General features: G+C 32.6%; 2 protein-coding genes and 1 long non-coding RNA gene across 3 annotated transcripts in view; 2 read left to right on the plus strand and 1 right to left on the minus strand.

The window, feature by feature from the left end:
- The first annotated feature begins 50610 nt into the window (after positions 1–50610).
- On the plus strand, positions 50611–59333 carry LOC143045394 (uncharacterized). The gene is made up of 3 exons (XR_012968946.1): positions 50611–51384; positions 51955–52038; positions 59249–59333. It is a non-coding gene; the product is annotated as an uncharacterized LOC143045394 (long non-coding RNA).
- A 2075-nt stretch (positions 59334–61408) lies between these two features.
- LOC143045395 (carbohydrate sulfotransferase 15-like) lies at positions 61409–66378 on the plus strand. Its single transcript, XM_076217854.1, has 6 exons — positions 61409–61550; positions 61751–61858; positions 62021–62177; positions 62751–62910; positions 64292–64439; positions 65968–66378. The coding sequence occupies exons 1-6, from the start codon at positions 61526–61528 to the stop codon at positions 66150–66152; spliced, it is 783 nt and encodes a 260-aa protein (XP_076073969.1). The 5' UTR covers positions 61409–61525; the 3' UTR covers positions 66153–66378.
- A 1960-nt stretch (positions 66379–68338) lies between these two features.
- LOC143045397 (membrane-bound acylglycerophosphatidylinositol O-acyltransferase mboat7-like) overlaps positions 68339–72089 on the minus strand; it is a 17254-nt gene continuing 13503 nt past the window's right edge. The window contains exons 4-7 of the mRNA XM_076217855.1: positions 71365–71516; positions 70724–70932; positions 69420–69599; positions 68339–68830 (exon numbers count right to left, since the gene is read on the minus strand). Coding sequence (XP_076073970.1) covers positions 68485–68830; positions 69420–69599; positions 70724–70932; positions 71365–71516 — 887 coding nt within the window. The 3' untranslated portion in view covers positions 68339–68484. The remainder of the gene's footprint in view (positions 68831–69419; positions 69600–70723; positions 70933–71364; positions 71517–72089) is intronic.

Genomic DNA, 72089 nt, shown 5'->3' on the forward strand with positions numbered 1-72089 from the left:
CTTTATTATAAGACATGCTATTTACATTTTGATGCATTTGTAATAAATAAAGGCAACAGTAGTAAAACGCTGTTCGAAATTCGTAAATCGATTGAGAAAAAACCAAAATCCGAGTTACATACTAAAACTGAGGGAAACATATCATATATAAGATAATTATAACACAACAATGGACATTTTCCTGACTTGGAACAGGACATTTTAATAACAAAAAATAAATGGTAGGTTGAACCTGGTTTTGTGACTAGCCAAACCTATCACTTTTATGGGAATGTTAAATATAACATTAAATTAACAACATTGCATGACAGGACTACAATACAAATAAATGATAGAACATATAGGACAGAGAAACACAAAAAAATGGATTTCAAACGTCATTAGGTCGATTGTATAATAGAGAACCTTTGGCATATTGTAAATCATTTTAATGTATGTTTTTTTGTTAACCACAATTAATGAAAAAAAATCATAAAGACACAACAAAACTCAACTTGTTAGTTGCACATATGAAATAGTCCAGTCAATCTAGCATACATTTTTATCCTAACCTGGAAGTAATTGCAACAGAAGATTTTAAAGTTTTAATTTTTAGCCTTATACCCCAAATATACACAGAAAAGAGTCCCATAAAAAATCTAAATTGAGGAAAACTAAAAAAAAAAAACCAGAAATATCAATAAAAATTGATACAAAATCATAATTTGACCGCTTCTTTTCAACAGAATGTATTGATTCTTGATATTTTAGCCGTCGTTAGAGCATAACAAACAACTCTAAATATGTTTTCATATCTTTTGTCAAGCTACAACCTAGATTTCATAATTAATTAGTTTACCATTTATTAGATTTTTCAGCATGTCAAGGTAAAGAATCTAAAATGAATAAAACTAATTAAGCATATACTCTTCTTGTTGTGGTTTAAAGATTCTTTTAACAAGGTAGATGCTGAACAAATATAATTTACATCTATAAACAATACCAAATATTCATACTATTGTTTCAAAATTATCACAAAGCCATAAATTTTCCATTTCTTTAATGAAAAATGCAACAACAAAAACAATATCCATAACACTTCGGTTAAGTACATTTCATGAGCAGAAGGTTATATAACATCGTGAAATACGAACTTATAACATAATCAAAGTATCATACTCTACATGAATTTTTAAGAAAATCAACCAAAAACCAAAGACTAATTTTTGCAGAGTTATTTCCCTTTCCAATGTTAATTTCCATAAGAAATTAAAAATGCTGATTTTGAGCTTTCCTCAAGATAGATTTTATGGGACTTTTTTCTGTGTATATTTTGGGCTTAAAATTATAGATTAGATTTAAAAGATTTTCTAATAGTTTGAGGTTCAAACTTAGTTTGACTGGACTAAAACTAATCTATCTGAAACCATTTTCAGCTTATCAGAAATTGAAAGTGACCGATATTACTCTTTTCCTTGACATAAGATTAATATCGTTAAAATTTTAACCACAAATTATTTTGTACGGACTACATTTCATCTCCTAATGTTAAGATTTTTTTTCTTGGTGGAGACGCTCCGTCAGCTTCTTGTTTTATGAATGTTACATTCGTCGGTTGGTTTTGTAAGCGTATGATGCATCGACACGATAGTGCCAATGCATATCCATTTTTGTTTCTATTAGATAAATATACAGCAGAGTGTTCGATATTACAATTATGTAAAATCTTTAACCTTTATCACAAATTGAAAAAAAAGTAAAATAACAAAACATACGGAACTCCATTTATTGTGGTAGTATGATAAAAAATGGCATAATTGCCTTCAACTTTTTACTATGAAACATGTAGTTGTTTTTAAAGAATTATTATGGGAATTACCCTTCAAATATGATCTACTTAATATACTTGATAAATGTTGTTAATAAACTACTAAGTATTGTTGTTCTATCGCTGCATAAACAATATATCAACTTATTAACTGCAATCTGTTGGTCGATGGTTTCCCCAAAATTTTACATTTGGATATAGATCTGAGATGTGTTTTAAATCCATAGTGAGAAAAAAAATCTTTTAATTGCTTATACAACTTCCATTTGATAAAACGTCGCATGCGTTACCGGCTGCATAAATATCAAAATTCTAATATATTTCCATTCTCTTACTTTTGACCTGTATTGTTCGTTTTATTAACAAGGAGAGTTCGGAAATTTGTAAGCCATTAATGAATTCATTAGTATAGAATTAGAGGATTAGCATTGTATATTGTAAGTCAATTATGCATACCGGAAACACTCGAGAACACAATACTCAATATTTTAATCGGTGTGAATTAGATTGAAACAATAAGGAAGTTCACTAACTGAACTGATTGTCCTTACAATTTTTTTTAACAAAGTTGTTAAAATGAAAATAAGGAGAAAATGTCAAGGGTCAATAATAATTTATGTGTCAAGAAGGGAAGGCGATACAAAAGAGGAACGAAAGATACCAGAAGGACAGTCAAACTCATATATCGAATAAAAAAACCTGACAAAGCCATGGCTAAAAATGAAACAGACAAACAGACAAACAATAGTACATATCACACAACATAGAAAACTAAAGAATAAGTATTACGGACCCTTACCAAAAACTAGGGCTGATCTCAGGTGCTCCGGAAGGGTAAGCAAATGTTGCTCCACATGTGGCACCCGTCGTGTTGAACATATCCGATATCATTTGAGAAACGGTTATTCCATAACATACAAGCGCATAACAATAAAAAATAAGTAAAAAAAAACAAATGGCCACAAAGCGTTTGAATGAGTTAATTCAACAATGCGAATTTCTTTTAGTGGCATACGGATGTGAAGGCCTCAACAGTTCGAAGTGAGCCGACTCGACTTCATTCATGAATGACTAGTGGTGTATTGCCATTTGGAAGAAGCTGTTTCAGTCATGTTACAAGTCAAACATAGGATTCGTTAAAGTTCATGCCATTCATCATGTTCAAACTTTAGGTCACTTTATTGTTATTGTCTTTCTGGCCTTTCAATTTTTACATTACATGGTATTTAATTTTGTGAAACAAGAAAATATTGTCTGTCTGAATGTTATAGAAAAAGATTATGCTTTACATTCTTTCATAGACACTCTCTAGTCCATACCAACATCTGATTTGAAGTTGCAAAATATTTGAAATGAGAGTTGAAATATCTAAGATCATCATCAAATGTTTTCAAATGTCTGTGTTTTCACTTACACATTTGTGTTGAGTACAGATAAACCTGTGCTGATTGAAAAATATAAAGGCCTAGCATCCACAAGATTTATAAAAGTATATTGCTTAAGTGTTGCAGAAAAGACGAAATCTTGTATAATATTGATTCTGACAACATTTTATTTTGTTCCTGCAAAATGTGTAAAAATGAAGGTTTTGAAATATTTGAAAAAAGTAAAATAACAAAAAAAAAAAACAGAACTCCAATGAAAGTTTACTGCAAAAAGTCCATCAGCAATTGGCAAAATCAAAATCAAAAGATCAAACACGTTAAACGAATGGAAAACAACTGTCATAATTTACACTAGATTAAACATTATTTTATAGATAGCTAAGCCTTTAATCTGTATGACAGTCGCATACAATATCATTATATCGACAACAATGTGTGAGCAAATTAAACAGACTTAAGTTGACTGTGTTATAATCGTAATCTAAATAAAAACAAACAATTATGTCAACAAAGAAAAATAAAAGGGCATGTAAACATTCTAAAGACAGAGCACATAAGCAAAAATGAGAGACATTAATACAAAAAATGACCACAGCATCATAAGACAATAGCGGTATGTATAAATACCTAGCCACACCAAAAACAGAAGGAATAAAAATGGGAGTAAATAGTAAATAAACTAATCATAGATATCAGGATTGAAATTTTGATAATGCGCCAGATGCGCGTTTTGTCTAAAAAAAAAAGACTCATCAGTGACACTCAAATCAAAAACTGTTAAAAAGGCCAAAGAAAGTACTAAGTTTTAGAGCATTGAGGACCAACCAATCCTAAAAGTTAGGCCAAATACAGCTAAACTTCTGCTGTTGTTTTTTCTATGGTCGGGTTGCTGTCTCTTTGGCACATTCCCCATTTCCATTCTCAATTTTATAAAGTAATCTATTTTGAGGTGAAAAAAGCCTTAGTATTTCAACAATTCAAAGTCTTCAAAAGAATCATCAGTGACACTTGATTGAAGGTTTATAATTTCAAACTTAAATCATCTCGTTTGTCATATACTATGGTATTTAACTGACCTCTTATGTTAAATTCGAGGTATAAGTCTTAGAATGAGGCGGATGAAGTCGTGTCAGCTGTTTCTTAAATTTCTGGTTCTGGAGGATGTATTAATGGTACTGAATCAGAAAATTTGTCTCCCCTCGGGTAAGAATTGTGTTGTATTGTATTGATAGATATGGACAAAACGACTATATACCGTATATCCATACATCAGTATGTAGTTGGAAGGGTGTAGCTGAAAGAATAGTATCAAATGTAAAGCAGGTTGAAAAAAATGCCCATTAAATCTTATATTTCTTAAATACAAATGCATTAAAAAAAAAAAAAAAATTTTTTTTTTTCAAAGAAAATACTTTTTTTGTAAATGCAGACGATTAGGATTCTAAAAACTTTGGAGTTTTTTTACCAACTTTCTTTGTCAATATGAAAAAAGAAGATGTGGTATGATTGCCAATGAGACAACTCTCCACAAAAGACCAAAATGACACAGAAATTTACAACTATAGGTCACCGTACGGCCTTCAACAATGAGCAAAGTCCATACCGCATAATCAGCTATAAATGGCCCCGAAATGACAATGTAAAACAATTCAAACGAGAAAACTAACGGCATTATTCAATTTTTTGTTAACAGAAATGCTTTGTTCAAATTTGAATTTTTACCAAAACTATACATTAATATTTCATCTAAACTATACATTTTTTTAAATTCATGATATTTTTTTTAATTTGGTCCTTCCAAATTTTAATCAATCTTAAGCTACCTGCAGTGTACTATAATTACATAATTTATTTTCTATCATGATTTCCTTGATATAGGATTGCTACTTGCTATTAAACCAAGAGTTCCAAATGGTGAAGTTGAAATCATCCCTTCGTAAGTTTTACGTACGCCATCACGAGTTGGTTGACCGTTATGGAATAACCGTTTCACAGATGATATCGGATATGTTCCTTATGTCGTAACTACAATACCCTTTCCCCTTTTCACGAATGTGACCTACCGAATTAGACTATTTACCGAATTTGTAATAACATAAGCAACATGACGGTGCCACATGCGGAGCAGAATCTGCTTACCCTTCCGGAGCACCTGATATCACCCCAAGTTTTGGTGGGGTTCGTGTTGCTTAGTCTTTAGTTTTCTATGTTGTGTCTTCTGTACTATTATTTGTCTGTTTGTCTTTTTATATTTAGGCATGACGTTGTCAGTTTATTTTCTATCTATGAGTTTGACTGTCCCTCTGGTATCTTTCGTTCCTCTTTTAGTGTAGAAACGCTTACATTTCTACTGATTCATTTTGGTGAGGAGATAACGATGGTTTGTCCTATATTTTGGACAAGTTAAATGCCATGCAGCCAAATTAGCAATTAATCAAATCCCGATGTATGAGTTAGATAAACTGACTATTTTCTACGCTAATATGCCCGTAAATGGCAGCATAGAAAAGCAATTTGACTTCTACAAGTGTTTTTCTATTTACTCTAAATGGAAACGGAAATGGTGGAGTAACACAAGACATCAAACTGATGAACTAATAGGAATTTACTAAATGTGTTGTTATCATATAAATAATAAAAAAAGAAGATACCTTGTGGCATTCAAATATTCAATGATCGGGAAAAGGGAATAACATTGATAAAAGGGAAAAAGGAAAATGCAAAAGATTACAGAAAGAATCTGGCAAAATTGAACTTATAAAATTACCTGGCTTTACTGGTAATAATACCCCCCCCCCCCAAAAAAAGAAAATAACCAAATCCATCGAAGTTCTCCCTGAGTGAATTGAAACCTTAGTTTTCTTTATAGTTCAAAATGTTTAACTCTTTAAAAGTTCTGACTAATAGCTTAGTTAAGAGATCACATATTTCAATTCTAAAAATTAATATTATGAACGGTTTTTTTTGTGTATATTGTAACGACTATATAACGTTTTATAGACTCAAATATTTTAATCAGTGATTGTTGATCGTAAGCTAATTAACTTCCGACTTTGTTGCCGACGTTAAACGGATCGTGATAATGATAAATAATCAACACAAAGCACATTGAACACGGTCACCTCCCAAATAAGTGAGTTGAAAGAGCTATGATATTTAGTATTATTTTCTCTATGCGTTCTTTTTGTTAATTACACTTTTCCTTAACACATGTTAAATGTGTTGTTATATTAACTTGTTCTTTGAGAATCAGTTATAGAAATTTACCTTCCAGTGTAAATTCGCTTACATTCTTCAATTCGGATTTTCCCCCTCGCACTTGAGCTACTTGCGCTGTACAGTAGCCGAACAAGTGGTCTATGGGAAGACACTAATTAAATAGCAGATCATTTATGAAGATTTTGATACTTTAAAAGATTTCTTTCAACAAAAAAATTCAAACTTGAAGTTTTTTATGACTTTAAACGTCCAAATTACAAGTAGTGTACTTTTTTCTTAAAATGAAAAAGAACTAACCAAACGAGAAAGGCACTGCCGAAACCATGTAATCAGCTTCAAACATGGACTTTTATCTATCGGTGACCTTTGAACACAGACATTATGACTAGCATAATCAGTTTTTCTTAATCAGTGTGTTTTATTCCTTCAGGACATATAACAAACCTTTACCCCATGTGCTGGTTGTGTGCATGTTAAATTTGTTCGTTGCTCCAAGGCATTTTACCTATACATTGCTGTCCATGAAAGGACATAATTACTTTGAAAATTGATATATCAAAGCATTACCCTCGGTCAAGATACCATTACAATACTGCACTTAACAGTTGGAAACTTAGAATCTATAAAAAAAAAGAGACGATTTTTATTTTGAAATCATTTATTTTCCCACCGTAGTAGCAATAGACCAGCTTCACCTGCATATGGATATGTATTTCACAACTTATTCGTCATTCAAGAGCTTGCAGCAGCTATAACGACTGTGTAAAACGTTACCAGCTGTGTCTGAGTAGAACGTTAATGAGCGTCTCGTTCTTTTTCTAAAAAAAAGTTCACAAGAAGGTACCAAAACCTTGTTAATAAATATTTCGTATCAACTTCACAAATAATACATGATTGTCTTGAAATATATATTATTGGTTCTGACGTTGTTTATCATTTTAGTAACGTGTTATAAAATTCTTTCGTTTGTCTCTATGAATATAACTTTTCTTTTTTATCTGTTTTGATTATCTCCATTTGACGTGGCTCTGTTCTTATACATCCAGTCATTATGTTAATTTAACTATGGTAAACTCTTGTATTCTTGTCTTTCATTTTTATTAATTTGCTTTGTCTACATGCCTTTTTCTGTTTCTTTGTTTTAATATCGATTGAGATTATAACACAATGTTGACTGCTGTACCACAATTTTGACATTTTGAACCTATTATGTCTGTTTTTTTTTTGTTCACACATCGTAGTCAATATAGTGGAATTGTATGCGACTGTCATACAAAAGAGGGACGAAAGATACCAGAGGGACAGTCAAACAAGTCATATAAGTTAGAGGTTAAGCTATCTATAAAACCAAGTTCAATCCACCATTTTCTACTTACGAAAATGTCTGTTCCAAGTCCGGAATATGACCTTTGCTATTAATTCAATTGATGTGTTTGCGATTTTGATTTTGCCGTTTGATTAGGGACTTTCTGTTTTGAATTTTCCTCAGCGTTCCGTATTTTAGTGATTTTACTTTTTACGTACTGCAAATGCAAGATTATTATAATTTACCTCACTGCCTACTTTGGAACATGTTAAATTAATTCCTTGCCCTTAAGTTTATATTATTTACAGTAACTTGTAATAAAATGTTTAATCAGGTTATGATATCACTACAATTTTACATCAAACAATGAGACATTTACATATTACAGAGAAAAAAATACCATCATTTGCCACACTGCCTCATAACATAAGGGTGTATATTTATGAGAAAATGTAGTGGTGAGGATTCAAGCCCTTCGGAAGAAACTACTAGTATTAAACACATCAAAAAATGTGTTTACACAGATTTATATACAAAGTGGGGAATAGAACGACCATATTTCACTGGTTTAAAAATGTTTTCCTGGTTTTTTTATGAATTACTAACGGTAATTTTCAAAATAAATTGCAAAAGGACATTATTGTGTAAATAAGAAATCCGGCATAATATAGCGTATTTAAAAACTCTTTGATTCAATTGTGTTATGAAAATATAACTATGCATAGCAAAATTATACTATATGCAGATAGGTATTTTAAACCAATCAGAGTACAATATCAAAAGTATCAGCTTATCTTTGATGGTTATAAAAAAGCTTCTATTTTGGAGGTATTGCAGAATTACTTAACATTACCTTTGATACAAATATTTACGAAACAAAAACAGTTTCTTGACTTGTGACCAATGGGAAATACGACAGAGGAACACACATTAGACGAATTGAATAGTGAAATAAAGAGAAAGTTATTTGCTCCGTTGATTTACCTTCTACTACTAGCCGTTATTGGAATACCGGGGAATCTTTTTGTATTTATAATTTTTAGAACATACAAACGGAATGTTTACAGAACACTCATTCTAAACATTGCGATTATTGACTTTTCGTTCTGTCTTATTGGAATTCCTTTCAATATATTCAGAATTTTATACTATTATACATTCAAGGTCACCTTGGTATGTCAAATATTGGCTGGAATGCTTGACTTTGGTATTATGTATTCTACACATCTGTTGATGCTTATGGCAGTGCATAGATACAGACAAATTTTCATGCCGTTAAAATCACAAATTACTACAGAGAATGTAAAATATTTCATCGCTGCATCCCTGATTATTGGAATTGCTTTAGCAACACCACAGATAGCAGTTCTTCAGCCTCTTGAAAAGGTCCAATTCCAAAATAACATAACAGGAAGTATTTGCGCTGTCACGTGGAAGGATTCGCCATATTATTGGAAAGTTTACAACTTCTTTTTAAGTGGTTTGTTTGTGACTTACGCAATAGTTTTGTTTTTTATTTACGGTCGAATCGGAAGGAAAATCATTGTTCGACGTATTTGGCGTTCCAAACAAAGATCATCGTCCAGTAAAGGAAAGCCGAATGATGTATCAAATAGAATGACAAAGATTGCCCTTGCAGTCAGTGCTGTTTTCATTTTGAGTTATTTACCACTGTACATTAGTGAAGGACTTGCAAAACTAGTAAATGCATCAGAGCTTTCACCTGTACAATTTGCTGTATTCAAGATCTTCGAAAGATCATACATTTTGAATCACGTAGCTAACCCTTTCGTGTATGCCTGCTTTGACATTCGTTTTCGGGGTAAACTTTGGGAAATTCTCAAATCATGTCGCCACAATGGAAACAGAAAGGACAACGAGAACAGCAAGATTTCGTTGGATAATGTCTATACAGTTAGAACATCTTCGACCAGAGCTACTTACTTATAACTATATTTATTTATGAGATCGACAGTTATTTGTTTGTACATTTTTGATTGCTTTTCTGTTTGTGTTTTCCTTTAGAACTATTTTGTCGATATGGAAAAACTTATAATTTGTATGTACGTAAACACTTATAATTTGTATATGTAAAAATTATGGTTTTCTTATTATAATGTATTTGACAGTTTATTTCTTAAAGAAATTGTGAAAATATTAGTTTATTCGTAGTAAATATGCCACCCACAAGAACATGAAAATCAGTAAATACTTATTGATCCTAATTATATTACGTAACAAACAGGAAGATATATGAATTTAAAGCACTCTGAAGGCAGTGGCTAAGCTGATGACTAAGAACTCAATTTTCTTATAAAAAAAGTCGAGAATATCAATAGTGTTGATTCTGATAAAAAGAAATCATTTCTAAATAACAATCATACTTTTTTATAAAATATTCATTTATCATTAGAAATATGCACGCAACGACAAACTGTTTTATGGTCATTATTTACAGAGATAATTACATATGTAGCTTGTAAAGCTGAATTCTAAAAAATAATAATCTTTGCTGTATATTGATAAAACAAATGGAAATAAGCATGAACATACAAATCTTAAAATCTTTCAGGTAAAACAAAATCGGAGTGTTCCACATCGTCCGTAAAGCCTCGGTCACACCTTACCGGATAGCACGAACGGACGCCTAACGGATGAAAATAAAAGTTGTTCGTTGACAAAATTGTTTTCCGTTGGGAGTCCGTTGATGTACTGAACAAATAAAACGGACGAGTAACGAATGCATAACGGACACACACCGGATATGCAACGTACGAGACACGGAAACGTAACGGACAGAACGGATGTCGAACGTACATCAAATACCGCATAAAACGGACACCTAACGGAAGCGTACCGGATAAAACGGATGAACAAGATATTCGAAAAATCAAAGACGACAATAATGATAAATGTAAATCGCATAAATATTCAAAATGTTTCTGTGTAACTAGTTTGGGTTTGTTCTTCAAAATGCCGCCAATGGGCAGTATCCGGCCTGAATAAGAGTTGCTTGATTGTGAAGACGTGCCCTTACTCTAAGATCGATTATGAATAATAAGAATTCATGAACCTTAAAAAATCTAATTGGCATTTCTGACGTGAAATTTTTTATTGGCATTTATCCGATTCAGATCCGTTCATTAACCTTTTCTCCGTTATAAGTCCGGTAGAGGTCCGTTTCACATTCGTTCAACATCCGTTTTATCCGATAGACGTGTAGTAGAAGTCCGTTTGTGAATTTATCTGCCAGACCTCCAACGGATGTATAACGGACACGTAACGGATACAAAACGGAAACGAAACGGACGAGTACCGTACAAAACGGACGCCTACCGGACGTTTAACGGATATTTCATCCGTTGGACGTCTGTTCAAAGTTTTGAACATGCACAATATTTTCCACCGGACAAAACGGACGTCGACGGATAAAACGTACGCTAAACGGACATGCAACGGATATGGACGGACGTTTAACGGATAAGAACGGACGTCTAACGGACATGAACGGATTGAAGAAAAGTTATCCGTTAGGCATCCGTTCGAGCTATTCGGTAAGGTGTGACCGAGGCTTAACATTTTTAGTTACAATTTCCCAAAATATATCTATTTTTCATATTAAACTTTTCGAGTACACCGATCTACTTATGTCACGTAGATTTTCAATACAGAAATGATATCTTTTCGTGAATATAACAATCTAAAAGTCATATCTGTGCAGACAAGAATTTGTATAATAAGAACTAAGTATATAACTTTACAAATCATTGGTGCAAATAAAAAAGAAATAACATAACATGCTTATTTATAAGGTGAACCGTTTAAAAACTTCTCCTATCTTTTCCTATACAGTCTATGGAAGAAGCGAATTGAAAAACAAGTTTCTAATATCAACTTCTATAATGTCTATATAAATGAACAATTGAAAAATGGTTTGTTCTAAATCTTGTCAGAACCGAAGTATTGACTACTGAGCTGATGATACACTCGGGGATGATACTTCACTAATCATTATTCTATCAAAACACGTTACTCAGCCAGTAATTGCATTCTAATTGAACTATACCTAGTATTGATTAACAAAGTGTTCGATTAAGAGATAAAAATGTATCGAAAATGTATTTACATGCAACAGTAGAGTTCATATGATACAACTAAACACACAACTCCATATATACATTTAAAACGCTAATGTTTAACTCAAACAAAGCAGTTCATAATATGCATCAGTAAATAAGCAGCAAAAAAGAAATATGAAACACAATTTAATTTAGTAAAATACTGCACACCAGTTCAAAGATCTAACATCCATCATATCATGATCAGTAAAATGTGGTAACATTATAAGATAAAGTATTTTGATTTTCCATGTCAAATAGACACAAACAAAACATGATGAAAAATATTCCAAGAGTATGTTAAAATCTATGGCAAAAACTAAAAAAAGAAAGAAAAAAAAAACGTTCACACAACACAAGACTTAAAACAAAAGATTGAAAATCATTAATTCAACAAAAAAATCGTATCTTTTCTCCGGAAGGGTAAGCAGTTTCTACTCAACTAACAGCACCATTTTCTGTAGAAAATCATAGTATTCATTTAACAAAAGCCTTAGGATGTCGTTTCAGCTAGCTGCATCAATAGGAAGATTCTACCGAAATTATGTTAGTTAGTTTTATGACGTTGGTGACCGGTTAATGCCATTTCGCGTTTTCGCCCTTCATATTATATGAAGAAAAAGGCGAAAAGGTGAAAACGCGAGGTCGAAAACATGAAAAGGCGAAATATTTTTTCCGATTTCGCGTTTTCGACTTCGCGTTTTCGCATTTTCGCGTTTTCGCGATTTCACCTTTTCGCCTTTTCGCGATATGCATGTTATTATAACATAACATTCTATATATAATTGGAGACAAGACTACAAAGTATAAGTCATTAAAATGATTGTCATATAAATTTCATATCTGTGACGTATTTTAAATATTTCATAAATTAGACAATTTCCTTACCTCTTTGTTGACAATGGGAATATGACGTCACGAAGGACTAATGGCTGCCTAATTTTTTTTATTTATTTCCGGAGATCACAGGACTTTTAAAGTGTTGAAATTACTTTCTAAAGCATCTTCTAACATTGTTCGAAGTTATTTGTTATTACTGGACACTCCTATATTGTATTCTACATTTGAGACGAGTTGCTGTTTTCCGTTGTGGATAGTGTAGATTCGTGATTTAGGATGGATTTACTGTTTGATTGACTTCAAAATGTATAACGGTATGGCCATTTTTACTATTTATTATCATTGTTAACATTTTTATAGTAACAAAACACAAGCAAAACAATAATTATAATTCGAAACCATGTCCATCACGTCATATCAGAAAGCCCGCGAAAACAACGTTGCCTTTTTCCTGAACTATTCGAACAATTAATAACGGAAGTATACATTGATGGAGCATGCAAGAATAACGGCAAGCCATTGGCAAAGGCCAGTTATGGTATATTTTGGGGACCAAATAGCATCAAAAATATAAATGGACCACTTCCTGAAACTTACAAGCAAACAAACAATACGGGGGACTGTATGCTGCAGTAAAATGCCTTCAACAAATACACGACAATCAATTATCAAACATTAACATTAAAACCGACAGTGAATATTCAGTAAGAGGTATAGCAAGTGACATTGTTTATTGGAAAAGTAACAACTGGAAACTTAAATCTTCCGGAAAAGATGTGAAAAACAAAGAGCTCTAGTCAGACATAGATCATTTGTTATCAATATAAACGTATCGTGGGTGCACGTTGCTCGTGATTCTGAAATCGGTCAGATTGAAGCCAATAAACTCGCAAAACTTGCGTTAAACATTAAAACATCGTCTGGAAACACCTTTCAAGCAAATAATCAAAGTATCGTAAGTGTATGCAACAACATTGAATGGAGCGACGACGAAGAGGAAACTATACCAATGAAGGTAGCTACCCCACGTCGAATTATCTCGAACAATAAGTTTCGCAAAACTAGTACTAAGGCAAACTCTCCGTCTTTCAGCACAATGTCAACACTCAGGAGAATTGAAAGTCTTCTATTGTCAACATCTGAGGAAGTTTTAAATTTAAATGATGCCCTGAACTGTCATATTGACTCGTCAAACAGTCAGTTTCAAGAAATGAAAGATAAATTTGCATCATTAACAAATATGGTTTAAGTTCAAACAAATTCAGCTTTAACTTACGTTCAAGAACTTTTAACACAAACACAGATATCGAAATAAACAACAAGGCATTTGTAAATAAATCAAACAGCTTGTGGGACAAACTGAATGCCGTTTCAAATGAGATTAAATCTATTAATTCAAAATCATCTCACGTCAGCGTATTAACAGAAACCGTGACCGAAACACCAAATCGAAAAAGAGAGGAAAGAATTACAGCTACAAATAAACCAACACCTGGATTATACAGCAACGCTGTAAGAAGTGGATTACCAAGTAGCTCCAATAAGTCTGTTTCTTTAAATAGAACAAACCTAGGTAACCATCATGATGCGCAAAGTCCTTCCTATGTCGAAAAACAAAGATCACCAATAAATACAAAATACACGGACCGTGAAGTCAACCATGTTTATCTGCATTTTCATCGATCTATTAGGAAGAAAAACTTATTTCTTGTTGGGAGTTCTTCTCTCAAAAAATGTCTCCAAGGAAAATGTCAACGCAACAAATTAATGTCAAAGTAAAGACTATTCGGATAGGACGGATGTGAGACATTGAAGATTGCCTAATTAAGTACATATCAGAAGGCAGACTCGATTGTGTTGATGTCATTGTTATTCATTTTGGCACTAACAATGTATCCGATGGAGACTCTGTTCATGCGATTATTGACGACTTTAGAAATTTAATTTGTACAGTTAGGCAAGGCTTACCAACAACTAAGCTGGTAGTTTCCTCAATCCTACCAAGGACAACTCATTATCAAGCTAATCGTACAATTTACGATGTCAACAATTGTCTATTATCTCTAGAGGAACAACATGTGGAAATTCTGGACAATACTTAAGATTTTCTATATGGAGACCAGCCCAACCTTACATTATGTGAGGACCATGTTCACACAAATGTTGCTGGTGCGAAAGTTTTAAGCCACAACATTATCTCGTGCGTGAACACTTTATTTAATTTCTCAAATTGTACATCAGAAACTCAGTCAAATTTTCAATCGGTGAGGTCAACAGGGAGGAGATTTATACCATTCAACACAACAACTCAAAATACAAAATGTGTTCAGTCAAACGTACAGGAGGTAAAGGATTTAACCAATAACTTTTCTACTACCAGAACATGTAATTTTATTTTAGGAAATATTGTCAGTATTGTTATTTTGTATTTATGTACTGTAACACATATTCTATCGTTTATATCCGAATCGTCTACATTTACAAACCCTTTTATATTTCCAAACAAGTCACTTAATATATGTCACTTAAACATAAATCATATATTGCCAAAGTTTTCTGAAATTAAATATTTGCTATCAAAATCTAACACAGATGTGCTGTGTTTAAGTGAAACATTTTTGTCCAATTCTGTCCAAAATAAAGAAATAGATATTAATGGTTATGATACAAACAGAAAAGACAGAATTGGAAAATCAGTGGGTTTTTAATTTATATTTTTAACATATTAACCACAGTTAGACGATATGATTTAGAAAATGATGATATAGAATCAATGTGGGTCGAACTTATTTGTATTCATCAAAAACCTATATTACTTGGTAACATATACAGACCACCAAATAGAAATGCAGAGTGGATTACAAAATTTGAATCAATGTTAACAAATGTCGATATTGAAGATAAGGAAATGATTATTTTGGGTGACTTTAATATTGATTTGGCGTCGAAAAAAAATCGAGCTAAATGGTCCCATTTGAAAAAACATTTTCAACTTGTCTCAAATAGTCTCAGTTCCAACTCGAGTCACACAAACATCTTCCACTTTGGTAGATCAAATTTATAGTAATGAACCAGATAATATTCATTTTATATCTGTTTCGAAGTATTCTATCAGTGACCACTCTCCAATATGCATTTCTCACAAAAGAGGGTTAAAATCGAAAAAGAAAATTCATGAATATATTACGTTCAGATCTACAAAACATTTTAATTAAAAATATTTTATCAATCACATATCACAGTGTTCATTTGATTGTGTATTAGAAATTGATGACCCAGAAGAAACATTGTCGTCATTTTAAATATTTTACTGAAGTATTAAATCATCATGCTCCACTCATTAAAAAGAGAGTAAAACGTTTGTACCAAAATGAGTGGATGAATGATGAAATTCTCGATAGCATTAGAAAACGTGGTTTTTATCATAAGAAAAAAGATATGTATAGTTATAGACTCTGGAGAGACAAAGTCAAATATTTCATTGAAAACTCTAAACAAAATTATTATACCAATATCATAAAACACAAAAAGAGCAACAGAAGTAAATTGTGGAAGCACCTACATACTGTCAGCGGTACCGACAATCATACCAATATAAAAATCATAAGGGATTGTAACAAAAAGGAAATTTTAGAACCATAAGGCATTGCTGATGTTTTTAATGTTTATTTCACAAATATAACAGATAATCTTAATATAAATCAAAACATGAACAATTCTAGTAGTTGTTTTAACAAAATTGATGATTTCATATCGGGTCATGTACCAGATAACGTGTATTTTTATATACCACTTATGAGTTATGAGTTTGTGTGTTTACAACTAAAAGCACTAGATGAATCAAATGCAACAGGCCTTGATACCATAAGTGCAAAGTTTTTAAAGATGTCTATTCATGCTATTTCATTACCACTTTGTCATATTTTTTATTTAAGTATTAAAAAATGTATTTTTCCATCTCTATTTAAACTGGCAAAAGTCATACCAGTTTTTAAAAACAAAGGCTCAAAGCAAGATGTTTTTAATTATAGACCAATTGTAATTTTACCATTCATTTCTGAAATCCTTGAAAAACATGTGAAAATACACTTTGTAAATTATCTTAATAAATACAACTTATTGTAAAGAATGCAGTCAGTCAGGCTTTCGAGCAAACCATTCTTGTCAAACTGCGCTAACAGCCTTATTAGATGAATGGCTTAAAGCCATAGATGATAGCGTTCTTGTTTGGGCAGTGTTTCTAGATCTAGCAAAAGCCTTTGATCTTCTCAATCATGAACTGCTTATTCAAAAATTAAACAAATACAAATTTGCTTATACTTTATAACGTTGGTTTACATAATATTTGGCTGATAGATATCAGATGGTATCTATTTCAAATACATTGTCAGATTTACAAAAACAAAAAATTGGTGTACCTCAAGGATCCGTATTAGGACCGGTGTTGTTTTTACTTTTCATCAATGATCTTCCTTTGTCTAATCCTAATCATGACACAGATCTATTTGCTGATGATAGCACCATATCAGTCATTGGACAAATCAAAAGTTGTATCAGTCAAAAGCTTAATACGATTTTACAAGACATTTTTCGCTGGTGTGATGACAATAATATGGCTGTAAATGTATCTAAAACGAACGCTATATGTATTGGCTCTAAACAGCTTTCTAATACATCAAACGAAAACATTAATCTTGCTATAAATGGACAACAAATTAAAGAAAGTACATATGAAAGGATTCTAGGTATTTTTATTGATGCATCTCTATCTTGGTCTTCTCATATCGATTATATAATAAAAACAAGTTAATTCTTCATTAGCTTTACTAAAAAGGATCAAGAAATATTAAAGTCACAAAGCTAGACACATGTACTATAACGCTTACATTTTACCTCACTTAGATTATTGTTGTTCAATATGGGGAAACTGTAATAACTTTTTATTAGATAGTTTACTAAAACTACAAAAAAAGGGCAGCAAGAATAATTTTAGACGAACATGATTACACCAAACCTTCAAACGAGTTATTTCACGAATGTAAAATTGTGCCGATCACACAAAGAATACTTTATCATAAATCATTACTAATGTATAAAGCAAAACATGGCTTAGCTCCAGAATATATGTCCAGTCTTATTTTATCAGCTTCTGCAAACCAAAAATATAAAACGAGATATTCATCCTCAGATAATTTCAAACCAAACACAGAGTTGTATAAGTCTAGTTTGTCGTACACTGGACCAAAAGTATGGAATGCTCTTCCTAATTCAACTAAAAAATCAAATACAGTATCAGAATTAAAACATAACTACAAATCAATTTACTTTTAACCTTACCATGATATTTGTACTGTATTGCCATATCAAAATTGTTTATTGTATTTTTAAATTGTATTTAGTGTTTAGTTATCATTATTATTGAAAATGTATGTTTATTTTAATGTAGTTATTGTTGTATTAGAGAGCCTTATTGAATATTGGTGTAATCCAAATGAGTTACTCTCTCTAAATAAAGATATTATTATTATTATTATTATTCCTGAACAAATTTAAAAACAGATGCATTTGTATAAAATGCCTTTGAATATACATTTGCTTGAAGTTATATTTAGGATATACTTTTTAATGGAACGGGATAAATCATTAAAATTAGTCGAACGATGCATTGAACAACTATTAAAAATCAATAACAGAGAGAATGTCGAATGTGTTTGATTTTCTTATCAATTATGAGTTTACTTATTTTGTCCAAAACAAAGACCATTTAGATCATTGAATAAAATATATATATATGACCTTACAGTTTTTGAATTATGGTGATACATGATATATACGCTATCCAATGGTAATATCTTTTTAAGAAATGTGTCTTCTACATGAACCGACAATGCTAAATTGAAATAAAAATAAGATCCACCACAGCTGTGTGAGAGAAGTTAAAAACAAGCAATGAAAAGAAAGGCAAATACTCGAGCGATGACGTTGTCACTTAATTATAGTATAAGCATTAAATAAACAAATGGAAAGAGAAATAAAGGGTAATAAATAAATTAACATCTTCAAGAAATAGACCGTCATATGGATACAAAGATCAAACAATCTATGAGTACTTCTTACTACAGCTAATATTTAAATAGGTTCAGTTATGAACTGATTACCACATTGATTTGCTAGAGATTCATAAATTCGGAATCGAATAAATTGTAGGTAAAATATTTACCCTTATTGAAACGAATAAGCTAACTTTTCTTCAAATTGTGGAACTATATCAAGCATATGCATCACCATAACAAACGAACAAAACAAAACAAATGCATTTTACAGAACAAATCAAAAATCAAAAATCAAAATGCAGAGTTTATCCCTTAAAAGTTTTACCGACGCCACGAGTTGATTATTATAGAATATTTCTAACAGGCGACCTAAATCTCGTCGTCTTTACCTTGATTGTGACATTACAGAAACAGAATACCCATATTCACCCGATTTTGCTTGCATGAGTAATACGACAGATGACACATTTGATGTAGACACTGCGTATCCTTTCCAATCACATGAGTTCATTCCTTGTTTTTTAGTGGGGTTCTTTGTTGCTAAAACTTCCCTTTTCTATTAATTTGTTCATCTGTTCTTCATTTTGTTGTCAGTTTTTATTTGACTGGTAGTTCTTTGATAATCTACTTCGTATATTTCGCCTCTCTTTTCTATTGACAAATACAACTACAACTACAACTTTACTTACCTCTAACACTTCAATATCGAAACTCTCTGAAAAAAGAGACCTCTCCATACGGTCTTCTCATTTTTAAAGTTTTATCCTTAGTTATTAGTATCATGTTTTTGGGATCCGTTATTGAAATCACATTAGAATAGACTGTGGCAGAGTGTTCTTGAGTGACCCTTAGTGGGAATGACGTACCAGATATATGTCTTCACAATAGTAGAATTGGAATGCTAATTTTTTTTTAAAGCCTTAAAAATTAAACAAAAATACCATGTTGACATTGCTGGAAATGATTAAGAGCAAAGATTATCTGATAACTTCAATATTTATATATAATTCTTAAAAGTTCCTCATAGATAGTTGTTTTGTCTTGACTGTCAATGTTGATTCACTTCTTTTTTCATTATTTGATTTATAGTATCATAGAATATATTAAAGGCATTTAACCATATATATTTCTTTTATTCCGAAAATTGACTGATTCACCCAATATTTAAACGATATATTAAGTCATCTTTTGTCGCTAACTCATTTCTTTAAAATGCGTTTGGTACACGAATAAAAATACAATTCACTATTCCAGCCGTATCAAAAAGAACGAGTCTGAAATAATACGGATATAATAAAGAATAGTTTTATACAAAGATGAAAGGTGTAATCTGACAATACAAAGTTATAAAATTAACAAACAACAAAACAACAAATTTAGGCAATATTTAGCATGAACATTTAATTGTTTCATTAAGTATGACATGTTATACTTCCTGTACATAAAATTAAAGAACTTTTACCCTTCCCTTTTCACGAATATGACCAACCGAATAAGACTATTTACCGAATTTGCAATAACATAAGCAACACAACGGGTGCCACATGTGTATCAGGATCTGCCTACCCTTCCGGAACACCTGAGATCACCACCAGTTTTTGGTGGGATTCGTGTTGCTTAGTCTTTAGTTTTCTATGTTGTGTCTTTTGTACTATTATTTGTCTGTTTGTCTTTTTATTTTTAGTCATGACGTTGTCAGTCTATTTTCAATCTATGAGTTTGACTGTCCCTCTAGTATATTTCGTCCCTCTTTTACATCAATTAAAATTAAAATCTCCCAAAAGCATTGGTCGCATAAAGCTATATGAAACATATTTTGAGCTTGTAACCGAAGCCATGTACTTTTGTTTTGCATCAGACATTAAATCAAAGTGTTTTTTTGTCAGTTGTAAACAATTGTAGATGGAAACAGTTTCAATTAAACTCATTTTAATTATTTGTATAGGCATTGCTTTGTATGTCATTCTTTGATTTCAGACTAATATATATGTGCAAGATTAAAACATAGATTTTATTCAAAAGTCGTCGTATTATGTCAGTCATTTGTTTCTTGATGAGGGTTTTATAAGTAAAATAACTAAAACAAGAAGAAAAGGATAGGCTTTATTAAAATATTCGATGAAACTTGTCAATGAAAATATAGATCCAATTGAACTATCAAAACTGCTGGACTGCACATTTTTTAGGTTAGGTAATTATATAAAATATTAAACAAAGATCTCTATTTTTGAAGACTGAACGTTAAGATTTACTGTTGATATCTTTGTAAACATTCGTTGTCATATCCTTACATGAATACTTATTTTAGAGAGAAAGAAACGCACAAATTTTAATCCTGATATTGTGGATGTGTTAATTTACAGCATTCGAAAACAAAGACTCGACTTTTCTACTTAAACAGTTATAAATCGAAACATCAAAAATAAAAACTGTCAACAGTTCTGTTTGAATTTTAAAGTAGGATAAAAGATTATTGATTGCGTATACAAGATTCTTGCAGAAATAAATTATCATTGTAAATTCATGAAAACCCATATTATGGTGTTTCCTGAATGAGTGATATGAAAAAAGCTTTCCTCTGGACAAAACATGCATTATAATTAATTTAATTTAAATTAATCCACAGATACAAACAAATGTTTTATATCACAAATATGTGCTCGATATTTCACAAACAGATGTCTGAACAGAACATATATTGTTTCCACTATTTTCACTCTGATTTTCTTCTCGCTTTTTACAAATCACACAACCGGATTTCAAAACTTGGATAAGCTTTATTCTGAAACGTTTATCAAAGAAGGCATATATAAATGGATTGGCAACATGGTTTAAAATGTACGATCTTTCCACTATCTTCAACACACTGAATTCTATTGGTTTAAGTTCTGATTCATTTATAATTTTCGAAATAAGTTCATTGATATATAGTGGTAGGTAGCTCAGAATAAAGACAATGCTAACTGCAAAAGAAATCTTTGTCATTTTATTCGACAAACCACTTGGCATTGACACATTCATTCCGGAGTTTTGTTTTGCTCCCCAAATACGTCGAACGATAATTTTCCTTCCGATTCGACCATAAATTACGAACAAAATAACAGCGTAAGTTAAAAACAAACCTGTCAAAAAGAAATTGTACGCCTGCCAGTAAAATGGGGAATTCTTCCAACTTACGGCGCAAATAGTTCCTGTAATATTACTTCCAAGCTCAACTTCTTCCAGTGGTTGTAAAACTGCAATTTGTGGAGTCGCTAATCCTATTCCTATAACAAAACAACACAAGATAACGTACTTTACATTACTTGTATTTATTTGTGGTTTTAACATCATAAAGAGTTGTCTGTATCTATGCAATGCAATCAACATCAACAAATGTGTGGAATACATTATGCCAAAATCAAGAACTCCTACTAACATTTGACAGATCCACGTTATTTTGAATGTATAATAAAATAGAATTCTACAAATGTTAAATGGTATTCCAATAAGACAGAATACAAAATCTATGATTGCTATATTCAAAATTATTGTCTTGTAAACATTGTTCTTGTAAGTCCTAAAAATGGCAATGACCAAGACGTTTCCCGGAATTCCTATAATTGTAAGTATGAGAAGATATGTCAGTGGTGCCAACAGTTTAATCCTTACTTCATTGTTCAATTCTTCCAAAGTTCTTGTTGTATCATTTTCCATTGATGCCAACAATGTCCTTTTCATATAATGAATCAAAGAAACCGACACGTTCTTAAATATTTTTCACCATTTGCTTCACCACAAGTTAAATAAAGCAAATACTAAAGGTTTTAGTCAGGAGTAATAAATCTGAAATACTACATTTATATTGCAACGTTTTCTGACTTTTGTGTTTACAATGTCATTGATGAAATGTTTGATTATTCAAATTTTACAATCTATTAGTAAACCATCAATGTACATGTTTATTGACTCTCGAATTGTATTCCAGATATCATTTATCTGCAACAGGAATCATTTAAATTAACCATTAACATACTGTATATTCGTTATATAACAAAGGATGGTTTCGATAACGCTGTCTACTGTCCATAATTGATTCAATGAATTGTGAATTGATGTATCGGTTTACCTGTCGTTATCTGCTTACTATATCAATTACATTTTAAATATATGTACATGCCCTTAAAACGTACCAGGTTGCCATAATTATCGTTCATATATACGAGGTGTGCTAATTGATATCTATCGCGGTCAAGCAAAATAGTAAAAAAAAGGTTTAAGTTATTACAATCATATATATCGGTCTTTCAAGTGTTCAAAAAGCATACAGCCAATACAAATCAAAGTATCGAACAAAACTCAGGGAATCTGAACAGCTTCAAAGGAGGCGCGAAAGATACCAGAGGGACAGTAAAACTCATAAATCGGAAATTAACTGACAACACCATGGCTAACAAATAAAGAGACAAACAGACAAATAATAGTACATAAGACACAACATAGATAACTAAAGATTAAGCAACGCGAACCCATTCAAAACCTTGGGGTGCTCTGGAAGCGTAAGCAGATCCTATTCCACATTTGGCACCGTTGTGTTGATCATATTATTACAAAACCGGTAAATAGTCTAATTCGGTAGGTCACATTCATAGCGAAAAGGGAAGTGGATTGTAGTTACCAAATAAGGAACATTTCCGATGTCATCTATGAAACGGTTATTCCATAACGGTCAACCAACTCGTGATGGCGTCAGTAAAATTAACGAAGGGATGATTTCAACTTAACCATTTGAACTCTTGGTTTAATAGCTCCCTTGTGAGCAGCAACCCTAATTCAAGGAAATCAATTGGAACGATACCGGATGTGTTGACACGTTAAATTTCTCCCATTATGCATGCATAACCCGTCATGCAAATCCACTGTCAGTAATAATGTCATATTTAGGAAAGAAGACAATCGGTAAAATTACCATTTTTTTAAATAAAATAATGATGATAGTTGAGAAACTAATACATCTTATATGTCAACCGATTTGTGATAGTGACAACAAAAATTACGAAGTGTTGATATAAGTGGCTGTATTCATTTGTTGTCAAAAGAAAAAGTTAAATCACAAAAATACTTAAATCCGAGGAAATTTAAAAACGGTCCATAATCAAATGGCAAAATCAAAAGCTCAAACACATCAAACGAATGGATAACAACGGTCATATCCTGACTTGGTACAGGCATTTTCTTATGTAGAAAATGGTGGATTAAACCTGGTTTTTAAGCTAGCTTAACCTCTCACTTGTATGACAGACGCATCAAATTCCGTTATATTGACAACAAACACATCCCTCTTAGAAATTCTGTGTTAACTAAAATATATCAAAGAGAGGCCAAAGATACCAAATATTATAAGTTAACTCAATATGATAAGGCAGAGGGTACACTACTATTGAGAATTTGGGATTTTACAATTATAAAGTGGAAATTATCATGTCTGTTGTGGATTATAGCCTGAAGTCGTCTTATCTGTGTTAATATCTTCATGAGAGTAAAGTGGACAATGGAAGGTAAGATTATCAGCAAATCACAATGTTTTGTTAAAGATCAGTAAATTTTATAAAATAATCTATAACATAACCAATTGGCAACTGTTTATCATAATTAAGCCCCTATTCTTCATTTTGTTTTATTAAAAAAAAAAGGGTATGCTTAAATATAAGTGACTATTTATGACGTATTTATAATAATCAAGCGTATGTGTACTGCTTGACAACTGTCATTAGTCATTAATACGTGATGTTTATAGGCTTTAAACTAGTTACCAGTAATTGTGAGTACTACCAGATCTTACTATGTGTATAAAGTGTATTTTTGTGGGTTTTTTTTTTTTTTTTTTCTTTTTTTTTTCTTGCCTCTTGTCATTGAAATTAGTCAAGTCTTTTTCTGCTTATTCTTGTTTGTTTTGCTGTTACAAAACTTCTCAGGTCAGAGAAAGGTTAGGGTTTTTGAAACATATTCATCCCCGCTGCATTCTGTATGTGCCTGATACAAATAAGAATCATGTAACTGAGTGGTAGTGGTTTGTTGATATATTTTATCTTTGTGATTTGTTTTTTTTATAAATCAGACCGTTAGTTTTTCTTATTCGACTTGTTTTATTTGTCATATGAGGTATGTGGTTTTTTTTCATGGTTGAAAGCTGTCCGGGTTCGGTGGATAGTTGTCTGATCCGTTATCATACGACATCTTCTTATTTTGTATTATCAGTCGAGTTAAATTGCCTAGCAGTATCCACCTTTATCACACTGATGATATGTCTGTGTCCTTGCCTTACTGCTACATGAACATATTATCCAATCCTGATAACAATCACCAGAAATATCATTTTAATACTGACTGTCTGCTAGTAAATTAAAAGTCATATGCATAATTTAGATTTGTTAGCATTTTCTCAATTTCATACAATGTTTAATGCATGCGAGACCCCGAGTTTCATGGCCATTCCAATTGTATTCATACGTATTATTGTCGGTGTTATACCTGGATTTATACATTATAAAATGGATAATTGTACATTTACTTTTCCACTAAATCACAAATGCTAATGGCGTTTAATAGCCAAGGACTGTAATTTGAATTTTGATATTTACGATGTAACAGCCCGTAGGATACATGTTTTGGGAACGACAATTGAAGAACTGTTATCATGTTGAAATTAATTAACATTTAAATATTTCAATATATGGACGACCATTAAATTTTGATACTCGTTCGGTGATTTAAAACAAACACATTTGTGTTAGTATGCGTGAAATTTTTCTTGCGTTTTCAAATAGATGATAAAAAAAAATCATTTTCATTTGTTATTTTCAGTCGCCAGATGGACTTTGAGTTGTTATACTCATATAACTGATATAAGGTTTGCAGTTTAACAAAATAGACATATGTTTTACTTTATATAAGGATTTTATGAAAATAGTTTATTTCTTTAAGAGGGTGTCCATGGAAAAACAGTGGCAGTGGATGGCACATGACATATTTTGTTTTCAAAATTTTTTCATCTATTTCATATCACAAATTCATTCTTTCTCAAAGTTAAATTGTGTTTTCATATTAACTGCAACAAATAAAGAGAAAAAAAATACATAGAAAGCACTGAAAATTCATTGAAATGGGGAGATAACTCTTCATTTTGTACAAAATTTTGTTGCATTATTAGTGAACTTTGAAATCATTTTCTGAGCCATCCACTGTTGATTCAATAATATCTTTGACATATATATCTTTTGTATGATATAAACATTGCATTGGAACCAAAATGTCTGTGGGAAAAAAATTATGTTGTGCTACCCATATCATAGGATTTGCCTGATATTTACTTGGACAGCCTCTTTAAAATACCATCTTTAATTTGATCAGGAATAAACAACACATAGAAGCAGAAGACGCCTACCATGGCCCCCCGCTGATTTTTTTTATTTTTTTTGTAGTTTGTACTAAATGTGATTCCCTCAGTTTCTATTTGTTAATTTCTAAACGATTTCCGGGAATTTGAAAATCGGTAAACCCCTCTCTTCCACGTTTAGTGATCCAATATTTTTTTAAGTCTATTGTACAACAGTCAAACTACACAAAATCATTTATCTAATTACTGTCTGCATTTTATAAATGTATACACGTAACAACACTCATGTATAATCAAGTATAACGCTAGGTTAAATAGGTTTACCAGTTTAAAAGGGATGTTGCTAGTTCTACCATAAAATAAATTTGTTTAGCAAATGAATATGTCACCTTTCTTTTTTTATATATTGTAACTATATAATGAATAAACTGATAAAAAAATTCACCAACATTCCAACTGACTTCATTGTCAGAAAACGACATCTGTAACAATCATAAACTTTTAGCTACTTCTTTACAAGCAGAACCAAATACAATGAAAGTTCCAACTATGTACTGACTTCCGAAGCTACACAAACAACCTTATAAATATAGATTTATTTCATTTTCAAGCCATTGTTCCACTACTAAATTGTCTGTTATACTTACTAGTACACTTGGTACAATAAAAAACCTAATAATAAATTGTTCAAATAAGACCGTTGAAAAATTGGAATTAATTACTTTTGGAGTGTCAAAAACGTATTGGAAGTACTTGATGAATTGCATTTTTGGTGATTTTGAATCTGTTTAAAGTTTGGATTTTTCTACCGTATATACCACTTTGCCTCATATTCCTATTAAGAAAAAAATCACATCCCTAATTAACTGGTCATTTAAAAAGTCAGAATGCGAATACATATGTTCAAACTCTTTTAGGTCATTTTTTAGTAGCAATAAACAAAAGAACTATGTTAATTGGACATGCTTTGATACTATATTTGCGCTTGAATTTTTACTTGATAACATTTTTGTTCGCTTTGAAGATTCCGTATATCATCAAGTTATTAGAATTTCAATGGGGACTAACTGTGCACCACTTATTGCGGGCCTATTTTTGTATTGTTATGAGTTACAATGTATGACTAAAATTAGCAAAGACCCATCGAAACAACATTTGATACAGAAATTTAACAATACTTTTAGATATTTGGATGATATATTTTCTCTCAATAATGACGACTTCAGTATGTATACTAAAGGTATTTATCCTGTTGAACTTACTTAAAGTAAAGCTAATACTAATAATGACCACTGCCCTTTCCTCGATCTTGATATCTATATCATTAACGAGAAGCTTCATACAAAACTTTATGATAATTATCGTTAATTATCCATTTTTAGATGGTGACGTTCCATTCTCACCATGTTATGGTGTTTATATATCTCAACTTGTACGATATCCTCGTGTATGTAACAACGTATTATATTTTAGCGAGAGAAATTTATATATTACGAAAAAATTATTTCACCAGGGTTTTCGATATCACAAACTAATCAAAACATTTTCTAAATTTTATCATCGGTATAAGGAAATGCAGACATCTTATACGTTCAGGTATTTCACATCCAATCTTTTATGGTGATAGTCTTAACAAAGCAAAAAAAAGTCAGTATTCACCTTAAAAACTTACAAAACCTTTAAACAGACTTATTAAAAAGGGATATAGTTACGATACTGTTGTCAGGTTATTAAAGATTGCATATTTTGGCGCTAGTTTTGATTCACTTCTAGGGTCTTTGCACCGGAACTAAACACATTTTTTTAAAACAGTTGTTGACATGACACGGGTTATGTTCTTCTCATATATTTTATGATAGTATGATACTAAACCCCTAACGGGAGGGATTATGCCTGATATTCATATGATGAAAACATAATCTTTCAATCAGTTTAATTGTGGTCTGAAGCTGGCTATCAGTTAACTGCTAGTAGTCTGTTGTTATTTATGTAGTATTGTCATTTTGTTTATTTTCTTTTGTTACACCTTCTGACATCGGACTCAGACTTCTCTTGAACTGAATTTTAATGTGCGTATTGTTATGCGTTTACTTTTCTACATTGGCTAGAAGTATAGGGGAAGAGTTGAGATTTCATAAACATGTTTAACCCCGCCGCAATTTTGCACCTATCCCAAGTCAGGAGCCTCTGGCCTTTGCTAGTCTTGTATGATTTTTAATTTTAGTTTCTTGTGTATAATTCGGAGTTTAGTATGACGTCCATTATCACTGAACTAGTATACATATTTTTTAAGGGGCCAGCTGATGGACGCCTCTGGGTGCTGGGGTTTCTCGCTACATTGAAGACCCGTCGGTGGCCTTCCGCTGTTGTCTGCTCTATGGTCGGGTTGTTGTTGCTTTGACACATTCCCCATTTCCTTTCTTAATTTCATCATAGATACAAGGCTAAAATTTGTGTAGGTCAGACGTGCATTTCGTCTACAAATAAACAAATCAGTGATGCTCGAATTAAAAAATTAAAAGTAGAAAAGACCAGAGAAAGTTCAAAGTTGGGATTGAGATCCCTAAATTTTGAGAGTTTTGACAAAAACAACAAAGTGAGTATATTCCTGGTGTAGAAATCTTTAATGTTTCGTAACAATCAAAGTTATGTAAGCAATTAATTTATAACTATGACCATATCAATGATAATTAGTGTCAAGATAACTTTTATACATTTTAACATGAGAAACGATTTACATAGCAATGGACAAAAAAGAATAAAAAAACAACAGGAATAGTCAATAATTATTATTGATAAGACGCATTTTATGATCTCACAATCAGTGCTAGTGGAATATGGCTGATATCATCTACGAAACAAAAGAAAGTAAATCTTCACCTTTCACGGTCTCAAATTTAGTTCGTACAGTTTGGCACACACAGCTTCAACGAAGGGTTTCTGAGTGGACGCTGTTATAAAGTCGGCAAATCAGAATCCAGTACGTCATCTGTCCAATCATAATTTTTATCAAATAGAAACGAAAGGAAAAACTGTAATAAAAAACCGTTCATTCATTATTCCTGTCAATTTCTTTTTATCTGTTTGCAGGGTAGATTTGGTAAAGATGCAAATAATAGTAAAGTTTACATTGGAACTATGTGCCTCCATATATTAAAATTTAGTAATAGATATTTCAGCATATGGATTGCTAACAAGTACAAACAAGTTTTTTTATATACTTGTTTGTTGTTATGTTTAACGAGGCCGGGATAAGTTTCTACTATTTTCTGTTTATTGCTAACAAATATTATATCAAAACCAAACTCGGTAAACTCGGTAAACTAGATATAAACAACCCCGCTCCTTAAATCAATTATCTGATATATCGTTCATAGACTTTAGTAGCTATTTGGTTAATCATTATATGTGATTTCAAAAAGCTTTATAGTATTGATCTATGACGTCAATAAAATCATATCTAGCAAAATCAAAACTTCAATTTAAAAGTTATCAAATATTTATCAGTGTGTTCTGTAGTACTCGTTTCCATTATATTCATGCTCTTTGCAAATATTGTTTTTCCATTTATGTCCTTATTCTGAAAAGTGCAGATGGCGATGATAGATTAGATTAGCTGAAACATGAAGCTAAATTCCGTTTCTTATTGATATTTCCTAATTAAATAAAAGTTAAATAACAATTGATTCCTGTTTAACGAATGCATATCTTTAAAACTAGTTGATTTTATCATTTTCGCATTTTCGCTTGACTATAGTTTAATATGCATAGATGATCTTAACCTAACAACTCATTTGAATATTTGCTGTTAAATACTCTTTAACTACGTTTCTGATAAGCCTTCACAACTGTTTTATGATGAGTGCCGCATATGACTCATATGTACATGAAATCAATATTATATTTAGCGAAAGAATTTGTTTTTGATGATTGCAATATCTTAATTAATTAAAGCTGTCGAAATCTTTTGACAAACTTTTTTATAAATTCTTTTCTAGCCTTAGACCACCATCTTCCTTTTACTTTTTCGTTTGCCTCTATATGGAATTAGTTGATAAGCCATGGCTTCGTTAGTTTATTTTAGATCTATGAGTTTGACTGTCCCTCTGGTATCTTTTGTCCCTCTTTTATTAGCTCGTCCCCATTCCTTTATGATTTGAACTTAGTTCTGTAGTAACTACTTTTTCCTCTTAAAACACATAACTACATGTTGTGTCATCATTGACTGTAAAGTTCCTGAAACACTGTTGTGTGGTTTAAGTGGAGTTGCGCTGACAAACTGTTCTAGAAGTATATTAAGGCTTAGAATTCTAAGTCAAAAGAGGTATAACATCTAGAAAAAAATGAATGAAAATTTGCTGCCGATATGCAGATTTCCATGATAACCTTCTTAAAATCATGACATATTAAAAAAAATATTGAATAAACATTTGCCATCGAAAATCACTTTTACATAAAGTGTACTTTTTACCTACACAGTTTCATGAAATTGTGTTAAGTGGTTAATATTTGATGCGAAGAAAAACTGTTGCAGTTTTGTTTCATGTCAAAATTTTAAATTCATGGAGGGGAGACGTAAATTATCGAAATAACACCAATGATTCATAATTTCCTGTATCGACACCGTATGCTCTTATTATCTACACAGTTTCGTAAATTCTGGTGTGTGGTTTCAAATGAGTTTAATTGACAAACTAATGCAAAGTGAATGGCCAAAATTATAAATTCAAAGGTTCATAACTCTTAGGAAAACAATACTTATCCTGTCGATATGCACATCTACTATGTTGTTTCGTTATAGAGGCGTTTCGATGAAAAGTAAAGGACTGACGGATGGATGGGTCAACAACATAAAACCCTACACAACTTTGGTGCGTTTGTTATGATTATCAGACAAACAGGAATGCATTATACATTCTTCAAAATGTGACGAACTGCACTATACTCATCACCTGTTTAAGACTTATATGAGCAACAAGATGTGTGCCACATGAAGAGCAGGATCTGCCTACCTTTCCTAAGAACCAGCAATCAAACCCAGTTTTTTTTTTGTTGACTTCGTGTTGCTCAGTTGTTACTTTTATATGTGGGGTTTTATTTTGTTTGTACTGTTGTTTGTCTGTTTGTCTTTTTACTTTTTAGCCATGGTGTTATCAGGTTATTTTTGACTTGCATTTGAATGTTCCATTGTAATCTTTTTTTATATAACAAGTAATTAATAATTGGATTTGAAAACAAGAATTGTTTTCTTATTGAAATCTATTTGCTGATTAGACACTATACCAACATGCAAGAAGATACCAAGTCTGTATCGCCTGTGGTCAACTTCTATTTGCAGGAGATGCAAAACTATGTTTATCAAAACCGGATATGTTCTTTTTGGAAACTTGAATCATTACTTTTTTCAAGCGTTGTTGTTCAAACAGCCGTTTGCGTCTTTTCATAAAGGTAAATCTAGGTATGAAGCATTTTTCGCTGTTTCAATAGTTCTCTTAATGTTGTTCTATATTCAAACAACTTTATTACTTTAACTCATTTATATAGCATAAACTAGCGTTAAAATGTGCACATGATGGGTTTGAGTATCAATCTTTTTATTGATTGTATATTTTTCAACTTAGATACATAAAATTGCGAAAAGATATATAGGGAACCTCGTTGTGCATTGATGTTCCTCTCTACTGTTTAAACATGTTTTATCGATTTCAACTAAAACGTAATCGATTAAAAAAAAACAAGAATGTTGATTGATAATATTTCTTGATATATGATCTGTATATGTATTTCTTCGAATCAGGGTGGATCCTTAAGTAAGTTTCTTTTTAAAGCAACATATGCATACTTTAAAAATATTAATTAAACAGAAATACAATGATTTACTAGTATGTGAATGATAAATAGGAGATAAGTCGAAAGCCGAAAATGTAAATACCTATACAAAACTATAACATGTTGTTAAATAACATAAACTTGGTTTAATGGATATTTTTATATACATTGTATTTTGTACATTTTACACATTGTAGTTTTGGTGGGGTTCGTGTTGCTTAGTCTTTAGTTTTCTATGTTGGGTCTTGTGTACTATTATTTGTCTGTTTGTCTTTCATTTTAAGTCATGGGGTTTATTTTCGATCTATGAATTTGACTGTCCCTCTGGTATCTTTCGCTCCTCTTTTGTCCTTTAAACATTTGTTTGTGTGTTTGTAGTGTAAGAGTTACTAGACTTAAATTGAGAAACATGTTCATGTTTAGATCAGTTTGCTTGAATGGATCTTGCCTTTCAAAACCCCTGATGGTCCGAGAACACAGTTATTTCGTAGTTCATTTCTTTTAGACAATAAATGAAAATAATAAAAATAATCCCACCTGCGCTTTTTCAATAATATGTTTAAAGTGTGTTGTACTACTTTGGGGACAAATTTATCAAAATTATAAAAAAAAACCTTCATTGGCTCTAACTCAAACTATAGACGATTTAATGTTTAGGGGGTTTTGAAATCTTTTGACCACTTCCGAAGTGCTAATTTTTAACCTTTTTGAGCTGGATTAAATCACGACTTCACTTTAAAATTCATCACCCAAGTTTTTTACAGTGAAATTTCATCCCCTTACTTGCTATTTGAGGCATATAAAACATGAAGTAATACATTTGGAAGATGTATAAAAAAAAAGGGCAATTAACACACTGTCCACACTAGGGACTATGTTCGTGGACAACAAAAATCAAGGGACAATAACTGTGTTCCCTGACCTGATGAGTCTCAAGTAACCGAAACGAATGTTTGATGTCCTATTTAAAATAATCTTGATAACTTTGATGAGTAGTTTTTATTTCAAAATGTCTATTCCCAGCTTTGTAGTTTTAGAGTTATTGAACTTTTATCGCTAATAACTCTATAACAGAAATCCAGATTTAGTCAATTATAATCATTTCAAAATTTGTAATTACAAATTGAAATTTGATTCTGGATTTTATCTAATTGGTTTCCAAAGGATGTCAGTGTGGTTCAGATTTTATCGATACTTTATTAATTAAACACTACTACGGAGAGGGGTTAAAAAATGAAAATCTTGTTTCAACAACAGAAGGGAAAAAGCAATATATAACTTTATTCTTGAATTACAATTTAGATTTATAGCAGTTTTATATCATTCAAATAACACATTGTGTTATAAGCAAAGGAGGCTTACTTAAACGGTAATAGAAATAAATTGTCCAACGAATACAGCATGTCTAAAAGGTGTATGATCAAATGATGTAAAACGATACGCTAAAGACAGACATAGAGACTTACAAGGTTTAAAACAATATAAATACAATTATTCATGTTTGTAAAAACAATAACATGCAATTCTAAAGATTAACAACATATATAGTATTAGAATCAGCGTTTCGAATATTCTGGCTAGTACTTTTTGTGCATCGACATAATGTTTTTAAATGATATCTGAAACGATTGTCAAATGCAGCATATATAAATGGATTGGCTACATGGTTTATGAGATAAGACCGTTCTGTTATCTTCAATGTCGCAAACTGTATCGATGAAAGCTCAGCTTGGTTTACCCCTTTTGACACTAGCTCATTTATAAACAGGGGTAAATAGCTGATAGCAAATACAACACTAACGGTAAATGCAATTTTCGTCATTTTATTTGACAATGTTTCAGTTACAGAAGCAGACGCTTTCGTTTTCTGCCTTGTACGGTGTGCAAAGATAATTTTCTTCCCGATATACGTGTAAATAACGAACAAAATGGATGCATAAGATAGGAACAACCCAGTCAGAAAGAAGTTGTATGCTCTCCAATATGGTGGCGAATCTTTCCAAGTTACTGCACATGTCAATCCAGTAATATTGTTTGTCAATTGAACCTTCTCTAATGGCTGCAAAACTGCAATTTGTGGAGCGGATAAAGTAAATCCTATCAAGATGCAACAAAGAACAAAGTATTTTACACTTTTTAGTGTTATCTGAGATTTAAGTGGCGTACATATTTGTCTAAATCTGTGTATTGAAAGCAGCATTAATAAATGTGAAGAGTACATAATACCAAAGTCTAGAATACCGGCAGCTACTTGGCAAATCCAAGTAATTTTAAATGTGTAATAATATAGAATTCTCCCGATATTGAACGGTATTCCTATAACACAGAAGACAATGTCAACTAATGCCAAGTTAAGGATTATAGTTCTGAATACATCTTTCTTGTATTGTTGGAAAATAATTATCACAAATATATTTCCAGGAATACCAATAACAGTCAAAACTATTAAATAGACTAGAGGAGCCAACAGTTTTTTCCTCATGTCGTTATTCAAATCTTCTAAGGTAAAATTTCCTTCAGTAAAATTACTCATTTTTTAACTGTTCCTTCTGTTTTGAAATTCTTCAGGAACTGATATATAGTCAGGTAAACATCGTTTGACGGTTTACAAAAAAAAAACCTTATTGAAATGTCTTATTGCACACACAAAAGGTTTTACAATTTTAATTACTGATCTGCCGGAAGTGTTATTTTATGATATTCCCCAAAGTTAATCATAACCTGATCTTTAAAATTAATCTAATACAATAAATTCATCGTTTAATTTAATCTTATAACATTAAGATGGCTTTATCAAATGAGATTGAAATAGACCAGGTTTTGAATCTTTTATCATTAAATAAAAAATACACATCAGGTGGGTGTGCTTTCAACCTTTGGAAATAAGAAAGATAAATTTGTTTCTAGATATATTTTACTGCTGTTAACTGGGAATTTTTGCGCTTCATTTTTCGTGTTTTTCTAACTGAAACAGATATTCGCACTATTAAAGTTTACGATACGTCATCTCATGGCGTCTTGTACGTCATTATATCCTGCAATCAGTCAACTGTTAACAGTCAACGAGAAAAATCAATTAGTCGGGGCTGCAGACTCAGTTGTATAGTATTAACGAAATCCTCTATATTCCATCTTTTGTGTTGCGCCAATGTTATTGTTAAGACTTACTGTTAACTTAGTGATACCAATAAGCATTTAAGAATCTCATTTTACAGCAATTCATTCTATTTTTTATTTTTATTTTATTTTAATAACGTCGATAATTAAAGGATATAAAAGCACTGAAATGAAGTTGTAATAAACGAACGATGAAGTAAAGCAATGGGGCAACCGTATAAATGCCAAATGAAGGCTTAATTTGCGGTATAAGCCATTCGTGTCATCGGAGGGATGTTTTGCTTTATAACGTATAATATTGAAATACATGCGGGTTTGTTTTTTTTGTAGAAACAATACGCTATAATATTTTTGGTGTCTAAATACTATTGCTTCAGCACGAAAGGAAAGAATGATCGTTACAGTAAATCATATTTTACCTGATGAAAATCTTTTCTTTGGCCTATAAATATCATATGAAATGTTTTGAATCTACAGCTTTGCTTTATATTGGACTCTTTTTGTTCAGTGTAAATTGATTTTAACATCAATTTTATAGAAGTTATAACTTCTAATCAAAGCATAATTTGATCTTAGTTGTTGCCTGTAAACCAATTCTTCAAATTGATAAGATTTTACTATTGAACGCCTGGTGGAATGAAATTTAATTTAGAGTCTTAAAATACGTTATAATAAAACACCAGGTATAATATTTCCAATTAATGTCATCGAGTTTGAGGCATCTGTAATTGTTAAAAATATATCGACCAATTTTTTTTTCTTTAATTCACATACATCAGATTTGTTCTGCGGTATGTATGGATTATAAAAAAAAATCCTATTTATCCATTTACCGGTTTGTTTTAAAACAGTGATTAATAAATAGAAGTAAAAAAATAAAGGAAGCAATATAGTTATCAAAGGTACAAGGATTATAATTTAGTACGCCAGACACGCATTTCGTCTACATAAGATATTGTCGAAAAAGCACATACTACTATATCACTAAATGAATAAAATACAAAAGGCAAAACAATAGTCCATAAAACACAACTAAGAAAACTAAAGACTGAACAATACATACAAACCAAAGTCCATGGGGGAACTCAGGTACATCGGATGAGTAATTGGCACCAGTTTTAGTAAACTGTTACCTTTATTTAGTATTTATATCTTTCTTACTGTTCATTGAGAATATCAATTTTGTAATAGTTTTGATAAAATGATGACGGAATTGTGACATAAAATAGATATAACCATTTTCTGAATCATTATTGCGCATTTATTACTTTCACATCTCCCTCAAACATTAACATTTCGAACCAGTTGTTCAGTTTCTTAGTTCTTTGTATCATGTACATTCCAAGAGAAAACAATTTTCCTTGATTATTGTATAAAAGAGGAACGAAAAACTTGGGGTGATCTTAGGTGCTCCGGAAGGGTAAGCAGATCCTGCTCCACATGGGGCACCCGTCGTGTTGCTTATGTTATTACAAATCCGGTAAATAGTCTAATTCGGTAGGTACTTCGATGTAAATACTGCAAAATCGATTGCTGCTTTTATTTCGAAAGCTTTTTTTTTTTTTAAGTTTTTCGAGTTTAGCTCTGATAATGGGAAATACATATCAAGGCAAGAACTATGATGGACAGGTTTATTGTCTATAATTTATATTCATAAAAAGTAATAAATCGAAACACTGAAGATGTTCCACCACCAGAAATATATTGCCATAGTCGTATTTGGTACAACAAAATTTCCTCCAGCGTTTGAATCTTGTATTTAGATTCGGGCGACATCAATCAATCTATTGTAGACGCGAAACACGCCTCTGCCATACAAAATTGATGAGGAATAGACATATGAATAAGATGATATGTGTGTAAACTTAAAGATAAGGTAGCACTCCACAGTTAGGTGTGTAGTTTCGCATTTTGGCGCCTGGATTTTTCAAATATAATAGCTAGTGTGCAATAAAATTCATTTTTGGATAGCTGAGTATTAAAATAGCCGTCGTATTGGGTTTATATGAACATCAAGATCATATAATGTATGTAATATAGGCTGTTTTCTGTATGACAGTCCGTATTTGTATGTCCATACCATAAATTGGTGCAGCAATTTTTGTAATGTTTTTTCCAACTTTTTGTCGCACGAACTTTGTGATTAGATTTTACGGAAAAAATGAGACGAAAGACACCCATCTTTTATTTGATCATAAGGAAGATTTATGAAAACAGTTTCTGAAAAGGTATCACTCAAAGGCATTGAAATTATAGTTTGATCCAAATTTTCGGGGGATATGTGACATGTTTACCCCCCTTTTTACAATATTTTATGGCAAATAAATGCACAATATTGCCATGGATTCACATAAAAGGAATTATTTTTCACCCTTTTAACTTTTGAAAAAAAAATCTATGGAAGATACTGGTAACATACATATGCACATGTACAACACAAACAGTTAGGTTAATGTATTAGAAATCAAGAAATAGGACTTGATGAAACATTTTGTGGCTCATTTATATTCTAACTGTGGAGTGCTACCTAAAGCTAGGTTTACACTGCCGATCAGATCAACTCGATCGAGCCCGATCAAGACAAATTACGTGATCGGGAGACTGGTCTGACTCAATCGACAAGGCTGTTCGGGATAGTCTACCCTACTCGTCATCGATATGACCATCTACCCGAGAGTTTTTGACATGTCAAAAACAATCGAGTAAGGACCGAGAATCAAGTCACTCGAGAAGAGAGCGGGAATTCGTCGAGTAGCGGTCGAATTGATCGGGAAGGGATCGTGTAGAGATCGAGATTGGTCGGAATTCTACAAAATTCCCGATCAGTTGTTGAATTCCGACCAATCTCGATCTCTACACGATCCTTTCCCGATCAATTCGACCGCTACTCGACGAATTCTCGATCTCTTCTCGAGTGACTTGCTTCTCGGTCCTTACTCGATTGTTTTTTATGTCAAAAACTATCGGGTAAGGCCCGAGAAGCAAGTCACTCGAGAAGAGATCGAGAATTCGTCGAGTAGCGGTCGAATTGATCGGGAAAGGATCGTGTAAAGATCGAGATTGGTCGGAATACAACAAAATTTCCGATCAGTACTCGATCATTTCGACCTTTGCTCGACTAATGTCTGATCATTTTCAGATTAACTCGACCAATGTCCGATCGCTTCCAGATCACTGCGACTTCTATATTTATTTTACCCCAGACCAACTCGACCAATATCCGATCCCTTTGCGACAACATTCGACCACTCTGAAATGATCAGACATTAGTAGAGCAAAGGTCGAAATGATCGAGTACTGATCGGGAATTTTGTTGTATTCCGACCAATCTCGATCTCTACATGATCCTTTCCCGATTAATTTGACCGCTACTCGAAGAATTCTCGATCTCTTCTCGAGTGACTTGCTTCTTGGTCCTTACTCGATTGTTTTCGACATGTCAAAAACTCTTGGGTAGATGATCAGATCGATGACGAGTAGGGTAGACTATCCCGAACATCCTTGTCGATTGAGTCAGACCAGTCTCCCGATCACGTAATTTGTCTTGATCGGGCTTGATCGAGTTGATCTGATCGGCAGCGTGTACCTAGCTTCTGGTCTGACTCAATCGACAAGAATGTTCGTTATAGTCTACCATGCTAATCATCGATCTGACTTTCTACCCGAGAACTTTTGACATGTCAAAAACATTCGAGCGAGGATCGAGAAGCAAGTCACTCAAGAAGAGATCGATAATTTGTCGAGTATAGCGATCGAATTAATCGGGAAAGGATCGTAGAGATCGAGTTTGGTCGGAATACAAACAAAATACCGATCAGTACTCGATCATTTCGACTTTTGCTCGACTAACGTCCGATCATTTCCAAACTAACTCGACCAATGCCCGATCGCTTCCAGATCACTCGATTTGTATATTTATTTTATTCCAGACCAACTCAACCAATACACGATTCCTTCGCGACCACATTCGACCACTGTTCGATCTCTATTCGGCCATACACGAGAACACATGACTGCTACACGATTCTCTAAAAGTGTGTGCAGATCTTATTAAAGCTAGGTTCACACTGCCGATCAGATCAACTCGATCATGCCCGACCAAGACAAATTACGTGAACGAGAGACTGATCTGAATCAATCGACAAGAATGTTCGGGATAGTCTATCTTGCTCATCATCGATCTGACTTTCTACCCCAGAGTTTTAGACATGTCAAAAACATTCGAGTAAGGATCGAGAAGCAAGTCACTCGAAAAGGGATCGAGAATTCGTCGAGTAGCGCTTGAATTGATCGGGAAAGGATCCTGTAGAGATCGAGTTTGGTCGGAATACTAAAATGTTACCAATCAGTACTCGATCATTTCGACCTTTGATCGACTAATGTCCGATCATTTCAAGATTAACTCGACCAATGCCCGATCGCTTCCAGATCACTGCGACTTGTATATTTATATTATCCCAGGCCAACTCGACCAATACTCGATACCTTCGCGACCACATTCGACCACTCTTCGATCTCTACTCGGTCATACACGAGAAAACATGACTGCTACACGATTTTTGCAAATCTGAATAACTCTCACAACTCTGCTTCCGCAAAAATATATTGGCAACATTATTTTTAACTGTACAAAAATTCCTCCATGTACAGTACGTGTCTTTACTTTTGCTAGGAGAGGTAACATTTTAAAAGAGAGACAAAAGACACTAAAGGAATAATTAAACTTATAGGTTGAAAACAAACTGACACAGCCATAGCGAAAAAAGATAACCGACGAGAGGACAAACAGCAGTCCACATAACATAGAAAACTAAAATCTTAGCAATTAACACGTAACCCAACAAAACCTGGGATGATCTCGGATGTTCCAGAAGGGAAGAAAATTCTGCAATTTTGGCAGTGGCGATTTTTCAAGTATTAAAGTAACTGTGCAATAATATTCATTATTAGACTAGATCAACTATTCACGATCTCAGCCTACAGTCGGATGGCGGTCAGGTAGAAGTCGTAAAGAGGCCCGATTAAGAATTTGGTTGAGCTTGGTCGTGGAAATTTTAACAATCGGGATCATCGAGTTGATCTGATCGGCAGTGTGAACCTAGCTTTAAGGAACACAAAAAAACAAGGAGGAACATTTACATGTCAACAAATTGTCTACAAGTTTTTATTTTCTTGTCCCGGTCTTAAGGTAGTACCTAACACTACAGGGAGATAACTCTGTGAAATTAGTTAAACGTTTTAATTAGGTTGTGTTGTTAAAAAAAATTAAGCTTTTTAATAATCAAAATTAGTGTTTGTCAAACTGCTATATAACCAGTGTAATTTTTCTGATAAAATGTTTGGTTCAAATGCAACCATGAGCAACTCGATCGAAGATTTTTCGTAACTTGGAGTAAGTATAAAAATACAGAGGGCAACTCTGAGTAACTCAATTAAAAAAATGTCTGCTCAGAATAACCTCTTTTTAATTTGAAAGAAAAACAGTTTATTCCATTTTTGGACGGTCATTTGGGCCTATTCTTACGATGTGTGTATTTCACAACTTGTTACTTATAACTGTGTCTGTAATCACGTTTTAGCTTAATATGAAAGAACGGTGATTTTGTTTTCAGTGATGCCTTTAAATGCAGGTGCAATGCGTTTTCAATGCATTTACAATGATCTATCCTATAAATAAACTTACTAGTATTCTTTAAGGTTATCAGTTCAGAACCTTAGTAAATATTGTTGAATCGGTACTAGAATCTATTAAATTTTTGAAAAAGAATGGCTATATATGTACAGTATCAAGATCATTATCCTACACATCTAGCCTTCGGCTGTTGTCTGAAATATGGTCGGGTTGTTGTCTCTTTGACACATTCCCCATTTTCATTCTCAATTTTATTATTGTTATTTAGTATTTTGGTATTGAACAAGTCATGTCAAGTTCTGTATGTCTAATTGGCAATCATACCACATTCTTTATTTTATACAGCAACTCAAAAATTGTTTGGAGCAGTGTAAAGCCAGACGGAGCCAAAGCTTTTCAAACTGATGAAGACAATAATACATCAAACATCAATAACAAACAGTTAATCAAATTACCCCGAAAGATACGGACATTGTAGAAATTATGCCATATGCTTATCTGGTAATATGTCAACGAAATAGTCTTTAATTTTTCGCAGAAAAAGAGGAAAAGGAAACGTCAGCACAAGAACAATTTTTCCATAACGCGATCCCTGCATAATGTCCATAGGAGACCAATATGCAAACATGAACAACGTGAAAAACAACAAAACACTTAACCAATTTAGTGGAAAAGGAAGATTTGTAAAGTTTTTGCTTGAAGTGGTGGATATACATTAAACTGGAAATTTCCATTTTAGTCGAAACAGGTAAACAAGTAATCAGGTGCAGAATAATATAATATTAAGCAAACAAACGACAACCAATAAATTGCAGGCTCGTCAATAATGCGCATAAAAATAGATAACTGGTAATTATCAAACTTATACTATCCTTTTGAAATATATTAAAAAAACAAGTGAGTTGTACTATGTTGAACTGTTTTATTGTTTATTCGAAAGGAGCATACATTTAATTGTTGATATTGCTAATGCTTGCAAGAATGGTATTTTATCGAAATTTTGGTTTAGAGGGCCTGGTCTTCACATTAATAACTGAATTATGTCACCTTTGAAAACGGATTTGATATAATGTACATCAGTAAATTGTCATGTCAATAATGTAGCATTAATAATTGTTAAGCAAATAGTAGAACTGAAAGAAAAAAAATAGGAAGTTTATTCAAGCTGCACTTTTCATAGCATATAAGTATCTGCAGTTGTCTCACATTCATGGAGATCTCGCTACGTTGTACTCCTTAAGTTAGAAAAATGAAGAGCTGGACTGTGATTATTTGTATGGTATCATTACTTATCTCAAAGTACGGTAAGCATTGGAAAGCTTTAGAGCATAACTTAAATGTAACAGAAACGGAGATCTGACTTGCAATGTCTTCCTTAACGAATTCTGTATTTCATTTTTTTTTAAAACAGTACACTAAACCATTTTGCTGATGACAACAAAAAATTGAAGCTTTAAAAAGAAACAGTAGAGCATTGATTCAGTGGTTTTTCTTACAACAAAGTGAAGGATATTACAGAGAAATGTAAAGCTTCACCGTAAGGGGACAATATTATCTTGAATCCTTTTTCTCTCTCTTTCTTTTTTTGCAAAGTACGGTAAGCATAGGCGAGCTTTAGAGAATAACAGCGACAGAAATCTTACTTCAAATTCTTCCTAAGTCCTATATAAAATCTTTTATTTCACTTCATACACTACACTATGCAATTTTGCTGATGACAATACACTCTCATACGCAGATGACAACAAAACATTGGAGCATTAAAAAGAAACAGTATAGCATTGATTGGTTGGTTTTTCTTGGATCAAGATAGAGGAGATTTCAGAGAAATTCCAAACTAATAATAATAATGACCATACTAGTGCATACACTTCCAACTTTAAAAGTAAGAAGACTCAGTACAATTGAGGTGATTACAATCTCGCATACATATCGCTCCTCTTACTTACTTGATATTATTAAAATTAAAGATACTAAATATCATTGTAGATACTAGACCAAAAACGAAAGACGAGCAGCATGAACAACCAGGTATTTATGACTACTGAACAGCAGTATACTTCTATTGCCCTTATGTATGAACTGACATAATTTCGATGTGCTGCTTCTAAATTATAGAACAAGTTTCCAGACCGCTTTAATTCAAATTCAAATTCTTTATTTTCTAATCACAGAGGCCCTTTCAGGCTATAACAAAATTTAACACGATTATTCACACTTGCATACCATTTTTTCTCACTCCGATCGCTCTGATTATTTTTTAAAAAACAAACACTATTCGACCAGTTCAATTTTTTAATAAACTCATGGAAAGGCAACTTTTGCTACTGCAATGTTTGTTCTTATTTTACAGATACATAAATCAATATATATTTGTCTTTTATTGTATTATACACTCAAATTGTCTGTGTTTTAAATATTTTTAGTGCTTTGGAGTAATGCATCATAATAAGTTTTTTAATGCTTTAGCTTAGTACATAATGTTTTGGTGCTTTAGCTAAGACCATCATCATGTATTGATAGTAAGTACTTTAGCTTAATACAAACAATATATGTGCTGTACGTTGTTGAACTCTTTAAAATGAATGAAATAACTTGTGAATGATATGAATTTATGGACGTATGTTGTTTTTTGTTGGGTTTTTTTCTAAAAGTGTATATGTTTTATCTACATGTATGTGTAGTGTCGCTCTAACAAGATTATTTTGTACTGTTACATCAATTAGCCCTCTCTGTTTCTGCAATCACAAAATTGTATATAAAATAGTAAAGTACGTGTCAAATGGAAAATATTGTTGGATATATGTTACATCTATGTTCAGAAAAGACCTATTGGATTACAAAAATCACAATGAATAACATTTAACTTAAAAGCTACTTTGATTTTGCAAATTTCAAGGATTTTTGGGGAATGAATTTAGATGACAACAACACTATGCTTTCAATTACCAGGAGATCTTACTACCTTTAGCTGATAGTTTGAACTTTTTAAATACTGTAGCGCATAGAGACGAAAGATGATGAAGGGACATTCACACTCGTAAGTCGAAAACCAACAAACGATGAAATGGCAAAAAAAAAGGAGAAAAATGCCGAAAAGACAAACAATAGTATACAAAACACTGCATGTATATATAATAAAAGAATGATCAATTCGAACCATAACGAAACCCGGGGGTAGTCGTATGTGCTCCCGAAGGGTCAACCATATGGGTCAACCGTCGTGTTGCTCATGTAAATACAAACCTGGTGATAAATCAAAATCGGTAGGTCACAGGGTATATGGTATATATTCCAAAAGGATAAGGAGAAATAAAATGAAACCTGTTTTCTTTCAGTGCGGTTCCCAAGTAAGACTTATTTGAACGAAAAGAAACAAATGATATTGAGTTATGGAAATATGATCAGTCTAGTTTGTTTCTGCATATTAAGACATGATTATCCTAATTATACTTCTGCTCTGAAATGAGGGGATGTACTGGTTAACGTCTATCTGTCCGTTTGCCTGTCCGTTTATCCGCCTACCGGTCCGTCACATAATAATGTTTCTCGCGTTTTCCCAAGAACTTTAAATCAGAGCTTTCTGAAATTTGATATCAACATTCATGAGAGCCTGATATAAAATATGTGATCGCATCGTTATATCCATGAATCATCACCTCTCTGGTTTTTTAGGTGTTTTGTAAATGATCAAATCGAAAGTATGATAAGTGAATCATAGATCACAGTGCATTTGAGAAAAAAGTCGAGAACGGCACTTACTTAAATAGAAAATATTAATTTAAGTAATATAGTCACAGTCAAAAATAAGGAAAATTTTCCACACGATTTATCAGGTTGAATACTTCTTCTATGTTATGTTTTAAAACGTATTACAAAATATAAAACTAGATGATTGATTTATCAAATCATCAAGCAGCCTGAACTGCAGCATTGATATGTACAGAAATACATCATCTTCCCTTGTCGAGTATGACAATCTAGTCCCCGAGAGGAGGGGACTGGGTCGTTACCCTCGGCAAGTGATGATAAGGAGCATCTCTGTAGTTTAAGCTTTATTTTTTTTTTTAGATGAAATGCTATTTTTAAGATATCTTGTGTTCTCTCTTATTTTCCTTTAAAATTGTTCTTACAGTCTTCTATTTTGTTGATATCTATTAGCTTTTTTTCTGTATCTAAACATAACATTGTCAGTTTCAGGTAATGTTTACATGCAGCAAAAGTGTGGAAGGTCATACAGTTCAAGTAGTGTCTCAGCCATTACAGATAGAGTTTTCAAGACTAAGAATGAAATAGAATGTTGTCACCTATGTTTGGTGCTTGATCCTTGTAAATCGTTTATCTGGAATGGCTTTTCGCGGAAATGTTACATTCGTTCGTCGTCGTTAGATGACTTTGTCACAGACCAGACAGTACAAACAGTGGGATATGTTGTCGAACAATACAGCGAAGGTATATATTTCGTGTTTTACATGTTTAAACAGAAAACAGAGGCATGCAATAACCTGTCATTAAACAGGTTATTATCATGTATTGATTGATTGGTGTTTGTTTAACGATTAAAGGAATATTTAGGATGGGAACAAATCCCATAGGTATTGATTATGCAAACCGGATCGACCGAATTAAGCTGACGATGCGGTATGGGCTTTGCTCATTGTTGAAGACCGTACGGTGACCTATAGTTGTTAATGTCTGTGTCATTTCGGTCTCTTGTGGACAGTTGTCTCATTGGCAATCATACCACTTTTTTATATTTAGACCAACCATATTGTTACAGTGTATCGGACTATATATATCATGTAATATAATAGAATAAGAGGAATACAAATCCAATTTTAATTCACGAATTGAATAAAGCTACATGAATTATTTTATATAGGCAAAACTTAAATGTACTACTTTTTGTTTACTTTTGTTTATCCGAACATTTTTTTGTCTAAATTTGTCGTTTGTTCAGAAGAATGTTCAAAAAATATGTGAACTTCTTTCTATGACTTTTTTGGTTACGATTACAGGTAAATCGATTAGGCGAAAACAAGTCCGGGTCAGAAATCAAAACAACAGAACAACAGAAAAACTGAACTGCTACAAAACATACGCTAACATCCATTGAACTATATATGTAGAAACAGACTATTTGATAACAATTACCATAATTCTAACTTGGTACAGGATATTTTCAGAAAACTATCATAAGCAAAAAGCGCAAATGTCCGATCAATTTAGTTGCATTATTAGGTTATTTTTTTACCAGTAATGGGCATTTATGCTCCACCCACTATGAACATTTGCGCTGTATATTTTGATACACCTAAACTAAATTACAGGACGTTTGGGCTTTTTTATATGTGATACTATTAGGGCTGTAGTTGACCTGTATCAAGAGAAAAAGACCACCATTGTGATATGCTTTAAAGAATGAATTAGTAATAATTCACCACAACACAAAAAGTAAAGATTTATTAAGCAAAATTCAAAGATCAAGATGATCAAAATGATTTTTTTTTCTCTTTTTGTAACTATGCCACAATTGAAAGCTAGTTGCAATTCTTTTATTCCTAAATCACGAAAGATAAACAAAGATTCCTACTGTCCTGAAAAAGTACTTATATATGAAGAGAAGGTTAGTGTTGATAATTATACAGCGTTTTATAAATATGCAAAGTTTAAACTTGTCAATCAATTAAAAAGCGTTATATAGATACTAGTATGCAAATTTTAAACTTGTCAATCAATGTTACGCATCGTTGTCAATATAATGAAATTTGATACGACTGTCATACAAGTGAGAGGTTTAGCTAGCTATAAAACCAGGTTCATTCCTCCATTTTCTACATAGGAAAATGACTGTACCAAGTCAGGTATATGACAGTTGTTATCCATTCGTTTGATGTGTTTGAACCTATTATTTTGCCGTTTGGTTTTGAATTCTCCTTGAAATTCAGTATTTTTGTGATTTTACTTTTTAGAGCTAGCTGTACTATGTGCTGATAGTGGTTATGACTGGTACCCAGATGAAAACTTCTGCTTCCAACTGTACACCACAACATTGATGACACACACTGAAGCTATGGCAAACTGTTTATCAAAAGGTCAACGGTTGGTCAGAGTTGATACGGCAAGAAAACATGAACTATTGAAGGAGGGTATTCAGCAGCTAAGTATGGGTAAAACATCATGTATTTGTTCTCTGCATTCTTGATATTTCGTTCCTTCGTTGTCCTTTATATTTTCCTAATTTTTAAAAGTTTCGTTTTTCATATCCATAAATGAAAATGTGGGTTTTGTCAATGAAACAGCAACCCGACATCATAAAACTAAACTATTCACACTTGACGTCAATTAACATACAGTCTCAAACAATTGACTTTTCATTTTACTTTTCATTTTAGCTTTTTTTTTTAAATGGATTATGGATTGATGGATCTGATGAAATAACAAAACATAGTTCAACTTGGCTGTTTGCTGATGGTACTCCAATCACTGACTTTCATTGGGGTAAAGAAGAACCAGCTGCTATTGGAAATGAAAATTGTCTTATCATGGGATCTATAGTCGACTTCGACTGGAATAGCCTGGCTTGTAGTGAAATGAGAGCATATATCTGTGAAATTGTTTAATTTATTCCGTCGTCCTGCGCACAAATATTGGTAAGAATACCACGGTTTTTAATGGATCGTAAATGCTCACCAAAGCCTAAAATTGCAACATTATAGTTCTGTCACATTTCAAAAATTTATAGATGCGTAATTACTTTATCTAAATAAACTCATCATAAATACCAGGACTAAATTTTGTATATACGCCAGACGCGCGTTTCGTCTACAAAAGACTCATCAATGACGATCGAATCAAAAAAAGTTAAAAAGGCAAATAAAGTACAAAGTTGAAGAGCATTGACATCCAAAATTCCTAAAAGTGTCGCCAAATACAGCTACGGTATTCTATGCCTGAGGTAAAAAAAAAAAAAAAAAGTCTTATTATTTCAAAAATTCAAAATTTTGTAAACAGTTAATTTATAAATGTAACAAATATCAATGATAATTCATGTCAGCACAAAAAGTGCTGACTACTGGGCTTGTGATACCCTCGGGGTAATAAATCTCCACGAGCAGTGGCATTGACCCAGTGGTTTTAAATAAACTCATCATAGGTACCAGGACTAAATTTTGTATATAAGCCAGACGCGCGTTTCGTCTACAAAAGACTCATCCGTGACGCTCGAATAAAAACAAGTTAAAAAAGCCAAGTAAAGTACGAAGTTGAAGAGCATTGAGATCCAAAATTCTTAAAAGTGTTGCCAAATACAGCTAAGGTAATGAAAGAAAGCTGGTTTTTGGAAAGATAGCAAAATTTTGAATTAATGTTTATTTTGCTATCACTATATTCACTTACATCCTTCAGAACAACACATAATCTCGTCTGCTATTAAGTAAACATCAAATGAATGAAGGCATTTCAGCCTCGCTTTCATGGATATCGACAGACATTCTTATTTTACTATTAACTTCTTTTTGCAGAAATGTAGTGTATTTGTGAGTTATTTCCTGTTTTAGAAATTTGTTGACACGGAAAGACACCAGCATATATCTATATAATTGAAATAAAAGGATCCTGAAAAATGTAATTGTTTTGATCATAGAGTATTTGGACCGTACATTTATGGTCCGGGTAATGATTAGTTTCGTTTCAAGTGTCCCTAACCGGTGCAATTATTATCGGACTATTTGGACAGAGCAATGAAATTAGTTTTTAAACAACATTTTAGTATTTCAATTGTTTTAATGTATATTTAGGTTTTGCATTTATTTTATTATTCTATACTTTCATTGCACTAGCCAAATAGTTCGATCATACAATGAATGTAGAGTTTCTAACAATTCAATCTCAAACCATGAGAAATTGTTTACTACATCAAGAGCACATGACTGATATATAGCGGTATAGCGATAAGTGTTATTCCTTTGACTAACATAATGACTTTTGGCATAGGGCCAAACTTTAAATTCAGATAGAAAAAATATCAAATGCATGAAGAAAAGACAAGACACTTACTCGACTTTAGTGTTTGTTACATTAATGTTTTAAATTGTAATTCAATAGACATACGTGTTTTACCTGTATATTTCTTTTGTGGTAGATTTAGGAATATTCACATGTTGCTTAAGGTACTATATTTCTGGAAAGCCTAAATTCAGACAACAGAAATACTTACTTGTGAATTATCATTAATTTTCTTAGTGAAATTTCAAATTACAGGATTCACTTGAGAACAGACGACTTTGTGCTTGTGATTGTATCGGAACTCAACCGTCAAATGACCGTTGATGGAATATATATTTAATATTTATCCGATTTTTTGAAACGTTATTTTTCTTAAACTATACAGTGTCTAGATTTTACTTTATATATTTTAATATTGTCAGATGTTATCTTTTTTGTAAAATTGTTCTTGAAGCTTTTCCCAATCCCTTAGACGAAAAACTGCTTTTAGTTCAATGCAATTTTTAAAACTCAAAACAAACATGTTTGCAGTAACAGGGTTCTTTTTAAAAAAAATATATATTTTACAAGCTTTATTCTCTAAAACATAAAAAAAAGGTTAACCATAATCATTGTAAAAAACGAATCCTACAACTTCGATATATGTATGTATAACTTATTCACGTTTTATCTGTAATGAATTTTATTAGCTTATAAATAAAGGCAACAGTAGTATACCGCTGTTCAAAAGACATAAATCGATTGACCCTTGTACCCCTATTTTTGACATTTTTATCTATTGTGTCTGTTTGTTTGTTCACGCATCAGTGACAATATAATGGAATTTGATGCGACTGTCATACAAGTGAGAGATTTAGCTAGCTATAAAACCAGGTTCAATCCACCATTTTCTACATAAGAAAATGCCTGTATTAAGTCTGGAATATGACAGTTGTTATCCATTCGTTTGTTGTGTTTGAACTTTTGATTTTGTCATTTGCTTGGGGACTTTCTTTTTTGAATTTTCCTTGGAGTTCAGTATTTTTGTGATTTTACTTTTGAGAGAAACAAATCCGGGTAACATACTAAAACCGAGGGAACCACATCCACTGTTAGAGGTAAACAACGAAACAACAGAAACACTGAAGTGCGACAAAAACAAACGCAAACCTACATAGAAACGAATTGTTTTATAACAACTGCCAAATTCATTACTTGGTGCAGGACATTTTCAGGAAAATGGTATGTTGAACCTGGTTTAATGGCTAGCCAAATCTCCCACTTATATGGCAATGTTAAAAACATCGCTCAAATGACAACGTTATGTGACAGGAACATAGCAAGAACACTCGGCAAAGAGAAATATTTAGATTAATAATATAAAAATCTTTACAACATGTAAACCGCAAATTAACAACGATCATCTTCCATTAATAAGACAGACAGGAAAAAACAAACAGCGACGTATTTTTGGGAGGAAAATCTGATTTTGGTATTCATGCAATTATTTTCACAATATTATTCCAAACAATTATCATGATAAGGACGGTATCGAGGGCTGGTTTATATAAATGCTGTGACGCTGTCATAATTATTTGGACGAACACAATGAATGATAAGATGTTTGCCTACAAAAATTCAAGTGTGAAAAATCACTGACCCCAATTTAGACGCAAAAATATATACAGGTAAATTAGTTAGGCGAAATACTCTTCAATATCATTAAAACGACATATAACTATGGAACTAAAGCTAAACAAAGTTTTATATGTAAATATTGTTCCAAACACTCTATTTCCGATTATTAAAAGAAATAGCAAATCCCAAGCCACGTTATAGCAAATACTGTGTTACAACCCTAGATTAACCCACTGGTGAAGCCTTCGACAAACTAACGAAAGATATACACAAGTGGTAGTGGTTCTCCGTTTATCAATGTCACCGTAACAAATTATCAGCTGAATAAAGAAAGAGAAATACTATACTGATTTCGATTTACTATGATTTACTATCATTTACGCATTCATTCATTCATTCATTCATTCATTCATTCATTCATTCATTGACAGACTATGACAATAGACTTTCACTATACTTTCTGCACGATAATTTAATGCATGTAATCCCGCCACAAATTGTCTGTACTATATATACTGTCTACCCGTAAAAATACGGGTATTCACACTTACTCAGCACATTAGAGCTGCGGGATCTATAACTTTTTCCCTATTTTCAGGTAAGCACATTTTCACTTTTAAAGGCCTTTTATTGCATGTTTTGCCTGTCAAATTCACGGTCCAAATTATAAGGAAACTTTTAATTACATAATTGTAATTCATTTATTAATGTATTTTCAGTGTGAATAAAATATTGGAAAGCTTATACTAGTCACTTATCAGCCCAAATAGAATAAAACCATGTGGCCAAATGACCCTGTGACAAAATGGAGGTTCCACCGAGATTAAAGCAATCCATTTTCACGTTGTACACCAAACCATTACAATAACAGTCCGTTGTCAGAAATTATAGAGAGCCATAAAGAAAACTGGTTATCTGGTTATAGCCTGTCAACGACAAATTTCCTCCAAATTCCTGTTAGCAGTTTAAGGCAGTTTATATACGAAAACTACGAAAACCGTTTGACGGAGAATTATTAATGCCGGCTTGAACATATATTTTATGGAGGGTAATATTTCAAACATGCTTCGTGTGACAAGGTACGCCAACGTCTAATTTCTTAAGTATTTAGCGCATACCTTTAGAGAAAGATTTTGTGAATCGTTCAATTAGTTTGAAATGAATGTTAGTCTCATGTGAAAATGTTTAAATCTAGCAACACAAGTTTTGTGAATCGTTCAATTAGTTTGAAGTGAATGTTAGTTTCATGTGAAAATGTTTCAATCTAACAAAGCAAGTTGGTGAATACTACATATGATGTGCTTATTAGTATATCCGTTATTATGTATTGATTATGAAGTGAACTTCATTTATTAGTTCGTTTGTACTACGAATCTACTCAACCGTAGGATTGATTTCGACTACTTACTATACACCTTGATGAGGATCAACCCGAAATTGACATAGCACGTGATAAAGTTAAATGTAAACTGAAGTTAGAACTGTGTGTTTTCTTTGATACAGACAATTGAAATATATTTATTTATTTACATGAACAGTAAAGTAAATACATTGATTTGAAAATGAAAATATTTTAATTCATATATATGTTTTGAAATTGAATTGTGAACATGTTTCCTTATTGTTAATTCCTCAAATATATTTTTCAGAATATAACTACTATAGCACAGCACTCAGAAAATACCTGCACGATCGTAAAATTCTTTTGCACTTTGACCTTTGACATGTAAAGGGTGAGTAGTCATTTCATTATTCATGCTCATTTCATCATTATCATTATTCGTTGTTTTGTCCTTGAATTTGTGTATATATTTGTATTGTCTCAGTACCGTTACATTTTTGTGGTATAGAACTGAGAGTTCTATTCAAATACAGCCAGTACAGTTTGAGTATAATATAGTTAACATCATGGCTAGTGAAAAAGACTTAGAAAAAGAGATCGAAGATGATTTATCTGAGAGTATGTCTAAAGCACAAATAGATAAGATGATTAAGTTCTTACATACACACACTGATTATAAAGTTATAAAGGGTCATGAACTTAGACATAGTACCCCTAAGGTTAAAATTGAGAGTGAACCACCCCCAAGGCCCCCTCCCCCTCCACCGATTAGAAAGTCTAGTTTTTTACATACTAGTGTTGTCAGGGGAAAGTCATTTTTTGGCGATGTGTCGACTAGTTATAGTGCTTTTCAGAGGCCCAAGTTTCCTATTTTTTCGGGAGAAGCTAAGAGTGAAGCGACATTTGATGTTTGGATGTTTGAGGTGAAATGCGTTTTACGAGAGGGAAATTTTTCTGACCCGGTCATATTACAGTCTGTTAGGGGTTCATTGAAGGGTAAAGCTCGGAGTTTGTTGTTGTCATTACCTGAGGATGCTTCTCCTCAGCAGATACTTGAAAAGTTAGAGGGTGTGTATGGTAATGTTTATACCAGTGAGGCTTTACTTGAGAAGTTTTATAAGGAGACTCAACAACCTTCTCAATCAGTAGCTGATTTTGGTATGACTTTAGAGTCAATAATTCAACCTGCTGTTGAAAAAGGTGATATTAGTTTCGATACTAAGAATGAGATGCTCCGATCTAAGTTTTGGTCAGGAATAAGAGACCCACTTCTTAAAAATTCAAGTAGGTATAAATTTGATACAGTTAAGGATTTTGATCAGCTTAGGAAGGAAATCAGAGCTATAGAGCTTGAATTGGCAAATTCTGAAAAAGCTGTTAGCACTGTGCAACATCAGCCTATTTCTACCGACTCGGTCAAGCTTGACGATATATTGAAAAAAATTGACCGTATGGGTAAGAGATTAGAAACTTTAGAAAACAAAACACCAAAAGAGACAAATAAGGTAACAGATAATCATGGTCAGTCTAACCCGGGATATTCCACTGGTTCTGGACGTGGAAATTATTCGCGGAGTTATGGTCGAGGTCGAGGATATCAGAATCGGAGAGGTCGCGGTGGTAATAGGAATACTTACAATAATCAGTCTGGAAATTCACGACAAAATGCTAATGGCGATTTAAACGAATAGGAGTCTCCAATGAAGGACGAATTGGAGATTCTAAACTCGTTGCTGCCAAGCATAGTCCTACGTTAGTTAAATCTACAGATGATATTGTAAGTAAGCCTAAAACTACTTTGTTAGATAGAATGGTCGGTAAGGCAAATGAAACACATGTTTATGTGAACGGACAAAAATGTAAGTCTTTGATAGATAGTGGATCTATGGTGTCTACTATTAGTGAACCTACATTAAGATCGTTCCACACAGTCCCCACGATAAAGACTTTAGATGAGTTTATTCTCTCAGTACGAGTAGCTGAGGGTTCACAGTTGCCATACCTTGGGTATGTTGAGGTAAATATAAAGGCACCATTTCAAACTGAACCTATGATGGTCCCATTATTAGTTGTACCCGAGACAGATTATAATAGATCTGTTCCTATTATAATAGGTACAAACGTATTAAGGCCTATGAAGTCCACTTTAACAAGTGATTCTGAGGTAAATATACCACATGAATGGGATACAGCATTTTCAGCTATGGACTCTAGTATTGTGAGTCTTGTAAAGTCCACAAATAAACGACCTATTAAGGTAAGCCCCATGTCCAGCATGACTGTTACAGGGTTGTGTAAGGCAAAGTCTAGTATACAGACGGCAGTTACCGAATGTGTTGATGATAATCAGAGTAGTTTAGGGGTATGTCCAAGAGTGGTTAACCTGAAGTCTACTGGTACAAACAGGATACCAGTTAGGATATTTAATATGTCAACCAAGGTAATATATGTGAAGCCTAAAAGTGTTCTTTGTGGATTGAATGAGGTAAAGATTGTACGTCATGCTGCTTTAGATAGTTCAGTTGAAGAAACAGGTGAAAAGGCGAGTGATGAATGTGATAAAGGTAAGATATTAAAGAATATAGGTGTTGAGTTGACAGAGGTGACACCAGAAACAAAAAGTAAGTTGGAAAATCTTATCTGTGATTGGAAGTCCGTATTTTCGACTGGTCCTACTGATTTAGGTTTTACCACCCTAGTTGAGCACGAGATACATCTCACAGATGAGAAGGCATTTAGAGAGCCATATAGGAGGATACCACCTTCAATGTTTGAAGAGGTAAGAGAGCACATTAGAGAGATGTTAGAAGCAGGGGCTATACGAGAGTCATGTAGTCCATACTCTAGTAATGTGGTATTAGTACGTAAGCCTGATGGTTCACTTCGTTTTTGCATTGACTTTAGGAGGGTCAATAAAAAGACTATAAAAGACGAAAGAGGTTTGCCGAGGATAGATGACACGTTAGATTGCCTAGCAGGGGCAAGGTATTATTCTAAATTAGACCTTCGTTCAGCCTACTGGCAGTGCGGGGTTAAAGAATCAGACAAACAGAAAACAGCATTCAATTTAGGCCCGTTAGGGTTCTATGAATGCAACAGATTACCATTTGGTCTCACCAATGCATGTTCTACCTTCCAAAGGCTTATGGAACGATGTATGGGTGAGCTACATTTAAGAGAATGTCTGATTTATTTAGATGATATTATCATTTATTCGAAGACAGAAGAAGAGCATTTCAGGAGGTTAGAATCCGTTTTCTCTAAGCTGAAGGAGCACAACCTGAAGTTAAAAGGTAAGAAGTGTGAGTTTTTCAAGAGAGAGATCAAATATCTGGGTTTTATTGTATCCAATGAGGGTATCAAAACAGATCCAGAAAAGACCTCTGTCGTGAAAAACTGGCCCACTATTAGGAATGTGAAGGATCTGAGAAAGTTTCTCGGATTTACTTCATATTATAGACGTTTCATTCAGGATTATGCAAAGATCGTTAAACCTTTAAACGATCTATTGATTGGTCATTCGACACAGAAGAAGAAGGTAAGTACGGTAAGACGGAAAAAGGCACCAACCAGGTGGTTCTGGAACGAGGCTCAACAGGAAGCTATGGATAAGGTAATTGATAAGTTAACCTCACCTCCTATATTAGCTTACGCTGATTATAAACTTCCGTTTACTGTGCATATTGACGCCAGTAACGATGGTTTAGGAGCGGTTCTTTATCAGACACAGGAGGGCATTGACAGAGTAATTGCCTATGCCAGCCGTAGCCTACGTGGAGCAGAGAGACTTTACCCGACCCATAAAAGAGAATTTCTAGCTCTTAAATGGGCGGTGACCGATAAGTTCCACGAGTATCTGTATGGCAGTAAATTTGAAGTCAAAACGGATAATAATCCATTGACATACGTTTTTGATCGAGCTAAGTTAGACGCCGTCGGACATAGATGGGTCGCTTCTCTTTCAAATTACGATTTCAAATTAACATACAGAACGGGTAAGTCTAATGTAGACGCTGACGCCTTGTCTAGAATACAACCAGAGACTAAGCAGATGTTTAGTGATGCGATTAAAGCGGTATGTACTTCTAGTATTGTTTCTCCTGGTCCATTTATTGAGACCGTTTTATTGACTGAGAGTGTTGCCACTGAAGATTTACATGAGGTAAGTATTAGTAAGATTGACTGGCATGAGGAGCAGAACGCAGACCCGTCTATTCGGAGAATTATTGCTTTAGTTCAGGGTAAACATAAACCAACCAAAAGGAAGATATCATTAGAGACGGAGGAAGTTCGTAGGTATTTACGTGATTGGGATAAGTTTACATTAAAGGATGGGATATTGTACAGAAACAGTAGTCTGTATAATGAAAAGGTAACACAGTTAGTTTTGCCATCAGTACTCAGAGATATTGTACTACAGGGTTTACACGATGATGTAGGACATCAGGGTAGAGACAGGACATTATTCCTTGTGAAATCTAGGTTCTTTTGGCCAGGAGTGGACAGGGATGTAGAAACTAAGGTAATGTCTTGTGAGAATTGTATTCTGAGGAAGTCAAAGACGTGTAAAAAGTCGGCCGAAATGGTAAGTATACATACATCGTATCCTCTTGAGCTAGTTTGCATTGACTTTCTCACTTTAGAACAGTCAAAAGGTGGGTATGAGAATATATTGGTCATTACGGACCATTTCACTCGCTACGCTCAGGCAATACCTACACGTAACCAGACGGCTAAGACTACAGCTAAGTGTTTATGGGAGAACTTTATTCAGCATTACTCATTTCCGACTAGATTACACAGTGATCAAGGACGAAATTTTGAGTCGAGGATTATAAGCGAATTATGTAAGTTAGCTGATATTAAGAAGTCGAGGACGACCCCTTACCACCCCCAGGGAAATGGACAGTGTGAGCGGTTTAACCAGACACTGTTAAACATGTTAGGTACGTTAGACGAAGATAAGAAATTAGATTGGAAAACCTATGTAGCGCCTCTTGTCCACTCTTATAATGCTTCGAGACATGAAAGTACAGGATATAGTCCTCACTTTTTGATGTTCGGTTGGCATCCAAGACTGGCTATAGATGCGTTTTTAGGTATTTCATCTGGTTTACCTGCTAAAGATCACAAGACATATGTAAGTAATCTAGAAAAGAGACTACAGTTCGCATATAAAACAGCAGCCAAGGTAGCGGATAAGGCAGGTAAACGTCATAAGACCAGGTATGATTTGAAAGTAAGACATTCTAATCTACAGAAAGGGGACAGAGTTTTGCTCAAGAAAGTAGGATTTAAAGGTAAGCACAAACTACAGAACAAATGGAATAGAGATCCATATATTGTCGAGTCTCAGCCAGATACTAGTATACCTGTATACGTACTTAAACCTGAACATGGTCGTTCAAGGAAGGTAACTGTACATAGAAATATGCTACTACCCATTTTTTCACTACCTACAGATGAGATAGTACGACAACAAATTCCGTCTAGTTGTAAAAAGGGTAAAACCTTTACTAGACCACAGAATTTGCAAAAAGACGATACTGTTGATTGTGATAAAAATGAGCTAATGCTCACAGAGGTACGTAGTAACTCTAGCGATGAGGATGATGATGATATATGTATAGTTGCTACTCGGTCTCCTAGGGTAATAGATCCTGACCGAAGTTCACAGTTGGTACTTAATCCTCAGGCCCCAGAGTTTTTACCGTCATCGTCTAGTAGTTCTTTACCAGTTTCAGATTTAAGTAGATCTCGTTCAGATTTTAGTGGAGATTTGCTAAGTGATACGTCAGGTCAGTCTAGTGTACATTCTGGTGTAAATGATAGCTCTACATTAAGGGGTATGTCTGCTAGTGGTCATACGGAAAATAACTCCGTTGCCTTTGAGGCTACAGACTCACAACCTGTCTTACGTCGGACGACTAGACAGTGTAGAGCCCCACAGCGTTACCAGGATTTTATTTTGTATCGTTGATTATTTTATAAAATTTACAGTTAGTTTTCAGTCATATCTTTGATTAAGTGTTATTTTAGATATGTTTATTTGGTGTAAATATGGTTTTAGTATATATTTTTGTTGTTTATAGATGGCATTATATCCTCATTCGTATCTGTTTGCATCCAGTAGAGGGAAGTGTTTCTCTGGTATGGCTTGCAAAGATATTATTATCAAGTCCGGTGGTAAATTGCAAGATTTGTGCCGAATAGCTATTTCTAGACTTAAGGGTGATACGTGTGTTCATAGTATTGTATACTTTGTTATCGGAATTCCCGATATTTGTACTTTGACAAGGAAAAAAGATGGAGTTTCTTATTATGAAGAGTCATGGTTAAATCTCGACGTAGATCATGTGTCTAATATGAAAAATTTGATTTTGGATACTGAGAGTAAAATCAAGAAGCATGGAGGAAAAGTTGTGTTTTCAACTATTGCTGCATCTAGTTTCCGGGATTGGAATAATCATAGGCTTATGATTCATAAAACCAAATATTTGGTATATGAGGAAAATTATCCGGAAATGCAAGAAAAATTACATGAGATTTTACGGGAGACAAATAAGTTCATAACTGAGCTAAATTGTAGAAACCATATGATCACTCCGTTTTTACACACATATGTTCAGAAGAAGAAGGGTGATAAGATTAAGTATATGTTTTCCAAGTTAGTGGATGGTGTACACCCATCGAAGAATTTAAGTCGTACATGGTTTTTGTATATGGAAAGGATTATTTCAGAGAATGAGAAAAATTTGTCTAGTGTCACTTAGAAATGAGACTTGTGAGGTTGCTGTCTTATATGTTTGTGTCATTCATGAATAAATTTTGTTTTGTTGTATAATTGTGTTTTATTTTTTGTATTAGGATTTGATATAATGATTAGGATTATGGTTCATTTAGTTCATGTCATTTCCACTCTGCATTCTGGGTAGAGTGGCACTTGCTGCCTATTTAACTTTGTATGATGGATTTTTTACATGATTTTGTTGTTGTTGTCCTTTATCCTAGATTTTGAACTTGTATTTCACTTTTGTATATAACGTGTGTGTGTGTATAGAATTTGTCATTTCTATGTTATATTGCAAAAGACTATAATCTCGTTAAGTTTTCCTGATGGACTTATTGTGATTTGGAGATAAAATTTCAGGGACGAAATTTTCTCCTTGGGCCGAGAATGTGTCACCGTAACAAATTATCAGCTGAATAAAGAAAGAGAAATACTATACTGATTTCGATTTACTATGATTTACTATCATTTACGCATTCATTCATTCATTCATTCATTCATTCATTCATTCATTCATTGACAGACTATGACAATAGACTTTCACTATACTTTCTGCACGATAATTTAATGCATGTAATCCCGCCACAAATTGTCTGTACTATATATACTGTCTACCCGTAAAAATACGGGTATTCACACTTACTCAGCACATTAGAGCTGCGGGATCTATAACTTTTTCCCTATTTTCAGGTAAGCACATTTTCACTTTTAAAGGCCTTTTATTGCATGTTTTGCCTGTCAAATTCACGGTCCAAATTATAAGGAAACTTTTAATTACATAATTGTAATTCATTTATTAATGTATTTTCAGTGTGAATAAAATATTGGAAAGCTTATACTAGTCACTTATCAGCCCAAATAGAATAAAACCATGTGGCCAAATGACCCTGTGACATCAACTTCAGAAGCAATATCGTCGGCTCTCCAAATTTTTACGAAGTGCTGTGTCTTGTTTGCAAGTTTGCGGTTCATTTTCAAATCCTTGCACTGTACATGTTTATATATATATATAAAACAATAATATAGGAAACTAGTATACCGTTGTTCAAAATTCATTAATTGATTGAGAGAAAACAAATCCGGGTTGCAAACTAAAACCGATGGAAAAAACGGAACAACAGAATCACTGAATTGCAACAAAAACAAACGCCAACATAACTTATATAGAAAAACAGACTATTTGATAACAACTGCCTTATTTCTGACTTGGTAAAGGACATTTAAAAAAAACCACCCAATTGATATGGCAATGTTAAGTCTCTCTCATGGGAGTCTTAATTCAGTCCTTACCGGAATTGTCTAAGTGTATAATACTTATGTTTTATCCAAAATGTTCTACTTAAGAAAATGCCTGGACCAAGTCAGGAATATGACAATTGTTGTCCATTCGTATGATGTGTTTCCGCTTTTGATTTTTCCATTTGATTAGGGACTTTCCGTTTTTAATTTTCCTCGGAGTTCAGTATTTTTGTGATTTTACTTTATACACCAAAATCAGTCATTGTGTTACTGATTGGATTAGTATAAAGTCAATATAGTATTTGCTAGGTTACTGTCACCTTGTACACTGTAAAGTACAAACCTAAATTAGTTTTTTTGTTCTAATGCATGGTTTACATATTGGCCAGTGTATTTGATTGCAGTTTATATATTTCTTTCTTGTTGACCAAGTTTAATCAATTATATAACAGAAACAAGATAAGGTTAGTGTGTCCTATTGCAAAGGGATAATACTTTATAGGTCACTCTAAACCGTCTTATCAAATTCACAACAAAGGCACCATTGGTATTAACAATGAACCGATTGCAGTTTATTAAATTATTATTTCAATGTGTCTTCGTTTTCAACTGCATGCTTTTATATGGGTTTCTCATGAGAAATAACCCAAAACAAGCTAGAGAATTGCATGCTAGAAAAACAGCTACCAATGTTTGTTATTTACCAGCGGACAAAAACAAACGAGCAAGAATTGAAGATTTACTATTGATGGTGAGTATACATTTTCTACCAAGTCAAATAGGTTCAGCATACAATCGTTCTTAATTATTGAGTTCTCTCTTTATCAAAAAATAACAGGTTTAATGTAAAAAAAATTCACGTTTTAAAAAGGCCAAGATATAAGAGATCAGATTGTTCTAATCAAAATTGCTTAGAAGTCACTGAAATTTAAGTATAAATGTGATGATCTCATATTTATGACTTGTTCTTCAGGTGCTCATTTGGAAGACAAATATTATTAAAACTAAAACACTTCATTGCAACTTTGTACATGCTCTTTGTCAGTGCTATAAATTCACAGTATTTGCTAAAATAGTATATAAAAGTGATGGTGTCGTACTACAAACGTTTGCACAGTGTTAGTATTATAATTTCAAAATACTAAATTTGTCAGGTCTACAAATGTTTTGCACCTCCGTTGTGCATTACTATCAAGGTATATAAATATATAGTACTTCTTTTTCACTCTTATCTGATAGGTAATCTTAAAGAAAGTACAACAATTTAGATTTTCTGGACTGACAAAATATTATTTTTCCTGAAATGTACCTATGAGTTATACTCACTGTTGCAGGCCGTACGATGACCTGTGTTTGTTAAATAAGTGACATTTATTCTCTTGTGGTGAGTTGTTTTATTGGCAATCATATATTCTTATTTTCATAAATATTAAAAGTTCAAAACTGCAACTTACAACTTAGTTCAAGTCGGTGACAAAGACAGTATTGTAAAATAATGGTACTTAAGTTCTACAATAATTTCAAAGTACTCAGTAGAAAGGTACTTCATTATTAAGGTACCTTTTCAGTAATCCAAAGATAGGGTACAAAACAAGTAGTATACATTCAAAAGAATCTGTATTATGATACACAATGAAATTTCTTTAAGGCGGCACCTGAGTACGACAACAGTTACAAGAACCCATGCTTCTATGAAACTTGTAAAACAAACGAAACAAGAACAAAGTTCCGGTGTTTGCCGTACTTCCATTTACTAGGAGTAGATAAGTGTGGGTCAACAGATCTTTTCCTTCGTCTATTGGAACATCCACATATATTAGGCAATGATGGATCCCTGAACAAAGAAACAATGTGGTGGTCATGGAGACGATATGGTAATGCATTTATTTTTCGAAATTATTTACTATAATTTTAGTGAAATACACCAAAAAATCCTGTCAAGCTTAATTAAATTTTAGACAAGAGAAAAATATTTAAGCAGCACACTGTACTTTCAGCGTTTGTGTTTGCATTTGTGCTTTACATGACAATTATATGGATTGGTATAAATATTCTAACTTTATTGTTTTTGTAGGGTTATGGTTAAGCCGGTACCAACACCCACGTGAAACATTCGGAGATTATCTGAATTACTTCGATGGTGCTGCAGCAAATATTTCAAGCAACAATAAGCTAGTTACAGGTATAGTTCATTGAACTTGTTTATATGAAGGTAGTTAATTATCTATTTTCATTAGGTCAAGTATACAAACTATTATTAGCATAATAATCCTGTGTTTTCATCAGTATATGAGTCAAATTGTGTATACAGTTTTAAGCCAATATCCGTTTATTTTCAATACAGGTGATGGGACACCCATGGATTTTTGGGATTTCACAGGATGGAAGAACATTAAACAAAACCATCGATTAAACCATCCTAAAATATTAACCCCTCACTTAATGCATCATATGAATCCAAAAGTTAAACTGATTATTATCGTCAGAGATCCAACCAGTAGGTACGTAATTTTATGCATTTAAGTTGATGTAATATTGTAATGGCTAATAAAAAAAATCATCCATGATTAAAAAGAGAAAATTAACAAAAAAGAAGAAGAGGTCTTTTTTTCTCTCTCATAAACCGATTATTACAACTGTTTACTGAGTTGACTGTCTCGTCCAGTGCAGTCTTCATATTAATCTAATAATATTTTATTATATGTCTTTAAAGATATAGCAGGAGAAACATGATTACAATTACAACAGCAACCCATGTTAATGTCCAATTGAAATTTATTTAAAAAAAAATCACCATTTCTACATATTTTATACATCCCTGGCTTTCAAATACTTATGTTTGATCTTTTCTGGTGAGGGTAAATCCAGGAAAACTCTTCAGACATCTGAAATTGGTCAATGTGTGAATGACAGGTCTTGCTGCTTATAGACAGAAAAAAAATCAACTGCATTCAAAACTTATCAACAAACGACTTCTCTGAGATTTCAAAATAAAAAATAAAACATTTTGAAATGAAATAAAAGTTGAAAGTAATGAGGACAAACACATAAATCTGCATTATTTTTCATTACAGATTGTATTCGGATTACATGTTCCTAAAACTTGGTCAGACAAGAACTAGTAAAGGGTTTCATGATGCTGTTCACTTTTCTATCACTTATCTCAAGTATTGTATGAAAAGGAGAACACTGGAATCTTGTCTGTATGATAGGAAACATATTGCCATGTACAAGGTAACATATAAATGCCATCTTTCAATAAAAAAAATCTTTATTTTCCATGGTCTATAATTTATTGTGTTTTATGTTCGGTGCTTTGGGGTTTTTAACATGTAGGTTATGTATAAAATCCTCTGTTTACTAATTCCTATTTCTTATTATAATTATATTGCTTGAAAGCTTTATGTTATATTGACAGAAATATTTTTTCTAATATCATATTTTCAATTTGTTACAATTATATTGACTTTATCTTATTGGCGATCTAAATATTGATATATATCACTTATTAATAAACTGTAAATCCTCCTGGATACTACATCTACATCTACATCTACATCATACGACGATCCATCAGCACATTGATGACTATACGTCGGCGCATCGCAAACAGACACTTAATAAAATATAATAACTAATTTTGTGCAATAATTCAAAAATAATTTTGTGCAAAAACAAAACAAAAATTAACGCATTTACATTATTTACAAACAGGTTAGATATCTAAATATACTGACTCTGGATCAGTATTTTAAACTGATCCAGGGAGTTAACGCTGATGATGTTTTGTGGGAGTGAGTTCCACAGTACAACAGTGAATGGAAAAAAGCTGTACTTGAAATAGTCTGTTCTTGTGCTAAATGTCTGGTATTGTAATGGATTAGTGAATCTGGTGTTTTTGACTGGCTGTGGTACAAGGTAAAGGTTTGGGTCTACTGCAATGAGATGGTGAGAGATTTTGTAAAGCATAGTGACTCGATTGATGTTTCTGCGAGTTTCAAGTGACTTCCATTGAAGATGGTCAATCATGGAAGTAACACTACTGGTGTTGTGGTATCTGTTGGTGACATAGCGTGCTGCCCTTCTTTGTACTTTTTCAATGTTGTTTTTTTGTTTTTGGGTGTGAGGTGACCAAACTGAAGAGCAGTATTCTAAATTAGAACGTACCATGGATTTGTATGCCAAACTTTTAGTTTCTTCCTGGTTTATTTTCAAGTTTCTTTTTAGAAAGCCTAAGATTTTATTTGCTTTTGAAGTAATATTATTTATGTGTGTATCCCAAGACATGTTGTGAGAAAGGGTGATACCAAGATATTTTGCAGTGCTGACGGATTCTAAGATGTGGCCTTTTAATACATAATCATGTTTGAATGGTGACTGTGATCTTGTTACAGTGAGGGAGTTGCATTTTTCAGGATGGAATTGCATACCCCAAGTTTTTTCCCAATTGGCTAGGCAGTTTAGATCATTTTGTAGTATGGTACAATCTTGTTGGTTTGTTATGTTTCTGTATAAGATACAATCATCTGCAATTATACTACTACATGTACATGTATAACTATGTGTTGTTCTTAATTTAAATAAAATGTAAAGACATCGTTACTGATATTTTCAGGCAAGAATACATGTAGGATTTTATGCTGTCTACCTCAAAGAATGGTTGAAATTATTCCCTAAAGAACAAATATTGGTTCTTAAGACTGAAGATTATGCAGAAAATATAAAAGGAACATTAAAACAGATTTTCAAGTTCCTGCAACTGGGTAACATTTCTGTTTCATTTATAAAATAAGTAAAAGTAAAAATTCAATGATAAAATTAATATTGATATAAAAAAAAACAGATCAGTAAGAGATGTCAACATCCCTGAGCCTGAAGACATATAGTATACCTATTCAAAAAGTGGTTAGTTGCACAAATTCCAACAAATATGTTTCAATTAAATTATATAGATCCTAGCATACTCAAGTTATTGTACATCATGTGAGAAAAGTTTCTAAATAGAACAACATGTGAAAAATGTATTTAAATCTGACAGTCTGGTAATACTGGAATAACATACCAAAATTGAAAGGAGGCTTCCTTTAATCAATCCCAATTACTATGTATAAGTTGTGGAAATCATTCTATGCAAAAGAGAGTAAGTGTGAAAATTGCCTGGAATCTGACACTAAAAGTCCAATAACTCATGAAAATCTGACATTAAAAGTTCCATAACTCTTGAAATTTAAAATACTGTATAAGAATAGAACAACATACAGTAAATTTCTTATCTCCTACACAAAAAGAATATATAGATAAAAAATGGTTGCCATTACAATCTGTCCTAGGTGATTTAAATATTTTATAACTGGTACGAAAATTATAGTTATATTTTGTTGTATGTCTTGCTATTTAGAGTTGTCATATAATAATAATATCTTTAAGACCATACTTGAAACTGTACATGTGTGTAATCCTGCTTGATTGTTTTCTGTCTTTATGTCAAAAATAAACAAATTACAAAAAAAACTCTTGAAGGACATATCTAAATAAATCAAAAAGGAGGCATCTTTCACTTATTCGAATACACCCATACACCATACAATTATCATCATGTTTAATCAAAGCATTTCTGATTTTTGTACAATATGTGAACAGACTGAGGGATGTACAGTGGTATATATTTGCATGGATTATCCAGCTTGTCTTCTTTCTGAGATACATGTATGAGATTTAGTTAAGTGTTCATAGGACAAGCTTTGCTGTCTACCAATCTTAAACATTTGTGTTTCAGTCAAACATTTTAACTTGAATATAACTATGGTGAGTAAAGCAGTGATTGCCATTGTCATTACTTACCATTCTGCTTATAAAAAAAACCATAAATAATTAAATACAGCTTCCTATTGACCTTATCTTAACTGAGTGTAATATTAGTTACTCAGTGTGCTAGTGATCTAATACGGTACATACGGGGTCAGTAAATTCCATATGGGGTGAAAGTACCGTTTTTTTTTTTAAAGGGACGTAACACCACTACTTACCGTGTATGAAATAAGCCCCGCCTCCCTACTACCTTATATGGAATATAAAGGGACGTAACACCCCTACTAACCGTGTATGAGATAAGCCCAGCCTAATATGAAGTATACACGGTCTCCACAAGGGTGCTTTTGCCAATCACATTCCTAGAAATGTATAGGAGGTAAGATAAGATTAAATATCTTCATATTTATTCTACCAGTTGATCCTAATTAAGACAAATTTTAAAGCAATACATGTCAATATAAATTCAACTTAATTTTTCAGAAAAACTGCCTGAAATTGATTTTGACAGAATAGTCCAAAAAGAAAAAGCTTATAAAACAACACTCAAGAAAAAACAGGGACCAATGCATAAACAAACAAAAGATTTACTAAACAAGTTTTACAAGCCTTACAATGAAGATCTGGCACTTTTACTGAATGACTCAAGATTTATGTGGGACACATGATGGACAACAAATGTACAAATGAGAATGTTTCACATTTACCACTACATTGAAGGGCACTCCTGATTGATGCTCACAAATAAAAGTCCTTCCATGAAGGGCAAATAATAGTAGACTTTCATTCTAACCTTTTTCCTGGAGCAGTACAAGAGGTTCATTAAACCCAATTACTTGATTATGCTCCTGTATTACCAAATACAAAAATAAAGTAAGATTATTTGTCTTGAAATGCTTTTATTGTTTATTTAAATGCCTTCTTTCAAATAATCAACAATGTTAGTGTTACAGTACAAACGTATTGCACTAATTCAAAATATCAGTGATACTACATACAATTGTCATATCATACAAGGTTATGGATATAGAACTGTGCAGTAAGCTGTCAATGTTTAACTAGAGGCAAGAAGTTACTTGATGTCTTCTATGAAAAACAATAATTCGTGTTGCTACTTAGTATACTGTCAAATACCCAGACATGACTGAAATTTGGAATGTGCTGAATATTTGCATTTTAAATTAGTTTACAGAGACATGATTTAAACATGTTATTATAACTTATTTATATTCAAACATTAACATAATATTCTATTGAAAACAATGATTTTATGGCAAACACATTACATTATACAACTGCTCAATTTTTTACAAGAATTGACTAGTGAAGAAAAATGCAAATCAAAGATATGTGGCAAGCTTCAAAACAAACAGCAATAATATCTTTACTTTTTATCCAGCATTACAAGTTAATATGATAACTATTGAATAGCTTACATGGACGTTTCGTCCCCGAGGGTATCACCAGCCCAGTAGTCAACACTCCGGTGTTGACATGAATATCAATAATGTGGTCATTTTTCTAAAATTTCCTGTTTACAAAACTTTGAATTTTTCGAAACACTAAGGATTTTCTTATCCCAGGCATAGATTAACTTAGCCGTATTTGGCACAACTTTTTGGAATTTTGGATCCTCAATGCTCTTCAACTTTTTACTTGTTTGGCTTTATAAATATTTTGATATAAATTATTATATGAGCGTCACTGATGAGTCTTATGTAGACGAAACGCGCGTCTGGCGTACTAAATTATAATCCTGGTACCTTTGATAACTTTCACATCATTTATTTGCAAAAAATACACATCAAATCTTTTAATTACATGACGTAAAATGAATTGATACATTTAATTTATATTGTTTTAGTTAACTTCAATATATATTTAAGTGATTTACTCTTTCATTCCTATATTCGATTAAATTACAATAAAAGTGAAAATTTCATTATTCATCTATATATATATTGTTTTATTACAGTGCAGCCTGATATTTTACATTATAATACAAATTTGAAACATATTTTATGTCAGCCAGCCTTCATAGGCTTATGATGCACTGTACTTTTAAAAATTTCCCATATGAAACTAAATTTGGTGATATGTATGTGATCTCTTACAGTATTTCTGCAGTAGTAGTAAGTGCTGCAATTGTTTTATTTTGTTCTGCAAGGCTTTAACCAATACCATAGTCACAAAAAGTATGTTAACACAATTTATTATCAAAGTAGCAGCAAACATTTCATGTGTTTCACCCACATAGTGCAGTCAGATATCGAACCTGATCTCAGTCTTTATTTGGGCTAACAGCCGATTCCATTGAGTGTGTAGACAAAGGTAATATCTTTGGTTAGCTTGCTTGTAAGCTGAATCTTGAAATTATTATTAGCTCAGGTATACTATCCTCCTTTCGATGTAGCATAGTCCAACAGACAGATAGATTGGTTACCTATCAGACTAGTCTACTCTTAAAGGAGGTTGTTTACGGAACCTAACAATGGCTTCACGGTTCAACTAGCAAGCAAGCTAACCAAAGATATTACCTTTGTCTACACACTCATTGAAATCGGCTGTAAGTCATTTAGGCACAATAGATAAATGAATGTATTGACTTACTAAGCCCTGTTAATTTTCTTGAAATTAAAAAAAATCATTATGCCATTCTTATAACAATTATATAATCTTCAGGATAAGGAAATGTCAGCAAACTTAAAACTTTGTAACTAAACATTTTTTAATTACTTTTGCTGATTTCCTGTAATTACAATTTTTCATTATTTATATTGCACAGTACTACATACTTATTCCTAGCCTTGTGTTGCAATTATGAAATGATATCTCTGACAACCTTTATTTGTATTCTTAGAACTGTTTCTGTTATGCATGTATTTCTTTTCAACAATTTAAAGCCTGATATATTATAAGTGTATATGTATAGAAAAAATTATATAAACAATTGTATACAGGATTAAAAAAAAATATTCCATGTAAAAATTTCATAATATCTTATTCTTTCTTTTCTTCTTTTTTCCTCTTAGGTTTAAATATTTTAGAAATTATGATAAATAATATGGGAACTAAATGTCCTATAAAAAAGATGGATTGCCAATATGCTAAAGTTAAGTCAAGTTTAAGTAACAAAAATCCCATACACATGTAATCAAACCCTCTCATTTTAAAAAACAAACAAGTCCAGTCAAACCAATATTGCATTTTTTCGGAACTGTTTTTACGGAATGCTGAAATCATGGCATCCTCTGCAAACACTATAACGGGAACTAACATGAAACTGAGGTAATATCCAGGATGTATACCATGCCAAAAGGCACTCACTGCCATTGTAATGGCAACTCTGAAATAGGAAAAAATATGATATCATATACAAGATCAGAATTAATCAACTGAAGTCAAAAAGATCATGCTCTGTTCTTTTTCTCTCACATTATAGCATTTCTCTTCCATCAAAGAGTGCTCCTAAAGATACTAACAGACGTTTTTTATTATTGTGTAAAATGTGAATGTCAGGTTTGCAAAATTAGAAACTTTCATAACGGCTTTTCAATCATAAATTTTTTGTGATTGCATTAGTTAAGATTTCATAAGCGCATGCATATATTTCTGAATTTACAGTATTTTTTTTTCGTACACTTCAGGTCAGTTATGCTAGTTCTTTCATTGTTTTAATTTCAACATTTTTCTATTTGCCTAAGTCTTATTACAATTACATGTATATATGTATGTATGTTCCCTGTGGTAGTGCATATATTAAAAGAGGGGCGTAAGAAATCAGAGGGACATTCAAACTCATAAATCGAAAATAAAACAACCAAAACCATGGCTAAAAAAGAAATACACATAAGAGAAATATGACAAATGGATCCAATCAAATTGGTATAAGGCAAGTAAATATCATTGAATATAGTTATCCAGTAAATATTTACCCATAACTTTTAAGATGTTTTGGTATTCTTCGATGAACAAATGCTGATAACCAGTACTGAACAGTCATATTCCAGCTACGTAACCCTTCTCTGGTTGTCCTTCCTAATTCACATCCGTAAATACTTAAATTATACACTGTCTGGTAGTCATACTTCTGGTCTGATTTAGATGTCGATAAACTAAAAAAAAAGAAGGATTTATTGATGTTTGCTTTTAAAACATTAAGAGGCAAATACTCAAATATGTTTTTAAGACAAGAATCAGTCACAAAATATTTAATAGATAAGTTATGACCTGTCGTCATTTCTATGAAAAATAAAATGCTTCGCTGAGTGCAGCCTGATACAACTGCAGAGGTCAAAACCCTGAACAGTTGGGGCAAATTGGACACAATATTCAAGCTTGATACTGTCTGAATTACAAATGAATTAGACATTTTGGTCTTTTGTGGATAGTTGTCTCATTGGCAATCATACCATATCTTCTTTTTTATAGAATTGGGATCAAATTTTTGACATAATATAGGTTTCTGACACAAAATAAAATTGGGCAAAGATCTTACAAATCTATTGCCCAATACTGTGCAATTGAAGATTACTTTAAAAAAATTCAAAATTTTGAAAAACAATATGAATCCCTTAGGAAAAAACTCCCCCCTAAACTTTTTTAAACCCCCATTGTTGCAATAACCCCAAAACTCAATCCCAGCCTTTTCTTTGTAGTATGGAACCTTGTAGTACAATTTCAGAGAGATCCATAGACTTAAACACAAGTTATTGTCTGGAAGCTAAAAAAATGCTTGTTTTTTGCCCCTTTTGGTGTCTATAAATTATCCAGAAACAAAAAACAAAAAACAATTTATATTTTATTATCAGCAGGGAACCTTCAAATTTCTAATGTTAAGGAAACTAAGGGGAATAACTCTTGAATTGTAAATGTTAAAATCATCAAAATAGATTTTTATCTGTATTGTATGGTTTATAACAATGAGGTTATATGTTTGGCATAATACCAACCAAAATACTATGCATTTAACCAGTTTCATATTCATTTCATCAACATCATGTGTTATGAAAATATAGTGTTTCTAAGGTTACTACTCCATCAGACTAAATTTTTAATAATGATATTGCAATTCTTTTTTAGGTTTGTGTGGTTTGTATAGCTCTTCATGTTTTCAGATATTAATTTGGTTTAGAACATTCCTGATGAAGGATATAATTATTAATTCTAAAAAGGTGCTTCAAGCATTCGAAATTTATAAAGTGTTACATATTTACATTTTCTACAATGAATACACTACCTTTGGTCAAGACCTGAGAGATCAGTAGGACCCTGGCCATATTTTGCCTTTGCCTCTACTGGGTAGGCCCCTAATGAAGAAGTCATGCACATACTCTCTGATACCAGCCAGGCCATGTAAAGTCTGGTACGGAATATCATAAACATAGGCACCATATAAAATAATCGGAACCAAAATGGATGCTCAAAAAATTCTTCTGTTTCTACATACTGTAACAAATTTAAAACATAACATCAAAATTAAGTAGTTTTCTTTTCTTAAGTTACAGACAAACCATAAGTCACATCCATCTTCTATATAAATAAGTCTTATACAGATGTCACTAGCATACATTCACATTTAACAATTTCCGAATGGTTTTAATACACCTTATCACTATTTGGCAATCTGCGCTGGTTGACCCAAGAATATGCACCGCTTAAACTATTGATGTCCTATAACAATTTTTCCATAGTGGTGTCAGATATTTTGCATTATGAGCCCCATATTGTACAGGAACCATTGTGGTGTCAGATATTTTGTATTATGAGCCCCATATTGTACAGGAAACTTTTTGTTGTCATTTAAACCCAGAATTTTATTTGAGTGTCTGACATATCATGCATATTCACACATTTATCTGATTAACAAGGTAAAATTACCTGAATACTGAAGAAATGGGACATTCCCAGAAATGTAACAGCTATCACAGGGATATACTTTAACCTCTCTATAACAAACTCTTTTACTGGTATGTTTGGAGAGTTCCTATTTTGTATGAAATCTTCATAGGTTCTGTACTTATAATATGGACCTGAAATAACATTTTTTTTTACCTATATATCTGTGTACATAGACCCAATTACAAACTTTTGGTATGTCAGATTAATTAACAGTATCAGATCAAAATCTTCTGTACATGACAGCAGTAGTTCACTGCATTGCAATAGCAAAATAAAATGATGACAAAATCCTGATGTACAAATGTACACAATTGCAAAAACATTTGTTAGATAGCAATAAGTAAAACAGATCACACTGTGTACACTGTATTTATAGCAGGTAGCAGGATGTGGTGCAACAATCTTAACATTTCTTTGAATATATCAGTAAACAGAGATGTGAGAACTCAATATATCTACTGTATATGTTCTAGTATTCTGTTTTAAGGGTTAATCAACACTCGTTACACCTCAAAACAGGTATCTCAAATTGTTTTGTACATGTATATAATCCAATTTTACTGTATGGATCAGAAATATGGGGTGCTGGCAGTCCCTCGAAACTCGAGGATTCATCTTCTTTTTATAAACTATGTAATGATTTTATACTTGAAAAATTGAATGTAAAAAGTTGTAAATATATACTTGGTGTGAACAGAAAGAGC

The sequence above is a fragment of the Mytilus galloprovincialis genome, chromosome 9 (genome assembly GCF_965363235.1).
Source record: "Mytilus galloprovincialis chromosome 9, xbMytGall1.hap1.1, whole genome shotgun sequence".
Classification (NCBI taxonomy): Eukaryota; Metazoa; Mollusca; class Bivalvia; order Mytilida; family Mytilidae; genus Mytilus; species Mytilus galloprovincialis.

Coding starts and splice junctions, on each gene's coding strand:
- LOC143045395 (XM_076217854.1), top strand. CDS start 61,526: ATGTGGTGGTCATGGAGACGATATG. Junction 62,178..62,750: donor GTCAGAGATCCAACCAGTAG/GTACGTAATTTT, acceptor TTTTCATTACAG/ATTGTATTCGGATTACATGT. Junction 64,440..65,967: donor TTTCAAGTTCCTGCAACTGG/GTAACATTTCTG, acceptor TTAATTTTTCAG/AAAAACTGCCTGAAATTGAT.